Source organism: Aulonocara sp. 'chitande type north' Nkhata Bay, linkage group LG20 (assembly GCF_057382095.1).
Source record: "Aulonocara sp. 'chitande type north' Nkhata Bay isolate Kocher_YH1m ecotype deep benthic linkage group LG20, A_spYH_male_GT1.1, whole genome shotgun sequence".
Lineage (NCBI taxonomy): Eukaryota > Metazoa > Chordata > Actinopteri > Cichliformes > Cichlidae > Aulonocara > Aulonocara sp. 'chitande type north' Nkhata Bay.
The window spans coordinates 15,436,449-15,508,537 of record NC_141363.1 but is presented as its reverse complement, the minus strand read 5'-3'; the positions used below and the strand labels follow the sequence as shown (position 1 = coordinate 15,508,537).

At 42.3% G+C, this 72,089-nt stretch overlaps 1 protein-coding gene across 1 annotated transcript; it reads left to right on the top strand.

Annotated features, from left to right (window-relative positions):
- Nucleotides 1-48,382: 48,382 nt before the first annotated feature.
- Nucleotides 48,383-50,210, top strand: LOC147305338 (uncharacterized). Its single transcript, XM_086278484.1, has 3 exons — nucleotides 48,383-48,975; nucleotides 49,232-49,514; nucleotides 49,696-50,210. Exons 1-3 carry the CDS (start codon nucleotides 48,770-48,772, stop codon nucleotides 50,134-50,136), a joined length of 930 nt encoding a protein of 309 aa, XP_086134610.1. The 5' UTR covers nucleotides 48,383-48,769; the 3' UTR covers nucleotides 50,137-50,210.
- Nucleotides 50,211-72,089: the final 21,879 nt, after the last annotated feature.

Sequence of the window (72,089 nt, the reverse complement as noted above, 5' to 3'; positions counted from 1 at the left end):
TTTGAAGGTCTTCTGGCCAAACATCACAAGACTAAAAGTCGAAGCAAGACACTTAGTAGAGCAGGGGTGGCCAACCCGCGGCTCTCGAGCCGCATGCGGCTCTTTGCCTGGTTTCATGCGGCTCTTACGTTCATATCAAAGTTTGTGTTTTGGGGGGGGTTTTTGTGTGGTTGTTTTAAAATGTGCACGTTCGCTTCGCTTGAGTTCAATACGGTATTTTCATCAAATGGCCATGTGTGTGAGATGAAAATACCGCAAAGTTTCCCAATAGGAGCAAGTTTGCCCTTAAAATGGCAAGGAAAAAATACACAGCAAAAAGAAAATATGAAGATGAACACAGGACGTTTTTAACAGAGTGGGAGAGTTTATATTTTTTTGTTGAACGCAATGGCAAGCCATTCTGCCTTATATGTCAGACGTCATTAGCGCATTTCTAAGCTTCAAATCTTCAGCGCCACTTCAGCTCACTCCATGCTAACATCGACCAGAACCATCGACCCAAAAGGGACTGAACTTCGCAAGTACGAGTTGGCCACTTTGAAAAGTCAGCACATACAGTTTTTCCAAAAATTTACGAAGCGGTCAGAGACCATAACGCTTGCATCCTATCAGCTGGCTTGGAACATTGCACGGGCTAAAAAGCCATACGATGAAGGGGAGTTCATTAAAAAATGCCTCAGTGACGTTGTTGAAATCTTGTCTCCTGAAAACGACAAATTAAAACGCATGGTATCAGACGTCCAACTGTCCCGCCACACTGTTGAACACAGAATATCGGACATTAACACGGCTATTGAAACACAGTTGCACTCTGACCTTCAAGCATGTGAGTATTTTAGTGTCGCATTGGATGAGAGTTGTGATATACAAGACAAGCCTCAGTTGGCAATATTTGCACAGTCTGTGTCAAACGATTGTGTGATCAAAGAACTCCTGGATATTGTGCCATTAAAAGACAGAACCCGTGGCACAGATGTGAAAGAAACCATGATGGCTGCATTAGAAAAAGCAAATCTGCCCATAACGAAATGAACTGCAATAGCCACGGATGGAGCACCAGCCATGATGGGATCTGTGAACGGGCTTGTGGGGCTGTGCAAAGCTGACCGAACTATTCCTGACTTTTGGAATTTCCACTGCATCATCCACATGGAGCAACTCGTGTCTAAATCATTGAATTTAGATAACGTCATGAAGCCTGTGATGGAAATCGTCAACTATATCCGCACACATGTACTTAACCACAGTCAATTCAAGAATCTCATTGCTGAGCTGGACCAAGGGCTTCGAGGTGACCTGCCGCTGCACTGTGAGGTGGCTGTCAAAAGGCCAGGTACTCTCTCGCTTCTTTGAGCTTTTGGATGCCGTGAAACTGATTGGCGCTGTCACTTGGTGTTTGCTCGCTCTGTGGTAGAGTATCACTTCCTGTTCCTGCTCAAACACAGTGGTGTTTCTGAGTAGCTTATTTGCTTAGCAATTTAATTAACAACTTTTGAATACATTCTTCTTTCATAGTATAATCTTCACGTGCTTCATCCGAAGCACACTTTCTGTGTACTCACTACCTAATTTATAGCCAAAGTATTCACTCACTGTCTCTGTACTGTCTCGCTAGCTTAGCTTGTAGCCGACTCATTAGCACCATGGCTACTTCACCTCTCCCTCCTGCACTTTCTTGCTCATTGTGTCAGATGTTTAGTTACTCCTCGGCCTCCTTTAGCAGTAATGATATCTGTAACAAATGTAGCATATTTGCAGCGCTGGAGGCCAGGATTACTGAATTGGAGACTCGGCTTCGCACCCTTCATTCACCCGTAGCTAGCCAGGCCCCTGTAGCTGGTGCAGCCGAAGATAGCGTAGGCCCCGCTAGCTGTTCCCCGGCAGATCCCAAGCAGCTGGGGAAAGAGGGCGGCTGGGTCACGGTGAGAAGGAAGCATAGTCCTAAACAGAAGCCCCAGGTACACCACCAACCCGTTCATGTGTCTAACCGTTTTTCCCCACTCGGCGACACACCCGCCGGGGGTCAAACTCTGGTAATTGGCGATTCTGTTCTCAGACATGTGAAGCTAGAGACACCGGCAACCATAGTCAATTGTCTTCCAGGGGCCAGAGCAGGCGACATTGAAGGAAATTTAAAACTGCTGGCTAAGGGTAAACGTAAATTCAGTAAAATCATAATTCACGTCGGCAGTAATGACACCCGGTTACGCCAATCGGAGGTCACTAAAATCAATATTGAATCGGTGTGCAACTTTGCCAAAACAATGTCGGACTCTGTAGTTTTCTCTGGTCCCCTCCCCAATCAGACCAGGAGTGACATGTTTAGCCGCATGTTCTCCTTAAATTGCTGTCTGTCTGAGTGGTGTCCCAGAAACGATGTGGGCTTCATAGATAATTGGCAAACCTTCTGGAGGAAACCTGGTCTTGTTAGGAGAGACGGCATCCATCCCACTTTGGATGGATCAGCTCTCATTTCTAGAAATATGGACAAATTTATTAAACCCCCCAAAATGTGACTATCCAGAGTTGGGACCAGGAAGCAGAGTTGCAGTCTTACACGCCTCTCTGCAGCTTCTCTCCTCCTGCTACCCCCCCAAAAACCCATCTCCATAGAGACTGTGTCAGCTTCCAAAAAGACAAAAAACAAACTAAAAACCAGCAACAAACAACTTAAACATAAACAATTACAAAGAAAGAACAATACAGTATCCACATCTGAACCAAAGAGTAAAACAGTGAAATGTGGATTATTAAATATTAGGTCTCTCTCCTCCAAGTCTCTGTTAGTACATGACTTAATAATTGATCAACAAATCGATTTACTCTGCCTTACAGAAACCTGGTTGCAGCAGGATGATTATGTTAGTTTAAATGAATCAACACCCCCGAGTCATTCTAACTACCAGAAATCTCGAAGCACAGGCCGAGGGGGCGGTGTGGCAGCAATTTTTCACACCAGCCTATTAATTAATGAAAGACCAAGACAGACTTTTAATTCATTTGAAAGCCTGATGCTTAGCCTCGTCCACCCCAGCTGTGAAACTCAGAAACCAGTCTTACTTGTTATCATCTATCGTCCATCTGGGCCTTACACAGAGTTTCTGTCTGATTTCTCAGACTTTATATCTAATTTAGTTCTGAGCTCAGATAAAATAATTATTGTGGGTGATTTTAACATCCATGTAGATGCTAAAAATGACAGCCTCAACATGGCATTTAATCTGTTATTAGACTCAATTGGTTTCTCTCAAAATGTAAAAGAACCCACCCACCACTTTAATCACACTCTAGATCTTGTTTTAACATATGGCATAGAAACTGAACATTTAACAGTGTTTCCTGAAAACCCTCTCCTGTCTGATCATTTCCTGATAACATTTACTTTTACAATAATTGATTACACAGCAGTGGAGAGTAGACTTTATCAAAGTAGATGTCTTTCTGAAAGTGCTGTAACTAAGTTTAAGAATATAATCCACCCACTGTTATCATCTTCAATGCCCTGTACCAACACAGAGCAGAGCAGCTATCTGAACGCTACCCCAACAGAGGTCGATTATCTTGTTAATAATTTCACCTCCTCACTACGTACGACTCTGGATACTGTAGCTCCTGTGAAAACTAAGGCCTCAAATCAGAAGTACCTGACTCCGTGGTATAATTCTCAAACACATACCCTAAAGCAGATGACTCGTAATCTGGAGAGGAAATGGCGTGACACAAATCTAGAGGATCATCATTTAGCCTGGAGAAATAGTTTGCTGCTTTATAAGAAAGCCCTCCGCAAAGCCAGAACATCTTACTATTCGTCACTGATTGAAGTAAATAAGAACAACCCCAGGTTTCTCTTCAGCACTGTAGCCAGGCTGACAAAAAGTCAGAGCTCTTTTGAGCCAACCATCCCTTTAACGTTAACTAGTAATGACTTCATGAACTTCTTCACAAATAAAATTTTTATCATTAGAGAAAAAATTACCAGTAATCATCCCACAGATGTAATATTATCTACAGCTACTCTTAGTACCATTGATGTTAAGTTAGACTCTTTTTCTCCAATTGATCTTTCTGAGTTAACTTCAATAATTACTTCCTCCAAACCATCAACCTGTCTTTTAGACCCCATTCCTACAAAACTGCTCAAAGAAGTCCTGCCATTAATTAATTCTTCGATCTTAAATATGATCAACCTATCTCTAATGATCGGCTATGTACCACAGGCCTTCAAGCTGGCTGTAGTTAAACCTTTACTCAAAAAGCCATCTCTAGACCCAGCAGTCTTAGCTAATTATAGGCCAATCTCCAACCTTCCTTTCATATCAAAAATCCTTGAAAGAGTAGTTGTCAAACAGCTAACAGATCATCTGCAGCGGAATGGTTTATTTGAAGAGTTTCAGTCAGGTTTCAGAGCTCAGCACAGCACAGAAACAGCTTTAGTGAAGGTTACAAATGATCTTCTTATGGCCTCTGACAGTGGACTCATCTCTGTGCTTGTCCTGCTAGACCTTAGTGCAGCATTCGATACTGTCGACCATAATATCCTATTAGAGCGATTAGAACATGCTGTAGGTATTACAGGTACTGCGCTGCAGTGGTTTGTATCATATCTATCTAATAGACTCCAGTTTGTGCATGTAAATGGAGAGTCCTTTTCACACACTGAGGTTAATTATGGAGTTCCACAGGGTTCAGTGCTAGGACCAATTCTGTTTACATTATACATGCTTCCGTTAGGCAGTATCATTAGAAGACATAGCATACATTTTCACTGCTATGCAGATGACACCCAGCTCTATCTGTCCATGAAGCCAGATGACACACACCAATTAGTTAAACTGCAGGAATGTCTTAAAGACATAAAGACCTGGATGGCCGCTAACTTTCTGCTTCTTAATTCAGATAAAACTGAGGTTATTGTACTCGGCCCTGAAAATCTTAGAAATATGGTATCTAACCAGATTCTTACTCTGGATGGCATTACCTTGGCCTCCAGTAACGCGGTGAGGAACCTTGGAGTCATTTTTGACCAGGACATGTCCTTCAACGCACATATTAAACAAATATGTAAGACTGCATTCTTCCATTTGCGCAACATCTCTAAAATTAGAAATATCCTGTCTCGGAGTGACGCTGAAAAACTAGTTCATGCATTTATTACTTCCAGGCTGGACTACTGTAATTCATTATTATCAGGATGTCCAAAAAACTCGCTGAAAAGCGTTCAACTAATCCAAAATGCTGCAGCAAGAGTCCTGACAGGGACTAGAAAGAGAGAGCATATTTCTCCTGTTTTGGCTTCCCTTCATTGGCTTCCTGTTAAATCCAGAATTGAATTCAAAATCCTGCTCCTCACATACAAGGTCTTAAATAATCAGGCCCCATCTTATCTTAATGACCTTGTAGTACCATATCACCCTATTAGAGCACTTCGCTCTCGCTCTGCAGGCCTACTTGTTGTTCCTACAGTATTTAAAAGTAGAATGGGAGGGAGAGCCTTCAGTTTTCAGGCCCCTCTTCTGTGGAACCAGCTTCCAGTTTGGATTCGGGAGACAGACACTATCTCTACTTTTAAGATTAGGCTTAAAACTTTCCTTTTTGCTAAAGCATATAGTTAGCGCTGGACCAGGTGATCCTGAATCCTCCCTTAGTTATGCTGCAATAGACGTAGGCTGCCGGGGGATTCCCATGATGCATTGAGTTTTTCCTTTCCAGTCACCTTTCTCACTCACTATGTATTAATAGACCTCTCTGCATTGAATCATATCTGTTATTAACCTCTGTCTCTCTTCCACAGCATGTCTTTTATCCTGTCTTCCTTCTCTCACCCCAACCGGTCGCAGCAGATGGCCGCCCCTCCCTGAGCCTGGTTCTGCCGGAGGTTTCTTCCTGTTAAAAGGGAGTTTTTCCTTCCCACTGTCGCCAAAGTGCTTGCTCATAGGGGGTCATATGATTGTTGGGTTTTTCTCTGTATCTATGAAGCGCCTTGAGGCGACTTTTGTTGTGATTTGGCGCTATATAAATAAAATTGAATTGAATTGAATTGAATTGAATTGAAACTGTTTATGGAAGAGAAGGACAAGGACTATCCCGAGCTCTCGGACCTCAAGTGGATTATGGATCTGGCCTTTTTGGTCGACATGCTGTGTCACTTGGACAGACTGAACCTGACCCTGCAGGGTAAGTTAAAAATGCTGCCTGACCTGGTGCAAAGTGTGTTTGCGTTTGTCAACAAACTGAAGCTGTTCAAGACACATATTCAAAAGGGAGATTTAACGCATTTTCCCACTCTGCTAAAAGCCAAGCGGGCAAGTCACCAGCGCTGCCCTGAGTAAGCAAAGAGCCAGATATGCAACGCTGATTGAAAACTTGCATGAAAGCTTTGTGACCCGGTTCCATGATCTACAATTGAAAAGGCCACAGATTACGTTCCTCGTCGACCCATTGAATGCAGAGACCGGCTGTTTGAAAGTCTCACTAGTCACAGATGAAGCTGCGGCTGAGTTGGAGATGATCGATCTTTGTGAGGAGGACCAATTGAAACCTGCTTTAAGGGAAGGGACCATTGAGTTCTGGAAAAGTATGCCAATGGAAAAATACCCTAATGTCAAACGGGCTGCTCTTAAGATACTGTCAATGTTTGGGTCAACATACGTCTGCGAGTCTGTGTTTTCTACCCTAAAAAATGTGAAATCAAAGCATCGATCTGTTCTGACTGACACTCATGTGAAAGAATTGCTTCGAGTGGCAACAACGGAATACAAGCCAGATTTGAAGAGGATTGTTCAAGGCAAGGAATGCCAGAAGTCCCATTAAACAACATGCATTGTAAAAGTAAATGCTATTGTAGATTATTATACTTTTGTTTGTGGACTTGGTTGAACTGAGAGTTTGTGTGTGTGAGACAGTGCGCACAATTGTTGAAAATGACTGGCCTGTGGTTTTAGTACTGTAGGAGTCATTATCATATTGGTGTGTGACATTTACAAGAAATCTGGCTGAGCAGAATGTGTGTATTTTGTGTGTGTGTGTGAGAGAGAGAGAGAGAGAGGGGGGTGGAAAGGATGGGTTATGTTCATGTGTGCCCATGCGTATGATGTGGCTCTTTGCGGTAACACAGTAAAAAAAAAGTGGCTCTTGGTCTCTGACTGGTTGGCCACCCCTGTAGTAGAGCCTTCAATTTACTGAAGGAACTTCCTTCAGTTTCATGCATTAAAATGACCTTGAATAGTTTTTTTTTAACTATAATAGCTAATGCTACCTTGCCTATTACATGGACCAACTGCAAGCTATCTCTAGCAAAACCCCACTTTGCAAATCCTAGTGCACTGTCCCCAACTTCATGTGATGTAGCAGACAATCCCCGAAAACATCCTGAGCCTTGAGGAAATAGAGGTGAATCTTGTCTTGGGAGGTTCCTAGTGACTAATTTGTTAATTGTTTAAACAAGAGAAAAAAACTGATACTAGCTGAGAAGCTAAAAGACAGAAAACCATAAGAAAAAGTGAGCATGTTTTACCATCTGACAGGGCTGCAACAAGGGTTTCTACACCGTCATAGTTTTATGTAATGTGTTTTAAAACTTTCTTTGTGGCCATTACCCACAGCCTCCCACAACACACAAACTCTAATTAACTTCCAGTTTTTTGAAACACAAACATTTTCATTTTGTCTTACCTCATGGGAAGACACACTTCACTAACAGAGTTGGCATCCGTACTGTTATAATGAATCCTTCACTCATTTATCTCATTTTTTAAATTTCATACAACCAGTCCAAACCACATGCTTGCTCCCATTTGAGGTCTGGAAAAAATCATTATCTCGTCTGCTATCACATGATTGCTGCATGATTTCCTCTTTTCACTTATGAATAATATTATTATCATGAGATGACTTGACTGTGAGGGCACAGTCTCACACACACGTGTGCTGATCCTTCCCTGCATGGCATGGAAAAAATTGATTTTGTGACACTAGGCTTGGCTGTGCACAGCAGCACTCACCATACACTGCACACGTGATGATAACAATTGTGACCGAGATGCATGTGCAGTATTTAAGAAACACGGGCATGTTGGTGACTTGTTTAAGCTGAAATGGTCAGAGAAGACATGGGGGCTCTGTGCACGTGCAACTGGTTGACAGGACCAGTTAACACACCAGTCCAAGTGAGAAAGATCAGCTGAAACACTGTCCATGATTACAGGATGCTCCCAGCATGCCCTGGGCTCCCTGGAGGCTGCAGAGGTCATACAAGATAGTCTTGTGTCCTTTTGAATAAATAATGCATGAGGAGTAAAGACTGAGTATATGGCAAGAAAACAAATGAATGAATTCATCTGAGTACAGGTTGTACAGTTACTGTCTTACATTCATTGTCTGAATGACATTTTCATCCTTCAAACACTAATAAACCAGCATAAAAAGTCACAAATATTGGTTACATTTCTTTAAAGACAGCTAGCCACAGATAAACTTTAAAAGCTCCTGTAATGGCTGCTTCAGAAAGGATGGAATGTAGAATAACAAGAACAAAACACAAAGGAATGATTTTTTTCTTCGCAGATCATACATTACTCTGATGAGTATGTTAAACATCCAGCATCCAGCTGATGTCCTGCACTTGAAACAGATAACAAAAACACTCAGAAGTGATGTGATGATTTATGTAGGCTGGCAGCTTGGGACTTATGTAAATGGGTTAGAATGTGTGTGTTTCTTGGCTAATTGGAGGAGGTTTATGGGAGTGCAATGTTGAGGATTTGGGTGGGAAAAGGTAGGAACAGGCAAAGAGGTTAAAGGAAGGTGAGTGTGAGTATAAGACAGCTTAATAAAATCAGAAGGGTCAATGCGGATGGAGTAATAGAGGATGAAAAAAGGGATTACGGGAGGAGGCTGTGGCTCTGCAAGAATCAAAGAAGTGCAAAAAAGTGATGGGTAAGGGTGGAGGTAAGCTGTAAATTGTGGGGGTGGTGTTGCGAGAAGGAAGAAGATCTCTGAACATTTGGAGAGAACAGGAAAGAGCTGTAGATTGTGGATGACAGTGAATATGACTGAGAGAGTGCACAAGGACTTTAGATACAACTCAGCTGAAGGTCATAGCACCAGCAGTGCTTTAGAGACACACCCATACCCAGTGCATGCTCCGCAGGAAGGGGAAACAGAGGATGCTTCCCACTGTAATAGGCAGTCACTGGGGAGTACGGCATGTAGCACTGAACAGAGGAGCAGTACCATGGAAGGAAGTCTTTAAATAAAGGATGAAACAGAATGGAGGGATGCGACTGAAGGGTGCCGTAGGCAAGGATATGTGGTCACTGAGAGCTTGTGTGGGTATTACTGCCAATGATGGCTGACAGAAACCACAGGGGATTTGTCATAGAAATAGATTTACACATGATAATGATGTTACAGTATGTATGCAAAACACATTTTAATGTGAACGAATGTTTCTGGGCTAATTAAGTTATCATGGATATGCAAACAGAGATATTACCTTGGAAAATTTCGTTTTTTCCCACCTACAATTCCCAGCATGGGAACAGATGAATCTACAATGGAATTCTGAAAAGGAGTAATGATGCTTTTCTGTGCACTAATTATTGATTTTCACTGGTACCATGGTCATTAGGAAGATTTTTAAAAAGCCCTAAAGGCATTAGGAAGAGTCCTAATACATTTCTATGTGTAGCCTATGCTTTTCTTTATATAGTAGTTTTTGGGTTTTTTTAGTAAATTATTCCATAAAGGAAATTTAAACCTTTTAAACCTATTTTAAAATTAATGTTCCTTTTGGCGTCAAAAGACAATTACACATCTTGGCATTTTTTTTAAAGAACTATAACTTTGTATAAAGGTTGGGACCGGATAGTGAGCAGCCCTTTCTCCAATATATTTCTATACACTTTAATAACAAGAAACAAGAGATTTACTATAAATAGCTATTATAAATTATATTCCAGTTTTTATTAAGGAATAAAAAGTAAACAATAAAGAATAAAAAAGATGAAGAGAAAAATAATGTAATATTTAAAAATAGTAACTGCAAGCTGGTCCATTAATCAGCAGTGCACATAAATCAACCGTCTCTGAAGGTTGATTTATGTGCACTCTAAGAAAAAGATAAAAAGATTCTTCACCCTCATAAACATGAACTGATAATTTTGTGTAACATGCAACTAAAATATATATCAAATAATAAATCATTAAGGAAAAAAATACTGATTTAAAATGAATGATACACTCCCGAACAGGTGTCTGTATCCAGTTAGGTTCCCCAGGCTAGGCCCCCGATGCTAGCTAAGTCTACCTCAGATATGAGCAAAAAAGAGAAGCTGAAGCCATACCAGTGCAAATGTCGCCTGGATGAACTAGTTCCAAGTCCAGTGTTGAGGAACAAGGACACACTGATGACAAGTGGGCTACTGGAAGAAGTAGGCACAAGTGGGCAAGGGAAGATTTTACCTCATGGAATGTTGGAATATTGGAATGTTACTACGCAAGTAATCCAAGTGGAAGGGATTACATGAAGAGGATGTCGGACTAGGGATGGGTATCGTTTAGGTTTTATCCGATACCGGTGCCAAACCAGTACTTTTGAAACGGTGCCGGTGCTTAAACGGTGCTCGAACCAGTGCTCGAACCAGTGCTTAAAGAATGGAGAACACAAACTTTGTCCAAAAACTCTCATGTTTAGCTGGTTTTTTTTGTCAAAAGATAACAATGTTAGCCTTTTCTGCAGCTATATGGCATATATGGTATCACTCTTGGCTGTAGCTCTGCTCTAAAAGAACGTACGTACCTGGGCCCACCTACTATCATTGGAAAGGTAAAATGATTGGCTAGAATCCAAAGTGTATGACATCTCAGGAAAAAAAGCACCGAAATAAAGCACCGAAATGTGCGCTGCTTTTCGGTCTGGTTGCTACCGTTTATGTCAGAACCGGTGCCATCATGGCACCGGATACAGGTACCCATCCCTATGTCGGACCCATTGGAATCTTCAACATCCAATATCTAGACTGGCAAAACAACTAGTAGTTCAATATTTGACATTTGGAAGAAGCAACTGCTGTCAAAACTGGAGCTCGACGAGGTACAACACAAATGTTATGGCAAGGGGGAGCCAGGACATCAGGTCACGGGAGAGATATCATCATTCCTGGCAGTTTGGGTACCAAGCCCCAGGAATAATCAGTGTTTTGCAGCTGACCTGAGGGATAGGACCATGGCTAAGTTGGAAACCTGGACCCTCCATGGCCGATTACCAAGACTACATGAACTACCCTCTGAAGGTCTACTAGAAGATGTGAATGCATGGACAATCCCTACTGCGATTGGAGCAATACAGGAAGAAAATGTGGGAGAAAGACACAACCCAGAACAACAATGCTCAATGGCTAGCAGAGCTAAGAGCAGAGCATAACATCTTCCATGAACAGGATCCAATAATGGTCACAGTAGCAGACATTCGTTGTGAGTTGAACAGCACCAGTCCCTAAGATGATTTAAACCTAATGAACCAGTTGCTAATGGACAAGACACACTCGGAATGGCTAACTGAAGACCAAAGGTTCCATCCAGTTACTGGCTAATAACCTGCCTCAGCACCACATAGAAGCTACTGTCAGGCATCATAGTGGCTAAGATGAACAGGCACATGGTTCAACAGATGAGTGTTGCACAGAAAGGAATTGCCAGAAACACCAGAGGGACAAAACATCAGTTACTGATAGACAGAGCAGTCGCTTGGGACTATAAGACTAGACTGAGCAACTTGTACATGCCTGGAGTGACTACAATAAAGCCTATTACTTGTTCCTTCACATCCTGAAATGCCTAGAAGTATAAAAGAGCAATCCTGGGCCATGTTGGCCCAGCATTCTTAGTTTTCGTGTGTTTTGTGTTTTGTTCTTTATTTATGCCATGCTTTCTAGGTTGTTCTGTTAAGATGTTCCTTATTTGATTACCCCCTGTGTGCCCCTCTGTGTATCTGTGAGCCCTCGTTTTCCCTCCTTGTGTTTTATTCCATGTTTTCCCCAGCCGGTTATGTCCGTGCTCTCTCTCCTCCTGTCTGAACCTCTGTGTACTTCCTGTTTTACTTTGACAGTCTCCCGTCAGTGTTGCATTTACTCCTGCCATGTCTTATTACACAATGATAATTATTATCAGTGTCACCTGTGTTCCCCGTGTGCTCCCACTTCCCTCGTTAACCCTCTGTGTATTTATGTCTGCGTCTCCCTCAGTTCTGTGTCACGTTCTCCCTCATTCATGGCTGTGTGTTTCTCCGTGTAATATGTTATAGTTTTCAGTTTAGTTTGTATGGTTTTTCTCTCCAGCAATAAAGCTGTGTTTTGAGTTCATTCCTGCCTCTGTGAGCTTGCGTTTGGGTCCTCATCCTGCCTGCACACAGCCGCAACCATGACACTACGGAACTGAGCAATCCTTAACCACCTGCTGATGAATTACCTGGATCACAGTAAGCTGTATGCCAGGAGTTAACAAGGTATTGATTCACTGATTCACACCATTGGGGCCTACATCAGTGACATCAGAATGTCATTTGAACTGGAAAACTGTAGTCACATGGCAACTTAGAGAGGGAAGACAGTCGGAACTTAGGGTTTGTACTAGGAGAAGGCAACATTGCAGACACTGAGGACAGCTACAAGTACCTGGGAATCCCACAGACAAATGGAAATCAGGAAGAGGCTGCTAGGAAAGCCACAACCACCAAATACCTGGAGATGGTAAGGAAAGTCCTATGGAGACAGCTAATCCGGAAGAACATAATATGGGGTGGCTGTAGAGCAGGTCACCTACTAACCGGAAGGTTGGTGGTTCGATCCCAGTCTGCTCCAGTCTGCATGCCAAATATCCTTGGGCAAGACACTAACCCCATGTTTCTCTCCGATGCATCCATCGGAATATGAATACGTGTGTGAACGTTAGATAGGAAGCACTTAGTAACAGCTAAGAAAAAGTGCTTGTGCGAATGTGTGTGAATTGAGTGAATGAACAAGTTGTGTAAAGCGCTTTGAGTGCTTAGAGTAGAAAAGCACTATATAAGAACCAGTCCATTCACTATTATCTTAACAATCAACACCTAACCCTTGCTGGTTATCAGATTCCTCTGTTGGGATAATGCTGGCCAAAGGAGAAGATAAAGGCCACTGACATCAAGACAAGGAACCTCCTTATTATGCATGTAGGATTTCAACTAGTTACAATGTCCAATGGACGCTGAGGACTAGTAATTGTAAGAAGCACTATCCAGGATGAGACAACAAAGATCCATGAGTAAATCAGAAAGATGCCCACAACATATCATGTCCTTAGTGAATTCCTCATGCAGCAGAAACCTGAAGAAAGAAGAAAACCAAGGAGGAGAAGGAATAGTCATCGAAGGATAAATCCCTGCACGGATGTACCACCAGCAGATTGTGGCTGACTTCCTGAAATCCTACCAGCAGCTGGACAAAGCTGGACTAAAAGATAGGACAGATGCACTAATAATGGCAGCACAGCAACAAACTCCAAGCAAAAGGTCCATAGAGGCTGGGATCTACCACACCAGGCAAGACCCCAGGTGCAGCCTGTGCATATATACCCCTGAGACAATCCAGCACAAAACAGCAGGGTGCAAAATGTTAGCAAGAGGGCATACATGGGACACAAAAACCATATGACCCAATACTGTACATGAACATCTGTGACAAGTATCGCCTGGAAGCCTGGAGGTCAAAATGGGACACGAGCGCTGGTGGTTGAGAATGATTGAAAGACCGAGCTAAGATCCTGAGTAACTTAAAGGATGTGAGAGGCTCGAGAACATACTCTACACATTTTCTACCACTTTATCAACTATAAGACTGAGGTTGTGTCTTAGGAACATTACTTCACCACACAAAATGTTTTGAGAGGCTCTAAACTAAACCAGGCAAAACCCTGATTAAGCACCCCAAAAGTAGGAAGGCAGTAGGAGTTAAATCTCACTAGTTAATGGATATGAAAAGTTTGATTTGACTTCATGCAAACATAAAGATTTTGGATGACAAAAAAGACTTGGGTGTTGGTGTTGGTGTTGCATGGGTTTATGTGTACTGTACTTTACATATTTGCATCTTAATCATTTAACCAGTTCTTGGAAGAATGAAAAAGAAAATTACTTCATACATCAACAATAATCCTGCTGAAAACTACAATCAAACAGTTTGCACGAGGAGGCATTATCAAAGCCTGTAGTGGTGTGTGTAATTTTTGAAGAGCAGTCAATATACAATAAATAAATAAATAATGTGTTAAGGATGATCAGCTGAAGAACAACAAAAAAGGACACCAAGGACTGATGATGAGACTGAGACTGCAAATTGATTACAACGTGTAGCTGTATTGTGATATTTGCCCTTTATGTTGAGCATGAAAACTGTCCCTTTTCTGCCAACTTCACAAAGATAATATCACGACCTCGAACAGAGCAAATCTGTGATAACAGTAGCTAGTTACCATCATTTGGTTTTATGCAACCAGGCAAAAATTAATTCTTACGATTCTGTTTTTTGGTATTGTAGGTTTAAGACATAAAGTTCACATATTTCATTACTTTTAAAGAATTAGATAAAATTCTGTATGACAACTCTGACTAATATATTATATACACAAGCAAGTGCAGTAAACCCTTTGCATCAAACCAGTCATTCTGTAAAATGAAGGTAGTTATTTTTATAGTTTCTCCTCATTTTCTCTTTTCATAGAACCATCTGACCAACCCAGTGGATGTCTTCAACAGCGCAACCTCATTCCAAAGGTTCACCATCAATTAAGTTCAAGAGTACTGTGTTATAATTACAGGGTTATTTTTACAGGGTTTAACTTCATTTTTTCATTGAACTTTCATCGTCCTTCAGCTTCAGCCGGGCTGGAGGAGCTTTAAGCTTCTGATATAAGCCTCTGACTTTGATTTATTGTATTATTTTTTTTTATCAGTCTTCCTATTAAAAAGTATAACCTGTGGGCTCTCACACTGACTGTCTATACTGTCTGAACAGGGAACTGGACTAAAATGAACTGAACCCCATTGTGGTTTCCAGTTCTTCAATCTTCCTCTTCACTGATTTGGGACCAAGTGCGAGCAGCGGAATTTAATTTGTTTCATCCCCATGTGAAGGGATCTGTGTATTTTCTGAATCCCCTGCATGTGAGTGTGACATAGCGCCAAAAGCTCTTCTCTACTGGCCAGAGAACATCAGGTGTGACGGCTGTTCTATTAAACTGCCTCTGGCATCCATCACGCCCATGCCTCACCCAGACAAATGTAATGAAGTAAGACCTATTAAAAATCAATTTTATAGCCGCTTTTGCTGTTCTCTTTATGTTCCAGTCTAAAAGCAACAGCAGAAGGGAGGGAGATTGTGTAAGAGAGTGTATTAAATTAAACTAAAATAACATAACTTTCCCCCACTTACACAATCTCATATTCAAGCTTCAGTTGAAGTGCGATTGGTTAAACAGAACAATTTTTTCTTTATGAACACAACTTATGAAATTTGCTACCCATACAAATACAGATATACTATAATACTTGTTTGGGATTTTATTCCAGCACACAAGTAATTTCATCAAGTTTGCACATTTTAATTGATGGGCCAAGGACATTGGAGGGTGATAATGCTCTGTTTTTGTGCAAGTGATTCTCACATTAATCATTTAAAGGAGCCTTATGCTGTAAGCATTAGGAGAGTGCTTCTATTTTTCTTTATATGCTTAGTTTATATATATATATATATATATATATATATATATATATATATATATATATATATCCATGGAGAAGGAGGCTAGAGGGCAAGATCAAAGTAGCACGGAGGGAGGTTAGCCAACTAACGGAGTTGCAGAAAGGTGCGACAAAGAAGGTGCATAAGAAATACAGCAAGCTGTCCATACCTGAGGCCTTGGAAACTGCCAAGCAAAGACTCACAGCCTTGGCCAGCCGCTTGAGGAGGTACACCAGAGAGGTAGAAGGCAGGAGAATAAACCAGCTGTTCTCCACAGAACCAGCAAAGGTGTACTCTCAGTGGCAAGGGAACAATAAGAGAACAGCACCACCAAGGCTGGAGACGGAGCAATACTGGAAGAGCATATGGGAGAAGGACGCAACCCATAACGGCAATGCTCAGTGGCTAGTGGATCTGAGGGCAGACCACAGCGACCTCCCTGAACAGGGTCCAGTAACCATCACAGTGGCAGATATCCAAGAAAGGGTCTCCAGTATGAAGAGTTGGACAGCACCAGGGCACGACATGGTTCACGCCTACTGGCTAAAGAAGCTGACTGCACTCCACGAGCGTCTGGCAGCACAAATGAACCAGCTGCTAGTTAACGAGAGACACCCGGAATGGCTAACCGAAGGTCGGACGGTCCTGATCCCCAAGGACCCCAAGAAGGGACCGGTCCCCTCCAACTACCGACCAATAACCTGCCTCAGTACTACATGGAAGCTCCTGTCAGGCATCATATCGGCTAAGATGAACAGGCACATGGGTCAATACATGAGCGGGACACAGAAAGGGATTGGCAAGAATACCAGAGGCGCAAAACACCAGCTACTGGTAGACAGAACAGTCAGCCGAGACTGCAAGACCAGACTGACCAACCTGTGCACTGCCTGGATTGATTACAAGAAGGCCTATGACTCAATGCCCCACAGCTGGATACTGGAATGCCTAGAATTGTACAAGATCAATGGGACCCTAAGAGCCTTCATCAGGAACTCAATGGGGATGTGGCGTACAACACTAGAGGCCAACTCCAAGCCCATAGCACAAGTCACCATCAAGTGCGGGATCTACCAAGGAGATACTCTGTCCCCACTGCTGTTCTGCATAGGCCTGAACCCCCTCAGTGAGATCATTAACAAGACTGGCTACGGATACCGACTACGGAACGAAGCAGTTGTCAGCCACCTCCTGTACATGGATGACATCAAGCTGTATGCCAAGAGTGAACGAGACATCGATTCACTGATCCATACTACCAGGCTATACAGCAATGACATTGGAATGTCATTCGGACTGGAGAAGTGTAGTCGGATGGTATCAAAGAGAGGGAAGGTAGTCAGAACTGAGGGGATTGAACTACCAGAAGGCAACATTGCAGACATAGAGGACAGTTACAAGTACTTGGGGATCCCACAGGCGAATGGGAACCATGAAGAGGCCACTAGAAAAGCTGCAACCACCAAGTACCTGCAGAGGGTCAGGCAAGTCCTGAGGAGTCAGCTGAATGGTAAGAACAAGATCCGGGCCATCAACACGTACGCCCTGCCCGTGATCAGGTACCCTGCTGGGATAATAGGCTGGCCAAAGGAGGAGATAGAAGCCACTGACATAAAGACAAGAAAGCTCCATACCATGCATGGAGGGTTTCACCCCAAGTCCAGCACCCTGAGGCTGTACGCTAAGCGGAAGGAAGGGGGCCGGGGACTGGTGAGTGTCAGCACCACAGTCCAGGATGAGACAAGGAACATCCAAGAATACATTGGGAAGATGGCCCCAACTGACCGAGTGCTCAGTGAATACCTCAGGCAGCAGAAACCCAAGAAAGAGGAGGGAGACGAGGAACCATCATGGAAGGACAGGCCCCTGCACGGTATGTACCACCGGCGGATAGAGGAGGTGGCTGATATCCAGAAATCCTACCAGTGGCTGGACAAAGCTGGACTGAAAGACAGCACAGAGGCACTAATCATGGCAGCACAAGAACAAGCTCTGAGCACAAGATCCATAGAGGCTGGGGTCTATCACACCAGGCAAGACCCCAGGTGCAGGCTGTGTAAAGATGCCCCAGAGACAATCCAGCACATAACAGCAGGGTGCAAGATGCTAGCAGGCAAGGCATACATGGAACGCCATAACCAAGTGGCCGGCATAGTGTACAGGAACATCTGTGCCGAGTATAATCTGGAAGTCCCGAGGTCAAAATGGGAGATACCCCCAAGGGTGGTGGAGAATGACCGAGCTAAGATCCTGTGGGACTTCCAGATACAGACGGACAAAATGGTGGTGGCTAACCAACCGGACATAGTGGTGGTAGACAAACAGAGGAAGACGACCGTAGTGATCGATGTAGCGGTTCCGAATGACAGCAATATCAGGAAGAAGGAACACGAGAAGCTGGAGAAATACCAAGGGCTCAGAGAAGAGCTCGAGAGGATGTGGAGGGTGAAGGTAACGGTGGTCCCCGTGGTAATCGGAGCACTAGGTGCGGTGACTCCCAAGCTAGGCGAGTGGCTCCAGCAGATCCCGGGAATAACATCGGAGATCTCTGTCCAGAAGAGTGCAGTCCTGGGAACAGCTAAGATACTGCGCAGGACCCTCAAGCTCCCAGGCCTCTGGTAGAGGACCCGAGCTTGAAGGATAAACTGCCCGCAGGGGCGTGCTGGGTGTTTATATATATATATATAAAATTTCAGTTGAAAGGAAATTGTTTTCTACAGTGTCATAAAGGTGGATCTCTTTACCTGGCTAGATCACCATGGTAACTTATACTGAAAACACAAGCTGATTTGGAACAGGTTATGTTGAGAGTTTAGTTTGAAATCTATTGTAAACACCATATTTGAAATCATTCTTATATTTAAGTATCATATCGAGTCTATACTGGGAAATTGTGTTTTATATATGCAATGTGTAGAGCCATATCTTACGATCACCAACCTACTAACTGTAACATGTATTTCTCTTTTGCACTGCTGGAAAAGGAGCTATAAGAACATAGATTTTAGTATTAGTTACTACTTTCAATGCATGACAAAAATAATGAATGCATCCAAGGACTATTAGATTATGAGACAGATGGATTTTCCACTGAATAACATAAATAGTTTACATGTTTTATATATACAGGACCGTAGCTAAAATCTCACCAAAACAAACATCTTTGTTTCTGAGAATTGTACAGCCTTTAAGTTCACAAGCCTCATCATCCTCTCTCTCTTCCTCTTCTCTCTAAATGTGTGCTTCAGCTGTGGGCTGATAATGGACATACTCTCTGGATGCACACACACACACACACGCACACACACACACACACACACACACACACACACACACACACACACACACAGAGAGAGAGAGAGAGAGAGAGAGAGAGAGAGAGAGAGAGAGCTGGTGACAGGCACTATCTCACTATCAAACAGCTTTGAAGCACTGAATATTATCTGAAAGGTATCACACTAATAAGCTCACTTTTGTGGGCTGAGCTGTTTTTTGTCTGCAAAAATAAAAGACTGAAGATGGGGATGCAATTTGCATACAACTATTTACATTAATACAAATTACACTATTTCTTAGTGTTGTTATCTAAGAAGGATCCTGCTTCTTCATTGCAGGTCTTTGTTGTATAGGAGTATGCAGGGCTGGAAGACATTGTGACAAGTAATAGATTAGTGCTGGATGAATGGATGGATAGACGTATCCTGTGGTTCTCACCCTCTTGCTTCTGGGAGCTAAAAGCTCCATTTGTCTACACAAATTCACATCTATGTGATCCTAGACTTATCCTTTACAATTCTTACACCAGGCACTGTAGCTGTGGACACACAGAAACGTATCTTTCCCTTGATTAAAAATTTTGGCACTATAGCTTCGTATTGATCCATCAACCTCTGGCTCATCCTTATGTCTGACAAGCCATTATATCTATAAGCAGGTCAGCCCACAATCTTGTTGATTTCAACTGAGTGAGACTGCACTGTGAATCAAACCTCTGCTGATCAGTTTGATGGATTTGACTGGTGATGTGCACTCAGCTTTCATTTCCCACTAGCTGGATATTTTTGGGATAATCTTCACTCGTCCTGGGTGAGAAAGCCACAATTTAAAGCTCCTGTTTTAGACCAAAGCTAATGAACTGATCAACTCCATGAATCCTGGTAACTGACAAATATATAGAATTTCATTCTTATATTGATTTCATTTTGTTCACTTGCTATGGCTGCTTTGTAGCTCTGTTTGACCTCTTTGTAGTTATCTTGCATCTGTTTTCCGTTGCTTTGCATTTCTTTGTGGTTGTTTGTGTCTATCTTTGTAGTTGTTTTATATCTCTGTGTTTGTTTTACATGTTGTTTTGAATCTTTTTGTGGTTGCTTTACATCTCTTTGTGATAGTTTTGTGTCTCTTCAGTGTTGTTGTGGGTCTCTCTGTATGTAATATGTAGAAAGGAAATGACAACAGTCACCTGGAACTTTAGTGGAGGCTGTGGAGTGAAGGTCCGCTTTGCATCCTGGCAGACTTAAGAGTGGCACATTTACTGAGTAAGTCTACAAACTATTAGCAAACAAGCTCAGCCTGGAAGAATTGGTGAGCGAGACAATCCAAATTACCAAAAGCTTTGGACAAAGTTTTGGAAATGATATTTTGCAGTTATGTGAAACTAGTCTGTGACAGATACATGAAATACTGTAGTTGGTCAACAAATCCCAATATCATGGAATATCATTGATATGCTTCTTTTTGTTGTTAATGGAAATGCACTGTGAAAATGATCTCTATCTTTTCATCTCATACAGCATTCTATTGTAAAGTTTCTGACCTGTTTGCATCCATCTTTTAGATAAATTGCCATTTTGGTGCCCTCATTTGGCTGATCTCATCGGATGCTCCGCTTGCCTTGGATCCCATTGAAAACTGTAGCATGTTTCCATTTCTTGGACATGTTCATAATAGCACTTGGAGCCTATCAAGGTGATACTTAAGCAGCTTTTTCTGCTTGTTTGTGCATGTGCATTATAGATAAACCTCCAGTCTTTGATGGGAGAATGATGGGACTGCCTTGTTTTTTATGGAAACAGAGCTAGGAGACGAGCTTCTGTGAATTATCCTCATAACAGATAAGTCTCCTCTTACTAACCATCTTTGCCAACAAGGCTGATGTAGAAATTTTAATAACTCCTTCAGCACTTACACAAGGACAGCCTTGATGATTGAGAGGTGGCATCCAAACTGGTTCAATAAAACAGGCAAGTAGAACAGGTGAAGGCTCAGACAACACTTCAGATTCACAACTACCTGTTTTGCCAACACACCACATTCATTTCCCATGAATATTTTTAATCCCCCCCCTGTACACACTGACAGTCAAGCATGACATTTTTTTTGTTTTGTTTTTTAAATCAAGAGGACAGCCTGTTTTTCTTAGCTGTGCTCACAGGACAGTCACTACAAACATCTGATTTTATAGAATTTGGTGTTAATTGCACACACAGTATAAAGTGTTTGAAATGAGCTCGGGCTCACTTTTGCTTACTTTTCTGTAAAAAACAAGTCACAGTACGACCCACATAATTAATTCAATTAAAATTACATCAAAGAGGAGATCATTTGTAGCAAACGGTTGTTAATGTTCGGTGTAAGAGGCTTTGCTGTTTGATGCCACTCTGAAAGAATCTGCACAATGACAGGATTTCTTCTGAGAGAGCTAATCCCATTAAAACACAGACATAAACATAAAACCCAACTGAAATTAGCACCAAAAAATAAAAAATACAGTAGCCTCAACAGAAAACAGCTACAAAACAATGAACTCATTGCCAAATATAGTCCAAATGGCCGGTGCCTAACAGCCAATACGACTGAGGAATAATGCCTGAAGAAACACAATGCTTCATTTTACTGCCAATAAATGCAGTACTTCTACAACTAAAGTTATATTGAAGTTGCCAATCACAATGATTGTTGAGAACATGGCATTTGCTCTCTTTACAGTTATAATTTATTCAGCTCCTTTAAGCCTTGTACCCCAGAGATGACAAAAATACATCTGCTGTTATTTTTAACACACTGATCAGATCTCTTATTACAAAAAGAAGCAAAAATGACAAATTATATCTCTAATATTATCTTTTGAAACATAACAGCAGCCATAAGAGTCCCAAGTCCCTCTCCTTTCAACCAGCTGAGCAGTGCTAATAGATCAAACATCACAGTTTGTCTTTAACCATGTCCTAGTGGGTGTGTGTATTGATTGCAGGACAGGCATTAGCTTTCTGGTTATTAATAGCCTAAGGAGGGAAGCCTAATGGGAGCTCTACTTCCTCCAACTGGTTTATTCATAGCAGGATCATTACTGCCATTTCTGACCCCCATCCTGTTCCTCTGTTTGACTGACAGACTATGAAAACTGGATGTCGTTTTGCATTTATCTTTGTGAAGACCAGTTTCAGTTTTTGACCTTAGCAGTGAAAGTAAGAACATTTTCCTCAATCCTCACCCAAAGATAGAGGGTGGTTTTTGGGTTGCAATTTAGTTTTAGAGTTTCTGAATTGGGCTTAAAAATGCCAGCCAGAGCTATTAACACATTTAGGTTCATTAATGCATAAACCTGGAAATAATTCATTAAAATAATTCATTAAAACTACACGAGGAAGCCCCCATGTTGTCTTGCCATCTTTAATACAGTGGCAAAGATTGTCTTTATGCCTAATCTCGTATTATTTATGTGTTTAGAGACCAGCTATATATGTATAATGCCTTTTAAGTTATCTTTAATTTTAAGATCATAGAGAACTCTTTCAAAATAAATACATGACCACAATATATCATTATGTTTTCCTCCTCCAGTACTATCTGTCTCTCTCCTCTCTCATTTGCACTGTATCCTCAAGCTTCATCTCCTGAACTGAGGTCAGGGCAATAACACTCAAAAAAGTGCATAAACATGTTTATTTATTACCAATTTATTTATTACCGTATGGTCACAATTACTGACTGTGACCATATTGGTACTTGGGAAATCCTCCGCAACTCACCTCAGCATCGCTGTCATCAGATGGAAGTGAGTTTCACTGACTCGTACCGCACTGTTTGACAGCTTGCTCCAGAGTAAATATATATCAGACAACAGACACCCAGGATATTGACAGCTGAGTTAAGCAGCAAACTCACTATAAATGAAAAGCTGCCAGGTGTGTGTCTTACAGAGCATACTATAGGTAGAACAGTACACTTGAATTAGACGACAGTTAACAGCAGTTTTTGAACGCCATACCTTTAATTTATATACCCTGGGTCTTTCCCAGTTATTAAGTCTTTCTGCAAATTAAAAATGTTTCCAAAGATTAAAAACACTTGTGCATGTCTCTTCTGTCACAGGCATACACTTAACAAGTTTCAAGCACGCCGGATGAACAGGTGTCGAGGACAAGAGGAGGAGATGCTGTGCTGCTGCTGACTGAGACCACAGCCCTATGTCTGTCAAGCATAGCTATATATATGCCACAAAAAACTCAATGACTGCCTGAGCTCTTAGTGGTATTCCTGTTTTTGGTCCAAAAAGGACTGTTGAACAGAACTCTGTTTGAAGGGCCTGTTGTCTGTTAGTGTTTCTTCAAAATAATCCTCTGTTTCTTGCAAACATTTAGTGCTGGTGGTGAAAAGGGTCCAAGTGCATGTGTTCGCTTCTAGGTGAGATACTTACTGCTTTTCTATAGAAAGATCAAAAGAGAAACATTTATCCGAGCATAGGTTTGATTGGTACAGGGAGACGTCATGTCCTCACAAAGACAGAAATATTTATGCATGCGTATTTTGTGCATTTGTGTCTCTCTTTCATTTATCTCTCAGACAAAGACATGAAAGCAAAAACGCAATGTGCACACTTTGTGCGTCATGCTGTGCTATTCTTCTCTATACGGTGCAGAATGCATGCTATACCTTCTGTGCGTGGCTCATTCTGTGTGACTGTGTGAACTGTTCACTCTCTCCTGCTTGCTCTCTCTTTCTCTCTCTCTGTGGGATGCTTTTTTCCATCTCTAGTATTCTGACAGGAGGCTCCACCCATCGCCTCCTGTCCTCTCCTGCTATCGGTCCCTCAGGGTGACAAATTATTTATAAACCATTTCCTTTTTCTGTATAGATATGCTTTCAAAAAGCTTTTCCTTATCCGCCTTTTAAGCTGCATTAGCTGCATATGTGATCTTGCTGTGGCTGAAGCACCGTCCTGCCCTCCAGGTTACATCTTGCAGTAGCTGTTTAAACAGAGCTGCATCGTTCTTCCTCTCCTTGCCTGTTGCCCTACAGCTCCCCACTTCCTTTTTAGCCGAGAAGCTGCAGCAGCAAACATCCGAGACGCCGCTTCAGTAGGAAAAGCAGGATGTGACAGAAGTCTGCTGAGATCCTTTCTGTTTCTTCTCAAATGCTTTTGCTGCTATTTACACAAGCAAATCAAAGTATTCTTTTATTAGTAATGGGTATTTGTTTCTGTGTAGCCTACTCTGTGCTGCTCTGCCCACACATCTCCTGCTGCAAAGCTCAATATCCACCAGCTTCCTGTCCTGAGGTGCAGCATGACTCCGGAACACTGTAGGAAACAGCTGTTTAACAATTTACTCCTTGTACACCAGATCATGCACTCCTATCACATCACTGGATAATATCTCAGATATGTTGCACTTGGATGACACATTACAACACATATCACTTCAATCTAGAGACAGAATGTATCAGTGAAAGAGGATTGTGACTCTGAAAGCTTAAATATTGAGCTTCAAAGTTCAAGGCATGGATTGATCAGCCTGAGTTCTTGATTTTAGAGTTCCCTGCACAGATCAGTCATTTTCTCTCTGTTTCCAGTATTACAGTCCAAATGACCTCCTTCTTCAGCAGAATTGTTGGTGATTTTGGTGCATTGTGGTAAAGTCGAGTTCTTGTTGCAGGATTTTTTTTCCTACTTGTTTTACCAGATCAGTGTGACATTCACCTGTTGTTGAAAAAATTGCCAATTACAAGCATATAGGAATCAGGATGAGTAAAGAATGAAATAAAATCTCTGCCAAGGAGCACTGCAAGCTACAAAAGTCACAAACGGTTGTGAGGCCTTATACACTTTTCTTTCCAATTTCCTTCTGCTGATAGGATGATGACGTTGTCAGTATTGACTGACATGAGTGTGTTTTCTCTCCTCGGAGCATCTGAAACAAGATCTGGGTAATGTCTACAGGAAAAGGGTCAGAGATTGTCTGAAGCAGTCTGAACAGGACAACCCTACTGAGTGGATCTCATACCACAGATTATTAACGTAAGATATATAAATACATAGAAGGGCCTGATTTACACCTAGGTGAAAATCAAATGTCGGGACTTGCCACAAATCACTGATCACATTTAGTTCATGGACCAGGTCACAAGGGAGGATATGAAAAATGACAAGCTTGCATTCTTAGACTGTTGTTTCAAGTGACCCCCATCACTGGGGGGCATTTGAAAGGTAACCTGTGCTGTAAATCAATCCATACAGGTTTGACTTTCAACATCTGAGTAAATATACAGTCATGTTTTACTCAAAAAAAAAGTACAGATACATATCAAAGTGAAAACGTACAGGCTTTTAAATGCCAGCAATCCACACATTATCTGGCAGCACATAGCATTTGTTTGCTGAGGAAAAGGGGATAGTTGTGTGAGTGACGGCAAAAGAAAGAACAGCGACATCAACAGTGATTTTCTGACATTTGAGAGATTTGTGTCATTTAGCGTGTTTGGAGAAGCTAGTCTGTATACAGTGAAATCGGTTTTTGTTTTGGGTTTTTTGGATGTCACAGATGCAGGCCAAGCCACGAAAGACAAACTACAATGTAAACATTGTCACCAGCTGGACAGGTGTAACATTTTAATATGAATAGTTGTATATAACTTTGTTTGCAAAATTTTTACATACTTTTTATTTGCATTTTAAATTATAAAAATGATTTAAACGTATTTGTGGTCATCATAGTAAATTCAAAAATAAAATTATTTCCTACTCTGATTTTTTTTTTTAAATCAATATGAAACCATAACCATAAAGTCTGACATTTGCAGTTGTGCTGAGAAGAATGACCCCAAACAAGGCAAGGTAAACAGTTTTTTTAAAGGTGAAATCAAAAGTAGTCAAAAATGGCTACTTGACTCCAGAGGCTTAACCATCATGAAATTTGGGGGCCAGACCTCAATCCTATAGGATTGAGGTCTGGCCCCCAAATTTCATGATATCTGAGATATCTGCAGTCATCCGAGGCTGACGTCACAGGGTTTCATCTGGGGCACCAGTCTGGCCTTGAATAATTACTGCTTACCTGTAATATTCAAAATCTGAGACAAAATCAGCAACTACCACAAGTTCAGTTTAGAAAAAAAGATATTCTCAGTTCTTTTTTTAGTTACTTGTCAACACCAAAGCTAATCTGTTTTGTAAGCAGTGCCTGTGTTGTTTGGATTTGGCAACACAAGCAAGTAACTCCACAGATCTTTCTATTCAAATGTTGCTACTCTGATTTGTGAAGGGAAATATTGTGACGTCAGCCTTTTTCAAATGAGCCTCACCCACTTCAGAAAGAATTAAGACAGAAGTGCAGAAATCTCAAGACTGAAACAGCACGACCAGAAAAAGAAATGCAAAATACAGAAGCAGTTATAACTTCTGGTTGCATTTAAATCAGTAACCAGCAATGTTGGTCAAGTTACTTGAAGAAAGTAATTAGTTACTATTTGCTGATTACTTCTCCAAGAAAGTCATCCCGTTATTTCACTGATTATTTATTTTCAAAAGTAATTAGTTACTTTATTACTTTGTTACTTTTTAAAAACATGATACACAACCTGAATACGTAATAAAGCAATAGACCTTTTAGCCCAATTCTATTTTTTCTGCATAATCCAGCATATAAAATTGAATCAAATGAAAAAGTCTCTTTTTTAAAAGTTGTTTTATTAGGTTTAATCATTTAACTTTATGCACAATGCATAAACAAAAAATAAATTATATGAAACAGAAATTTGTTTAACATTTAAACCTATTTTCTGCATATTCCAGCATATAAAATAAAATATTTTTTTTGTGTTTACACTCACTCTTTCAAATAGATACACACCACACACAAACACAGCAAAAAATAAACAAAATTAAAGATTCAGCAGCACTGAGTCCTGTCGCTCTTAACTCTATTTTCACCTGTTTAGCTGGAGGTTGGCCCGGTGCCACAGCGGTCATGTCAGTGGGGGGATCCGGGGTTTCTCTGTGAAGTTCATATTCCCGTGGCAGCGTGCTCGGTGCTTGCTCAGATTTGAAGTTTAAGCGTGAGTGTACAGTGGACACTAATGTTTTTGTCTTTTTACGGAATCAAACTCAAAGTAATGTCAGTACTTCCAAACTTTGAACGCTCCATGGTTGAACTCTCTCCTGCACTCCACATTGTTGATCTGCACACATCTGTTGCTGCCGGGGGGCTGGAGCCTGTCCCAGCTGTCTTAGGGCAAGAGGCAGGGTACACAGGTCTCCAGTCCATCTCTGGTAACCAGTTTAGACCTTTACTAATTACTGCTGTTCTGTCACTAGCATCTCAGAGATATGGACATGGACAAGGCCTTGGTGCTTTCAGTAGGTGTCAACCAGTAGCTGTCATCCAAGCTTTTAGAAACAAATTGTTACAAAGCATCTGGAGGAAACGTTGCACCATCACTGTCTAAAGACTTTTCAGGTCATTAGCCAATGAGCACACCCTTCTTTCTGCCTCTAACAAGGACCATAATGTACTAAATTAAGTTTTATTCAGGATGACCTGAAGCTAAACAGTGAGCTCATAAATCCATCTGGAAAATGTTTACAGAGGTCATAACATAAGGGAACTGTATCCTTTTTTTTTTTTTTTTTTTTTTGCCTGTCCCGTTTGGCTCTTTTGCCATCAGAAGTATTGTCTAAAGGCAAAGAAAGATACCCAACGGATTTACTTTACCAAATTGACCATCCCAGCCTTGCCGTAATGGTCCATTTGATTCACCTTTTATTGTTTATTTTATTTTCACTTGCTGAATACGGGACAGACTTGACTGGAGGAAAGAAGGGGAGAAAGAAAGAGGGAAAGAGAAACACCTGAGAAGAGGGACGGGGGAGAAGGGCAAAAAACAAAAACCAACAGAATGGGCAGCAAAAAAAAAGAAAGAAAAAAAATGCATATATCGATCACCTGGATCACCTGTTGAGAAAGAAAAAAGAAAACAAGCAGAAGAGAACAAGAGTAATAGAATAAACAACATCACAATGGGTGAGGGACCAGACAAAGAGCGATTCGTAAGACCCTTATGAAAAGGACACCGAGGGAACAGTTTACCCTGCCCGGGATAGGGTTACCGGGGCCCCGCCCTGGAGCCAGGCCCGGGGAGGGTGCCCGAGGGCGAGCGTCTGGTGGCCGGGCCTTAGTCCATGGGGCCCGGCCGGGCACAGCCCGAAGAGGAGACATGGGCCCATCCTCCCGCAGGCCCACCACCCGCAGGAGGGGCCATAGGGGTCGGGTGCATTGTGTGCCGGGTGGCGGCCAGGAGCGGAGGCCCTGACGGACTGACCCCCGGCTGCCAAGACTGGCAATAGGGACATGGAATGTCACCTCTCTGGTGGGGAAGGAGCCTGAGTTAGTGCGTGAGGTTGAGAGGTACCGGCTAGATATAGTCGGGCTCACCTCTACACATGGCTTGGGCTCTGGAACCAGTCTCCTGGAGAGGGGCTGGACTCTGTCTCAGTCTGGAGTTGCCCCTGGTGAGAGGCGGCGGGCTGGGGTGGGTATCCTAATATCCCCTCGGCTTGCTGCCGGTACGTTGGGGTTTCTCCCGGTGGACGAGAGGGTTTGTTCCCTGCGCCTTAGGGTCGGGGAACGGGTCCTGACTGTCATCTGCGCTTATGCGCCGAGTGGCAGTTCAGAGTACCCAGCCTTCTTAGAGTCCCTGGGGGGGGGGGGGGGGGGGGGGTGCTGGAGGGTGCTCCACCTGGAGACTCTGTTGTCCTGCTGGGAGACTTCAATGCTCACGTGGGTAACGACAGCGAGACCTGGAGGGGTGTGATTGGGAGGAACGGCCTCCCTGATCTGAACCCGAGCGGTGCTCTGTTATTGGACTTCTGTGCTAATCACAGTTTGGCCATAACGAACACCCTGTTCGAACATAAGAGTGTCCATAAGTGCACGTGGCACCAGGACGCTTTAGGCCGTAGGTCGATGATCGATTTTGTAATCGTATCAGCAGACCTGTGACCATATGTTCTGGACACTCGGGTAAAGAGAGGGGCTGAGCTGTCAACTGATCACCACCTGGTGGTGAGTTGGATCAGGTGGCGGGGGAGGACGCTGGACAGACCTGGTGCACCTAAACGCGTAGTGAGGGTGTGCTGGGAACGTCTAGCAGAGGCCCCAGTCCGCGAGATCTTCAACGCACACCTCCGGCAGAGCTTCAGCAGCATTCCGAGGGAGACTGGGGACATTGAGTCCAAATGGACCATGTTCAGCGTCTCCATTGCCGAAGCTGCTGCATTGAGCTGCGGCCGCAAGGTGGTTGGTGCCTGCCGTGGTGGTAATCCCCGAACCAAATGGTGGACACCAGAGGTGAAGGGAGCCACCAGGCTGAAGAAGGAGTCCTATCGGGCAGCCGACAGGTATCGACAGGCCAAGCGGAATGCGGCTCGGGCAGTGGCTGAAGCAAAAACTCGGGTGTGGGAGGAGTTCGGAGAGGCCATGGAAAAAGACTTTCGGACTGCCTCGAAGAGATTCTGGCAAACTGTCAGACGTCTCAGGAGGGGAAAGCGGTGCTCTACCTGCACTGTGTATAGTGCTGGCGGAGCGCTGCTGACGTCGACTGAGAAAATTGTCAGGCGGTGGAAGGAATACTTCGAGGACCTCCTTAATCCCACTGACACGTCTTCCGAGGAGGAAGCAGAGTCTGGGGATGAGGGGAATGACCCGCCAATTTCCGGGGGCGAGGTCACTGAGGCAGTTAAACAACTCCTTGGTGGCAGAGCCCCTGGTGTTGATGAGGTCCGTCCCGAGTTCCTGAAGGCTCTGGACGTTGTAGGGCTGTCCTGGTTGACACGCCTCTGCAATGTTGCGTGGAGATCAGGGGCAGTACCTGTGGACTGGCAGACCGGGGTGGTGGTCCCCATCTTTAAGAAAGGGGACCGGAGGGTGTGTTCGAACTACAGGGGGATCACACTCCTCAGCCTCCCTGGGAAAGTCTATGCCAGGGTGCTGGAAAGGAGAGTTCGTCCGTTAGTCGAACCTCGGATACAGGAGGAACAATGCGGTTTTCGTCCTGGTCGCGGAACACTGGACCAGCTCTTTATCCTCTCCAGGATGCTTGAGGGTGCATGGGAGTTTGCCCAACCAGTCTACATGTGTTTTGTGGACTTGGAGAAGGCATCCGACCGTGTCCCTCGGGGTGTCCTGTGGGAGGTGTTGCGGGAATATGGGGTGTCTGGCCCATTGCTACGGGCCATTCGATCCCTATACAACCGTTGCAAGAGCTTGGTTCGCATTGCCGGCAATAAGTCGGACTCGTTCCCGGTGGGTGATGGGCTCCGCCAGGGCTGCCCTTTGTCTCCGGTTCTGTTCATAATTTTTATGGACAGGATTTCTAGGCGCAGCCAAGTGGCGGAGGGCTTTCGCTTTGGTGGCCTCAGAATCTCATCTCTGATTTTTGCAGATGATGTGGTTCTGTTGGCTTCATCGGGTGAGGGCCTCCAGCTCGCACTGGAACGGTTCGCAGCCGAGTGTGAAGCAGCAGGAATGAGGATCAGCACCTCCGAATCTGAGGCCATGGTTCTCAGCCGGTAAAGGGTGGAGTGCCCACTCCGGGTTGGGGATGAGTTCCTGCCCCAAGTGGAGGAGTTCAAGTATCTCGGGGTCTTGTTCGCGAGTGATGGGAGAAGGGAGCCGGAGATCGACAGACGGATTGGGGCTGCAGCTGCAGTAATGCGGACGCTGCACCGGTCCGTCGTGGTAAAGAGGGAGCTGAGTGTAAAAGCGAAGCTCTCAATTTACCGGTCGATCTACGTCCCTACCCTCACCTATGGCCACGAGCTGTGGGTAGTGACCGAAAGAACGAGATCGCGGATACAAGTGGCAGAAATGAGCTTCCTCCGAAGGGTGGCTGGCCTCTCCCTTAGAGATAGGGTGAGAAGTTCGGCCATCCGGGAGGGGCTCAGAGTAGAGCAGCTGCTGCTCCACATCGAAAGGAGCCAGCTGAGGTGGTTCGGGCATCTGACAAGGATGCCCCCTGGGCGCCTCCTGGGTGAGGTGTTCCAGGCATGTCCCACTGGGAGGAGGCCCCGGGGCAGACCCAGGACACGCTGGAGAGATTATATCTCTCGGCTGGCCTGGGAACGCCTTGGTATTCCCCCGGATAAGCTGGAGGAGGTGGCTGGGGAGAGGGAGGTCTGGGCCTCTTTGCTTAGGCTGCTGCCCCCGCGACCCGGCCCCGGACAAAGCGGATGAAGATGGATGGATGGATGGATGGATGGACATCACAATGATATATGGGAATATGACAGTAAATACTAAATAATAAACATTATTGTGCAGCACATAAGATCAACAGAACACAGTGTGCTTTGAGGTAGGAGCCAAAAAGGGTGTAGTTTGTGGGTGTGATCACCCGTGTGTACACCTGTGAGCATGGACGCGCTTGTTTTTTTAAAAGGTTCCTTCATGTAATGATCTGCTAGAGGGTGTGGGGAGCCACTGCCCCGTCCTCCAGGGCATGAAGCAGGTATGGAGGAGATCAAAACTCCAGACATCTAGAGGCCCCCAGAACACAAGAGACCAAGGAAGACCAACAGAGGGGCAGCCGCGCCACTGTCCCAGAAAGAGCTGAGGAGAGTCCCAGATGAGGGCTCACTCAGCAGCCGCGGAGCAGAAGCCAGGGGGAGTTGCAGTGACGCGCCCGTGAGCTCCGGCGGCAGCCAGCCGTGCCTGAGTGACCGAGCCCCAGGCCGAGAGACCGGGGGCACCCCACCTCCGAAGTGGCCCGAGCGAGCCCCAGGCTCCAGGCCCCGATAAGCGGCCGCCAAGGAGTGAGCCGGTGTGTACCTGGACGCCCATCCCCAGACACAAAGAACCACCAACGCACCGATGTCAGAGGGAGTCCGCCACTGGCAGGGGAAGTGGTGGTAGGGGGAGATAGGCCTCCAAACCTTGGAGGGCCTGAGATGTCCCCAGGGAGGTGGCGTCTCATACCCAACCTGACATATAGACACAGACATACAGGCACACACAGATACAAACATCCATTCCCACCCTCATGCTCTCATATGCACTTACTCCACACTCAACCAACGTGGAGACAGACATAAAGAGACGCTGTACACACGATCACACTCCCCAAGCGTACTCTACGAACCGGGTCTAGGTACCCTTGCCCCTGGAGGGGGGAACTGCACCCAGACCCAGGTGGTGTTACCCTTTTCCCTGCGGTGGGGAGAGGCAGACCGCCCCGACTCCGCAGCAGCAGGGAGGCCCCACACTCCAGACCGCAGTCGGACGGCCAACTCCTCCTAGCCCCCCCGCTCCAGCTGCCGCAGAGAACGGGGGTGAGAGAAGACTCCAAACCTCCCTCCACCCGCTCATTGTAGTGTTGATGCATGTGTGTTCTAAGGTGCATTTAAAACCCAGGAGGGCATGGAGCTACCTGCCAGAGAGCAGCAGGTAAGCGCATGGTCCCTCCTGCTAGCCCTCAATGTCTACGTGTATTTAAAATTGAGAGGTGGGCAACGACGCCAGGGGTGAGGTGTACACCCTGATGGTAACTTGGATTCCGTGTATCGTGCCCACCCCCAAGATCCTATATGTATGTGTAATGAGAGTGTGAGTAATGTGAATGTCTAAGTTGTGGGATAAAATTGAGGCAGAGGCAGCCAGAAGGGGACAGAGGGGGGGGGGGGGGTAGCCTCCTCTGTACCCTGGTGACATACCCCTACTCCAAGGCCCTGCATGTGTGGGTGGTTGTGGTGGAGCGGGAAGAGGGAGGCAGCTGGAGATGGGGAGGGAAGGAAGGGAGGGGCAAGTGACCCCTCCCTGGGGCCAGCTCCCCCGCTGACCCCAGTAGGCACCCCCATACTCCGCGACCCGCCAGGGGAAGGGGGCCCAGGCCCATCCAGACCAGGGCCCAGTGCAGCAGCGCCTTCCGGCCCCACAGAGCCCGGGACAGTCCACCCAACCCCTGAAGGCTGTATCCAATGTATTTCAGTGGAAAGGGAAGGGCCCGTTACAGGCATAGTTACATGATGAGCTGGGAGTGAGCAAATAGATATGCTGTATGTCAGGTCTAGGGGAAATTGATTCATTCGTGGTGGATGTTGCAGCTGCAAACAACGAGCTGTCTAATGCTAATTTGAGCATTTGTTGGTTTTAAAGGGAGTGGGTGTGAATGTAGAATGTGTGTGGTGTGTTGGTTTCTACACACTGTGTGGTTATGCATCTGTGGTGCCATGCACATGGCACGAGTGTTTGTGAATGAGAAGCTGTTTTCTACTCCTTGCAGCATCACGTTAGACGCTTCCTTTAGCGTTTTCCCAGTCTCCCAGTGGACGCACACACACATGCACACACACTGGCTTCACAACAAGGAAGCAGGATTTGTTTTTTCCCCAACTCTAAACCAGGAGTTCCCCTTCAAACTCTTCCTGATGTGGATATAAGAATATGCAAACATACATGTTTACATGTTCGTCAATGTCTCTGCGTGGGTGCACACATGAACAGGTGGGAGTGCACCCAACAAGACACACAGGTGTCCACACTCAAGCAAACACACATTCAGTTATCAGCATGTCTTCCTTCCTACTGAGTCAACAAGTTGTTGGTGACTTTAATGATGTCAGGTTTCCCTCCAGCTTCCACACAGGATGTGTCCGCAATTGACCGTTTTTCCTGTGGACACACAAAGACAATGACAGCACGAGCAACCATTAACCTCATTCATAAAAAACACAGCTGCTCAGCTTCCACGGTGTGTTTGTCTAAGATGGATAACAGGATGAATTTCATAGCAAACACAACTCGCGCCTTTTGCGCCACTTCCCCTCTTCAAGTTGAACAAACAAGTGATGTAATGGGGTTACCGAGTTCTTCATTTGAATATAGCACTTCTGCATTCTCTATATTTTAAGCACATCAGTGTGTGCTCTGACTTGTAGCGCACTACAGAATTGTTACCATTTGCCCGCTTCCTGTTGTCCTATTAAGATTTCATGCTGCAAAATTAAAATCAGTGGAAATGCACAAGAAGTTCTAATAAATATCAGCGATACTCTTAGAGCAAAGAGTTTTCACGTGAGTTGTGTGAAAGTTTCTAGAGCTACATTCAAAGATGGGCAAAAAGAAAAAAAAAAAACTGCCAAGCCATTTATTACATTAACTGATGAGTCAAAACGTAACTGCTGACAGGTAAAGCAACAAAACACTATTAATATCTCATATCCATCTCACATGTCAAGGTCTGTAGTCCATTAGGCTGCAGGTGAAGGCTTAGTCTCATCTTAAGTCTTTTGGATGGTGAAGAAACAGGCAGCTGTGAAGACTGGAGCAATTTTGATAAGACCATATCTTTTCCTTCCAGTCAGCAGAGGTGTGTAGCTACTGACAATAAGCTGTATGTTATTTCAAGCATCTAATTCAAGCTAAACATCAGTGTGTTAGCCTTAAAGGAATTGCTCAGAATTATTTATGCTACTGAACTTTTTCTTTAAAAAACCCTTTATAATCGACTGTATATGAAAGAAGGACATAGCCACTCAGTTAACTATTAGGTTTAGCCTTAGGTTTAGGACTCAGAAGTTACCATTTGTATGAGATTGTAAGAGAGCTAAGTTATGCTAGCAAGGCTGTTTAGCAAGCTGCAGTTTGAAATTTTCTAGCTATGACTCACAGAGGTTGCCAACTGGTTTCCTGGCCTATGTGACTGAGGCCTAACAACAGTAAGCACAAACATCCTGGTGATCATGCATCACCACCACCATACAGAAAATGTGACAGATAAAACACGTTTTTGTTATGCTAAATGGACTGGTACATTAATAGTGCTTTTCGAGTCTAGCTGAGCACTTGCTTAGTTAAAGCCTAATTCACTCAGAATTTTTTCTGTACCTGAGCACTTTGTCTAGCGTTTGCCCACACTTATTTACAACTCGGGAAAAGAAAAATCACGGTTTACCTTTTATTACCTTTTTTATTTATTTCATCTAAAATAAATGAAAATATCCCACTGCACTAAGTGATGTTGGAGTGACATCTTACAAAACAATGTTGATATTTGTAAATAAAAAGACATATTGATGTCCAGGCTGTACATGGTTGGATGCCCAAATTGAGGACCAAGTACAGACGTCGTATTTAGGTCCAGAATTGGTCACTGACCGAAGGGCCCAATATAGACATGATCTGCATGTCCATCCAATGTTCAGTGGGATGTCAACCATCAAATTGTTTTTCCTCTGCAAAAGAGAAGTGTTTTAAGATGCAATGACTGTAACTGCAGCAGAAAGAAAATCCTGGGAAACCCCCTGCTGGTGACCAATTTTATGGCAGTTTTACTTATGTGCCACATTTAGTTTTACTAAGAGTCAATGTGCTTAACCACAAGTGTTTGAGAACGAGGCCTAATCAATGCCACTGATTACCAGTTTCTTAAAGTTATGGGGCATATTTCATGCCTGAAACTTTCTACGGTGGCTAATAAATGTTCCATCAGCATACTGAATCTCTTAAAGTGTTTGCATAGCTGCTATGTAATGTCAGGTGTGTGTCAAATGCTTCTAGATCTAGAGCATTTATAGATTTAAATCAACATGCACCATGTGTTATTTTTAAGTGTTGTGTTTACATGAGTTTGTGCTGCTTGAATGTAACATGTACTCAACAACTCCAGTGGAATATTTTTCAATCCATATTCATACATCTTAACCCAGTTTCATATATTAGTCAACAACATGCTAATTTTAGAACACTGCTTTAAGGCTTTATTATCAAATATAGGAATGTGTCATGGGAACAAACCTCCTCTCGGTTTTTGTTTCGACACAAATGCGTCATAACTGCATCATCTGTAAAACAAAGCTGCATTCCCGGTTGTCACGAAGAAATCCAAAGCATGTGAAGCATCCATGCACAACAGTCTTGTAATGCAATGGATTATATTTTCTACACCAATGAATCATTATGTTGACAATAACATCTTAGCAGAGCTGAACCATAAGATTTTTAAGGTGTGACTCTTTTTAAAACCCCAGCACCATTTCATTTCATTATCCACTGCGACACTTAAACGACCAAAGAAGATGTGCTGTTATCTGACAAGAGAAGCTGTGAGGGCACAGTCTGCAGAGTGTGTTCAGCAGTTTAGAGGCACGATACTGCACACAAGAGATCAGCTCAGTGCTAATGCCTATGTGCTGGGAAAGTCAGTAAATAACAGAAAATGAGATGCCAGAAAGTTGATTAGGTTCTGCACATAGCATCTCTGAAAACGCTACATCCACAGAATCAGAACAGCATTACCTGCATGAGTGAGCATGCATCAAGACAGAAAATGAGGTGTTTTGCAGATAACTGTGAGTAAAGTCAGTGGAGTTGTTTCTTGACGTACATCAGCTGATCATTCCTGCTTTTATACTTCAAACCTCTGGATAGTCCAGACTTATTGCTCTTCTATGCTAGGGTGGGACGGCAGTACAACGATCAGTACTTACACCGCAAAGGGTTTAAATGCATTTAAATGTGCTGGCTGGCTATTGTTAGGTGAAGGTGTTGAGGGAGAAAACTTTATTTTTATTTTTACTTTCAAGTAAATTTTAGAATAAATGCCGATCTTTTTAATGACCAGAGACAACAGCTTTTTACCTTTCTTCCTTTCTCTTTTTAACCTGACAAAGGTGTCTTTAGTCTTTTCAACTGATGATCCTGTTGGACAAAGCCAAGTAAGTACAGAACAACAGATGCTTTTACTGCAATGCAGGAAAGAAAGACTTCATAATAAATGGACTGTCAGACATATAAGAAGGAAAAAATGACGTATGTCTATATTGGTAATTCATAAGCATTATGGCCAAGCTAGATAAAGTTACACCTTAATGGAGGCTTTGTGTTCATGCTAATCAATGTACAGTGTTTACACATTACATTACTAACAAAGACACCAGTGCTGCAGTCTGCATCACTGCTATGTGTTGTGTCTTTCCAGGAAAGATGCAGCGATCATATAACAACACAGTATGTATATTATATTATTTTATATTTTATAAATATGTATAACATAAGCATAAAATGTATTTTTGTAACATTCCATCTGTACTTATTATAATGGCTTCAATTACAGATTATTGTGTAATACTGCTTGGCTTAATAAGGCCAAGAGAACGCGTCACAGAGACAATTCTAGTTTCTAACCACAGTTTAAAAAATAACTAATTTGCTTCCATGTGGAGAAAAGCATACTTCATTCCTCCTTTTGCACTATCCAAAACATTTCGAGACATTACCCAGGGGAGCGCTACGTCTGCATGTTTGAGATCAGACATTAAACAGTCTTTAACCTGCCAATGAGTGTTAATTTGACCTGACATCCTTCATGCACCAACTCTCAACCAAAGTAAACTGAGTGTTTCCAGGAATGAGAGTACCGAGAATCTCCTGTTGTTAAGTACACGTGAGAGTGGGCAGCTTTGGACTGTGCCTGGACCTGACTGTCTTGACACCATGTGCGAAAATGACTCAACACTTTTGCTCCCCTCTCCTCACACCTGAAGATCAGACACGAGGAGGGAGGAGATGTGAACAGTTTGTGAGGGGTTGGATGAAGTGTGTTTTTGTCCGTGAGAGTGAGGGGGGAAAGGAAAAAGAGACACATGGTGTGGAAGCATGGGGCAAAGCTATTTTTAACTGGCTCAGGCAACCTGATAGGGTAGGCCTATATATAGTGAGGCAGAGAAGCAGATTGGGTAACAGTGTGAGCGTGTGCTCGTATCAAGGAGCCATTTAGGGTTACTATTCTTCTGCTGTAAACACAGTACTCCCAAACCACACATGCACACACTCACACAGATACACACACAGCTATGTGAGATACACTTAAATGTTGCTAAATCTGTAAAATGAATCAACTCAAGCACCAGAAAGGCAAACATCTTAAATCCTGAATAATTCAACGTTGCTTATAATACAACAGTTATTGTTTAACCTAAGGTCCGTCTCCATCGTTTGCTATATATTCTTCTCCTGTTACACGCCACACTCAGTGGATGTTTTCAGTCTGCCTACTGTCACTTGATGAGTGTTTAATCTGCATGCGTTTGTGAGGTCCTTTGCTGATTTTGTATCAGTGACACAACTGGCAGGTGTGTGTGTGAACGCAGGCACCTGTCCTATTACAGATACCAGAGGGGGTAAGCCACAGGGCAGCTGCTGGTGTGGTCATTTGTTGTTTCAGGTGTTATGACAGAGAGGCGCTGAGAGCATCAAGGAACAGCTGAACATTTGTCTGGACACATCAAAGCCAGCTCATACTGTATTTGCACAGCTGAAATTTTTGTATCTCTTTCTCTCTCTCACACACACACACACACACACACACACACACACACACACAGACACTGCATGGCAGATTAAGGTGAGTAAAATGTGGAAATGCGGAATGCTTCATTTACAGTCTCTTTATCCTTTTTCTTGGTGTCATGATGTCATTGGAAAGGGGAGAGAAAACTTGTGAAAGCTGCTTTCAGAGATCATCTTGCAAATGGGATTACACCAGCAATGATTCCATTGAGTTCTCAAACTAACCACATATTCAAATAGTGGCATTTTTACATACCAGAACACATTATTATGGGAAGTTAGTTGCATATGTTTGTTTGCAAATTGACCATTTCAAACTTGTGCAGACTGCAAAATTAGTTTCACGTTCAAATTAGGGCGTCTTTCATGTGGAGAGCCATACTTGATGATAAGAACAAGAGCTCCAGCTGTTTGAGAGTCCATAGTTTCCAACCTCAAATGCAGGCCATGTGACCAGTAGGTACGTCACCCCTCAGGGAGACACGGGAGTTTTATCATAACTTTGTGAGGTGTTCAAGGGAGAACATCAGCATCACATATCAACCACAGGTTTCATATTAAAGATTGAAACTTTAAATATGATTATTATCAACATTAGTGTTTTGGTGGATGCTATGTTGTTGTTGGTTTGTTTTGGGGGGTTAGTGTATTTGCTAGAAATAAGCTAAGGCTAGCAGTCTTGGTTACTAAGCTCCATAAACTAGCTGATAAGAACTACATAACATGAACTTCAACCACCTCACTGAAGCCTAAGCTACTTGGACAGTTTGTACTAGGCTGCAAATGATCGTGGCTCAACAGTTGGCAGTTCGTCTTGTAATTAGAAGGTTGCCGGTTTGAGCCCCGGCTCGGACAGTCTCGGTCGTTGTGTCCTTGGGCAAGACACTTCACCTACTGCCTAGTGGTGATGGCCAGAGGGGTCGATGGCACGATATGGCAGCTTCGTTTCTGTCAGTCTGCCCCAGGGCAGCTGTGGCTACAACTGTAGCTGCCTCCACCAGTGTGTGAATGTGAGAGTGAATGAATAGTGGCATTGTAAAGCGCTTTGATTATTATTATTAAACCATAATAATAGACAGATAATGCTAGAATAATACTTCAAAAGGCACCAGAGGAACGGTCTAGTTCACTGACTTCATTAATGGAGGTGAAGTCACGGATGTCATTTTCATCACACTTCTCTGTTCACATAAATTTAAACTAGGACAACTACAGTGAGTTATATAAAATATAATCCACACATGTGAGTATGAAGATAGGAACCTATCCATAGCCATTTTGAGTGGGGCAAATACAGGACGGGTACTCTGTGATCCTAAAGGAATGGGCATGGTTAGCAACAGTCAAGTAGGCTGTGCATTTGAATAATGAATAGTGTTTGTACTAAGCTGCAGAGATGCTCTTCTCCATTGCTTGATTGTAACAAGCAGCTCCTATTAGCTCGAATCAGTCCAGCCAGTCTCCTCTGAACTCTGACATCACAAAGAGAACTGCTGCTCAATATTAGGTTTTTTCGTACCATTCTCGGTAATCCTAGAGACATTTGTGAAGGAAACTCCCAGCAAATTAGCAGTTTCTGAAAAACTCAAATAAGCCTATCTGGTACCAGCAACCATGTTCAGAGTCACTAAAATCATCTTTGTCCTGGATTGGTTTGAATGTCAGCAAGTTGTGCTGCATGCTACTATGCATTAACGTACTGTTATGTTACTGCCTGATTAGACATTTGCATAAACGAGCAGTTGAACAGGTGCGCCTAACAAAATGGCCAGTTAATATATAAGTACAGGAATTCATTTATGAGTGAACCATAGGCTCAATCACCGCTAATAGAAGGCACCAAAGACATGCTCTGCAGGGAGAGAATATTTGCAGGTGGTTTAATAATGTCAACCACTCCCCCTGTTTTAAGGCACACACTTTCCACTCTAGGTAGAGACCGAAGCATTAATCATTCAGCAGATGGCCACTCTTCTTTGTGTGTGTGTGTGTGTGTGTGTGTGTGTGTGTGTGTGTGTGCGTGCGTGCGTGCGTGTGTGTGTGTGTGTGTGTGGGGGGGGGGGGGGCGCAGCAGAGAAAATGCCATGGCTGAATATCAAATAACAGTCCTCCTGACCCTGGCCCTTTTGCATGAGCTCCAAAGGTCTCATCCATCTGCATTATCACACCCATTACTTATTCATGACTAGCAGTTCCACTGTGAATGTTTGGCTGCTTGTGTGCAACTGTTTCTACATAAGTACATTTTGTGTATATGCTATACACTGTGTTAACAGTACTGGGTGTGTTTTTAGAAACCACAGGCATACAATTCAGCATTTTAGCTATACATTCATTAAGTCAGCGGCAAATTGAAATTTTATTTCCACTGACATGTGCTAATTATTTAGTTAGAAACAATAGGACATTAATAGAATTATTAATGTGCACTCAAACAGACATAGCTTGAAGGGCGGTTTGGGTCACATTACTTGCCACTTTTCAATATTTTTGTTTATTTGTTTTTTTAGACTTTTTAGACTTTTTAGACTTCTAAAACTGGACAACTCACACTAAACTGTTTCAGGTGGATAAATGGCACTAGAGGACAGAGGAAGCATTTGTAAATATTGTTGGAAATGTGAAGCCATGATACTGAACCAGAAAAGGGTGGAGTGCACATTCTGGGTCAGGGAGGAGTTGCTGTCCCAAGTGGAGGAGATCAAGTATCTCGGGATATTGTTCACAAGTGTTAGGCAAAAGTGGAGCAGGAGACTGACTGACAGGCTGGTGCAGCACCAGCAATGATACGAACACTGTGGTAAAGAGAGAACTGAGCGTGTAAGCAAATCCGTTTATTTACCAGTCCATCTGCATTCACGCCTTTACCTACAGCCACAGGCTGAGAGTACTAACTGAAAGAATAACATCACATACACAAATGGTGAAAATGGGTTTCCTCTACGGAGTGTCTGGCCTCAGGCTTGTAGACTGGGTGAAGGGCTTTGTCACTCAGGAGGGACTCAGGCTAGAGCTGCTACTCTTCAGCATAGAAAATAGCTAGGTGAGATCATTCAGGCATCTGAATGCCACCTCGACACTTCTTAGAAGATGTGTTTCACAGAACCTGGATGAATGGATGTCCAACAGGTTACATTCAACATTAACTTTCAACATTGAGGCCCTGTAGGTAACTGCATCATAAAGTATACCTAAAATGTTTGTTGTCAAAAACAATATAATATTTTACACCTTTCCCTATAAAGACATGAAGGCTTTTTGCAGCTCTCTCCCAGCAGAAAGAAGAACACCATGTGCACCTTCTTGGTGTATGAACAGTTCTTTCCAGCTTCTTTTATGAGTTCTTAGAGCCCAGTGAAAAAAAGTTGGATGTCACTGCTGCTGGATGCTGAATAAAGCAGCATGCAGATGTCTTTTTTCCTGCTTCAGCCCATCAGTCAGTAAGTCTTTATATCACATTGGGACTTCCTTAACCCTATCAGGTGGTGTTCAGACCATCCTAGCATAAGGCAGAGAGAGTCACAGGCAGCTGCTCTGCTGCTTCTTCTGTGCCGCGCTCTGTGTGTGATAGGGTACCTTCCAGCTAAGTGGCCGAAGAGATAAGTACGATCATGCGTGGACAGAGTGTTGTAAAAAGAAATTCCTCTGTAGAAAGCAGATAAGCCGACGGGTGAGCAAGAGCGCTCCCGTGCACAACCCCTCCACCACTGCTCTCCTTTGACTCTCAAACACCACCCGCCTGTCACGCCATGCTCACACATACATCACTCCCGATTCCAACTCCAGCGGCATTAGTCTCATATATTCAAAAGACTCCTGCTTAGTTTCGTTTAAGGGAAATCTATATTGTACAAAGAAGAAGATGATAAGTTCACATTTAAATATGTCAGCTGTGTCTAAATAGCATTAGAATTTCAATGTGCACCCCGGCACGCAAGTTTTCCCTTTTCACCGTGAGCGTTTTTTGATCATTTTGCCAAAGCCCGCTTCATTGACAGCACTTCTTGTTGATGTGACACCTCCTCCCTGAGCTTTTTAAATCTACCCTGTGGCACTCAGCCATTTGTGTTGCGTGCCCGAATGTTTACCACACACTGGTACGGGTATCCTTTCCAACACGCACGATAGTCACTTCTAGTAATTGGCCTGGAGAGTTACTTGACTTTGCATGCAAGAGAAGTATGGCACACATTTGATCACAAATCTGAGCACTGCTCATTTTTTCCTCCTTTTTGTTTTGCTGCATGCCCAGAAAAATGTATAAATGCATGCAATGGCAATTCCCCACACGCGATATATGCACAGGCATACATTAATTAAGAATGGGTTTATGTGCAAACAAGATGACAAACATGCGTGGCTCCGTTTACTTCCACCCCGGCCTTTTTCTTTTTCTTTTTAGAGGCTCCAGTTTGACAAACAAACTCAACATGCACTGTTGCCGAGTTCTTTCACATTGGTTGCGGTTGCACCATATGATGGTGCATGTACACTCTCACATGAATAGATCATATAAATCATCTGCCTGGCTAAGATGGGAATCTAATCAAGAAACAGAATTTTAAAACAGCACAACACAACATTTTTCTTTTCACTCCATCAAATTCAGTGAAAAGGTTTTATTGTTTTTCTACTTTGAAGGGGTCTCATAATTTAACAAGAAAAATTCCAGCCATGTTACAAAGCAACAATAAATTTACCCTGAAAAGAAGTTCTCATTTGAATATAGAAAATAATGAATATACAGTATATTTTCCCAGCAACGCACTACTTCACACTCATTCTGTTTACACAAGACTGGTCAGTATTTAATACAAGCACTAAAAGCTGTCACAGATTGGGATGTGAAGGAGGGGGAGGGGTTATTTTAATAAATCTTAACATTTGCATAAACAAATATCCATGGGATATAAAACATCCTTAGTGTCTAAGCTCTTACCAAGGGCTAAGGGCCCAACAAGCCCCCTCAGCAATCACGCTGAATTGCACACTAACGCACATCAGGGAATTGTGTGTACGTTCCTGTGTCCACACTCAAATCTGCACAGTGTAATTTGCATGTGCATCTGTGTGGATGAGCAAACCTCACCCTTTCTTCTCACCCACCACCACCCTTTTCCCGTAACATCAGCGCTTGTTGTCCCCTGTGGCTACAAGGGGAAAACCTTCAAGCGCATCTTCAAGGAGTGAGCGGAGGAAGGGGAACCTACAAAACAATTTCAGAAAGAAGGCAGGGGGAGGGAGACAGAGGGGAGAAAGATAAAGTGTTGATAATAAGAGGAAAAAGTTTCATTTTCAGATTGTTTTGAAAATGAATCCAATGTGTAGTGTCAGTATTCTTAAAGGAAAGAAGCTTTTAGTATCATTTTAGTGCCTATAGAAGTGTTTCCTGTTTGTTACTCAGTTGTGTATGCAGCTGATGCAGCTGAAACTTGAGATGCAAAAATTTTAAAATGTTTGCAATTATTTGAAGACGCACAACACATCCAGAGACATCTGTCAGGTCTGGCTTCCCAGTTCCCCTACAACTGTACATCTTTAATTTAGGCATTTGCATTTGAAAAATATGGAAATGAGACAAAAGTAGATATGAGCTTTAGCTTTCATTTCATCTTATTTATAGCACATACAGTAAAATCTTGTGAAACTGGCAGGAAAAAATGCCAAGAATGTGAGAAGCTGTATCAAAATGAAAAGGCAGTTACTTTGTAGAATATAACATTTCCAACTACACTTTTTCCCCTTACTGCCAAGTGTAAGTACATATTTCATAGTTTTTGTTAGTTCAATTTTTTGTTGTTGAACAGGGTTGAAAATGTATGTATATATACTATTAAAAATGTGGGTGAGGTTAGAAAAAGGCTGTGATCCATGATGATCTCCTCAAACCAAAACACTAGCTATGTTTCATGCCAGTGCCGACTCAGTTCCTAAATGTGGTGCTTCATCAAACGTCTCTCTGAATACAGTCAAGTACACAGCATAATTATGCTAACCAACACAACACAAACCTAATTGGCACTTGTAGTGAGAAGTGAACTGTGTGTTTCTGATTCTCAAGCATTGTATTATAAATATTAATGATGAAGCTCAAATTCACAACAGCTAAGAAACCCAGACACAACACAGTTTAATGTGCTACTAGTAGATGTCAGTTATTAGTGTATCACGTGTTATCAGATTACTAAAATGTATAAAGTAATCTAAAAACTAAACAAGTGAATTTCAAAATAATGACAGTGAGGGACACTGTCATAAGTGCCTCTCCCAAAATGAGCACATGCACATATTTCATATTCTATTTTCTGAATTAGCCTTTAGCTGCAATTAGCAGAAGGCTACACTATTAGCAACATTTCTCAGAGGTGCTCATCACCCACTTTTATGACATTATACGCAACCTAACTAGCCACAGAACAAATTTAGACATGACTAATGCCCACTTGTGCTGCAGAAAAATGAAAAGATCAAAAAGTCACACTTTCTGTTCATTAACAGACTCTTGTAGATAAGGTTCTCTACCTGATTATCCCAGCGCTGCATTTTGCTCTCAGAGTGTCAGGGTGGTTTTACATGTGGAACCACCCTCCAGCTTGGATTCACGAGGCAGACGCCGTCTCTGCTTTTACACTTGGGTTTCCAATATTACTTTAACAAAGTTTATCTTTTAGATAAGCTACTATAGATTCAGGCTTCTGAGGGACGTCCCATGATGAACTGCTTCTCTTCCCTTCCCCATGTAGTTATAAATGCCACATTGTGTTTTTACCTGCTTTGTTTTCTTTTTAGTTATTTCTTTCATCTCATCACCTGACAGATGACAGCCGGAAGTGTCTTGTTGTTTAAAATGAGTTCGTTCTCCTCGCAGTTGCCAGGTGCTGCTCACAGAGGATCGTCTGATTGCCGTGGTTCTCTCTCATTACTGTTGTAGGAATTTTAACTTTCAATAGAAAGCACACTGAGCTAAGTGTTTTATTAGCTCTTGCTATATAAATAAAACTTGATTAAATACATATCATTTCTTAAGCTACTTTCCAGTGGCCAGTGCTGCGATAGCAACTTTCCTCTGTACCAGTAAATAAATAAGATTTTCAACCATCTGAAGAGGTGTATCATTTGTCATAAGACCTATGATTGATCGGTGGCTACATTTATGTAGTTTTATATGTTATTCATTTCATAGTTACTGCCCAACTGTAATTAATATTAAGATTAGCTTTGTTGATTGTGTAAAAAAAAGTGCAATTCTTTTTCTTTTTTTAATCCAAAAGGAGGTGGGGGCAGGGTAGAAGTAGAAGAAGATGGAGATGGGGGAGGAAACAGAGGAGGGGGTTGGGACAGCATGGTTACAGCAGCTGCTGCTCAGTCAAAATTGCCTCAATTAGTTGATAGGGCTGCCATGACAACACTGTTTGAGTTGTTGTCATGGCAATGTAGGGGGAGTTGATGAGGATGATGATGGTGTTACAAGGTGAAGGGTTGGTGTCAGAGAGGGAAGATGAGTGTAAAAGAGCAATGATGGCGAGAAGGAGCACAGACTTGGTGAAGGATAAGGAAGAGCGGGATGAAAATAATGAGGGCTTACAGAGAAGAGGAAGGGAACAGCATGGAGGGAAGGAAAATGTTGCTGTACAAGTAACTTGAAGGAATGACTCTCAGTTGGGAAGATTACCCTCTGATTGATCATGGTGAAAGTCATTTCAGGGACCAATGAAACAATACAGACGGGAGAGCTACCATGTAGAATGAAGAAGTGGGAGGTGATGGGGAGAGCAGAGAAGATAAAGCAAAAAGGGAAATCAATTGAGAGATTTAGGAGATTTAGAGCAAAAATGGATAAAAGGAAAAGAGGGGATCAAGGGAAAAGACCAAACTTAGATTCAAATAATGAAAGGATTGATTTGAAATGAAAGGAGTGACAGAATAAGAGACAGTCAATAAAGGGCTTGGCACAAAGGAAAATGGGCTTCTATTTCAGGTAGAGGATGGAGGAGAAAAGGAAAATGTGTGTCAGGAGAGGGGAGAAGAATACGAAGGAAACTGAGAATTGTAAAGGAATGATAGTTGTAGCTGTATGTTTTCAACATGAAGAAATGAACTGACAGAAGAATAAAGCAGTGTTCATTGTTAGAAAATTTGCAGAGCAAAAAATGTCTGTAATGTCAAAACTTCATGGTAAAGCAAATACGTTCTCATCCCAAAATGTAACATACCGATGCTATATGACAAGTCGTCGCTATGTTACGCTTTCGGGCGCCCAACCTGTCTATATGTTACGGGTTGCGAAGCATGAGAGCGGTGTGGAAAGAGTCTATAAATGTAAGGTTATGGTTAAGGTATAAGAAAGCCTTGAAGCGAATAAAAAGGGAAGCACATAGAAAGCAGCACAAAACAGTTTGGTCATCAACATCAAAAGTTTAAAAAGATTAAAAAGGCTGTCACTCTTTGAAGTAAAACAAAGCTGATTATGGTTGCAAGTCTTTAAACAGACTCCACTGAATGGATCTGGGTTATGTCATTGCAGTTGCATTTGTATTCTGGTGGAAAAAACAGGAAACTAGAAAGATCATGCAACTACTAAAAACTACTTTGAAAACAGTTGCTAAACTCCCAGACACACACAGGCCTAAAGACTAGTTGGTGACTGTCTGACAACCTCAGTTGCAGGGCAAAAAGGTATATTCCCTGAGTGATTGACAAGTCTGCGTATTTTCACTGGGTGAAATTAGTTGCCAAGAGTTGATGGCTGCACCAAAAACCTCCTTGCAATTGCAGTGGTTACAAGAAAGTGAAGAGTGCAACACAGTTAAAGTTAAAGTTTAGCCTTTTGAGAGCTGTTGTTTGCAGCTTCAAATTGGTGAGTGGTCCCCATTTTCACTTTACATAGTTTTTCAAGTTTCAGTTAGTTAGCAAGTATTTGCAGACAAGTCGATATCTTCCTTGCAAAATACAATTTGCTTTCAAACAAAATAATCAATAGGTTTTTGGTGGCGCACCCTCACCTAGAGACAGCCAGCAACCTCCACAATCCATTTGTCAACCAGTCAGGGAATACACATATTTCCTAAGCAGGAAGATTCTCTAAGCCGGCCTGATTGGAGCCTTAGCAACATTAGCGTATTAGCCAAAGCAACATGTGACCTAAAAAGATTACACATAAAAGGTCTTAATGGTAGAATTTTATAAATTGATAGGACGTGTTGTTATGTGTCTTCTTTCAGCTGCTCCCTTTAGTGTCCACGCAGCGAATAGTCTGCCTCTATCTGGTCCTATCTCTATCATCTGCTTCTGTCACACTAACATTCTGCATTGTAATCTTTTACTACTGTCACCTTCCTCTTTTCCTTCTGCCTGGCAGTACCTCTACTACTACATGTTTTCCACCTGTCTACCTCTCATTAATACACATGGAGTTGGTCTTACTTCTACTGATATTTATTCTTCTGTCCAGAGCATGCCTCCACCTTTACAGGCTCTCTTCCACCTGCTCCCCACTCTCACCACAGATCATAATGCTGTCTGAAAACGTCATAGTTGATGGAGACGCCTTCCTGACCTTATCTGTCAACCTGTCCATCACCATCACAAACAAGTAGAGGTTCAGGTAATCCCACCCTGACTTTGAACCCATCTGTCAAGCCTACCACACGTCTCAGCACCATCTCACTGTCATTCCTCTCCTGGCTTCCTCATGCAGTTCTTTTCTTGGTTCTCTATCATATCAACGTTGTCTGGCATTCTCTATACTTATCCACTGACCCTCTCAAAAAAAAAACATCACAGCATGAAGCCATACTGATCAGCACCTCTTCTCTCAACATGGCTTCAGCAACTTTGCCTAACTTCCAAGGTGCAACACATCAGTCTTATTCCACTTGTTCTTGAAAATCAGCACCAGAACACTTCTGCCACTTTGATATGGCATTAACTAATCTGGTTAAAAAGTCCACTGGCCTCTCTCCTAGACCTTCACAGGTATGCATCCTCTTACAGTTTTTGCTCGTTGCTTGAACACTATAAACCCATGCTTAGACTAAAGTAACACAACTTGAAGCTTTTGTTACCATACCCCAAACACATGTACCCATACCTTAAACAAAAGTGCTGCTTTGCACTCTGGTTGCAATTATGCAACACACTTACTCCTTTATGCAACACACATGGTCCTGCATACTACACTCTATTTCATACATAAGACACTTCGTTCAAAAATGAAATTTCAGGGTGCCATTTGGAAAACACATGTATCCAAAATACAAAACACATCGGGTAATTGCAACCACTCAAATATACACCTGAAGGCACTTACTTGCAAAACTGAACACCAATTAGCCAACCACAAAAAGCCCTCAGTTTAGCCAATTCAAGAACTTTGCAAGCATGGATGGAGGGAGAGCAAGAGGAAGAGGAGGAGGAGGTCAAAGAGGCCATGCACGGACCCATATTTCTGATGATATAAGAGCAACTTTGGTGGACCATGTCATCAACCACGGCCTGACTATGAGGGAAGCTGGGCAGAGAGTCCACCCACATCTAAGCCGCTTCACAGTGGCATCTGTAATAAGAAAATTCCGACTAGAAAACAGGTCTGTCTTCATCTCACTGCCTTCTACTCTACTCAGATGGTTTTCATAGTACTGTTCTACAGTTACCATATCAAGTGTACAGGGTATTGCAGGGTGCTAATGCTCCTTTTGCAGCCAAAGTGGTAGTTTCTGTGAAACATACCATGATTACTTATATTGAAGTACAGTGTTGTACAGTGGATGATACAGTATATACAGTGAAGTACTGTAAGAAAAATAAGCAAACCGATGACAATATGTGGTTGTATTTCTCTAGAATGACTCGAAGACCTTCTGGGGGAGGACGCCAACGCCTGTTCACACAACGGCAGGAACTTGCTGTTGTGGACCTAGTGAGGGCAGACAATGCCATCCGTCTCCACCAGCTACGACGGAAAATACTTGCAGACAGGCGAGTGTTCAGCAACATAGACCATGTGAGCATCACCACCATCAGACGCATCTTGGGTAAACACAGCATCACCATGAAGCAGCTCTACAGAGTCCCATTCGAGAGGAACAGTGACAGGGTCAAAGGACTTCGAGCTGAATATGTACGGGTACGTGTAACTGTCCCTTACATTTACAATAGAGTATTGGTGAAGTCCAGTAGCAGCTGAATATGTACCATATCAGTACCACATGGATCCATTCTGAGAGCTACACAGGTACCTGTGTGATGGGGTGAGGGTGCTGTATGTGTAGCACTGTAGTACAGTGATATGTTCCCCTTTTTTTCAGAGAATCTTGGCCATGGATGGAGCTGCACAGCCTCATGAATACATTTTCATTGATGAAGCTGGATTCGACCTGAGCAAAACAAGACGACGGGGTCGTAATGTAATTGGCCAAAGGGCAATTGTGCACGTCCCAGGGCAGCGCGGGGGAAACATCACATTATGTGCCGCCATATGCCTTCGAGGGCTTCTGCACCATCATGCAATGCTAGGTCCATACAATAGCCAACACATACTCACATTTCTAGATGCTCTCCATGATATAGTTGTACAGAACAGACCAGATCAGCCCAGGTTTGTGGTGATATGGGATAATGTCAGTTTCCATCGGGCTGCTCTGGTCCAGGCCTGGTTCTCCAACCAAAGTCAACTTGAAGTGGTATGCTTGCCCCCTTACTCACCATTTTTAAACCCTATAGAGGAATTTTTTTCGGCTTGGAGATAGCGTGTATATGACCGCCAACTACATGCCTGCATGCCTCTTCTGCAGGCAATGGAACAGGCCTGCGGCGACATTCAGGTGACAGCAATCCATGGATGGTTTCGACATGCAAGAGGATATTTTCCCCGGTGCCCAGCGGGAGAAGACATTGCTTGCGATGTTGATGAGGTCCTGTGGCCAGACCCCAACAGACGGCGGGATCCATGAGCCCACGTATGCACAATTGTCATGATTTTTTGTTTACAGTATAGTGTTTTTTCTATTACTGTATTATGGGGGTTTTTTTGTTTTGGTTTTTTTTGCTTTATCTGAATTCATGGTACTGCAATGTACAATATTGAGTAGGTCTATTTGCTTTTTTGGTTGTTTGCAAATGTGTCTCCTGAAAATATGCCTTCTGAATGAACAATGGAAATCAAAGACTGCAGTGCTTTATATAAAGTAGACTAGTGTGTTCCTCCTGCTCTGTAAGTGTTTGCATATGATGCAAGTATGTGTCATTTTGTCAACAGAGTTACATTTTGACAAAGGAATGTTAGGTTTTGATAGCAGAGTTTAGGTTTTGAGAGTAGAGTTTCAATTTGGTGCAGATGTGAATGGTATATTTCCCAGTGTTGTGTCATGTTTACTTGTGTTTAGGGTTTTGGCACAATGAGCAAAGTTTTGCAAAATGTGTTCAGGCAACGGGCAAAAACTGTAATAGCTGCCCTGACTTCTGTCATACTTCCTGATTCACTAACTTTCCTCCGTTTGTCCTCCGTTTCTCTCTCGTTTTCCATATCCATCATCTCTTTAAAGTACTCCTTCCAGTATAGTCTCTTCACATATTAGTGCATTTCTACATCTCTGTCCTTAACCACTGTAACCTGCAGCACATGCTTTCCAGCTCCATCTCTCTGCCTAGCCAATCAATACGAATCCTTTTAGCCTTCCTTAATGTCCAGCCTCACATAAAACTCATTATAAACCTTTTCCTTTGCCACCTCTATCTTTATTGTATGCCTATCCCCCCCCCCCCCCCCCCCCCAGTGCTCTTGTCTACTTTCTTCATCTCCATTGCTATCCCATTTTTTCCTTGCCACTTTTTTATTTTGAATATTTTCCTGTACTTTCTTATTCCACCATCAAATCTCCTTGTCTTTTTTTCTCCATTGAGAGGATAGTCCAAACACCTTGGCAGTTTACTTCACCACTTCAGCTGAACTTTCCCAGTCATCTGGTAACTCTTACTCTTACTCTTACTCTTCCACCAACACCTCCTCATCATCCCTGTTCCCTTCACCTACATCCCCATTGAAGTCTACTCTAATCACCACCCTCATCCCCTGGGGACGCTTGATACCACCTCATTCCAACTTACTCCAGAATTCCTCGTTCTCTTCTAACTGACATCCAACCTGTAGGGTGCAACATCCAGCATCACCCTTTGATTTCTAGCTTGAAACTAATGATCCTATCTGGCATTCTTCAGCGCCGCACTATTCACATATTCACATATTCACATTCTTCTGGATTACCGCTGCTGCACTTCGCTTCCTTTCTACACCGCTGCATAACAGCCTCTGGCCTTGCTTCCCTTCCACCTGGTCTCCTGCACAGGCAATATATCTATGCTCCTTCTCCCTATAGATCAGGTTCACTAGTCATAGTCCAAAGATTTAAAATCCCCACTCTCATCGCCAAAGTCGCTGTCTTCAAACATACATACGCCTAGTTCTTCTTCCTGCATTGCTGTCCATAGTTATGGTCATATACTATTATAATGATCATGTTATAGTGTGTTTGTGTGTGTGATTTAACATCTACTTTATACTATGACTGAACAATGGCAGTATATATTTTAACTTGCTCATCATAGCCCATTTCTTGTGCAGTTTTGTTTTAAACTCTTGCCCTTTGGCAGAATGCTGGTCGGTTGCACAGATATAAAAATCAAAATGTTTACAAATGTATAAAAAACAAACAATACTGTAAAGTACAAACAGGGTTCTTCTGGGAGAAACTGTGTGTATTATTTGAGCTATTCAGTGGGCTATAAAAACTTCCCTTGCTTAACTCAATTAAAATACACAAATGTGCAGCAGTTTTATGAAAGGTGTCTACTTTTGTCATTATTTGCATATGCAGCATGATATGAGGAAGAATTGTTCATGAAAATAAATATATGCTGAGATATTAATGGTCATAACATCTTTATTTCAACATACTTTATGAACATTTCTCTACATATCGTGCTGCATATGCAAATAATGATAAAAGTAGACACCTTTCATCAAACTGCAGCACATTTGCATATTTTTTTCCCTTTTACACAATAAGAACGGACAAAAGCTTTTCCGATAACTCTTGCTGTAAGCACGTGTTTTAATCTTCAGGCGTCTTCTGTCGCATCCTCCACTGACTTCAGCTGAAACCCAGGACCCCAGTAATAGCTGGTCAGTTGTACATCAAGCAAAAGCTGTGAAGTGGAAAACTTTCCTGTGCATGTGCACCAAGTCAGTTAGGCAGTAGCAGTAGTTGTTATACAGAAACAATTTCAATTTACCTTGTAACATCTACATGTAATGTTTTAGCAAAATTTCCATAAATTTCAGTAGCTGTGACCCACACCCCCTTTATTATATCTGAGAGTAAAGGTAGTAATCTTAATGATAGATATCTCAAAATCAGACAGATCAACACTATTTAGATTTTATCTACTACTAAAAATTCCCCAACGCAGCACTCAGAGTGAAACAAAGGACAGGGAGGCGAATCGGGCTTTAGATTTGCACCAGTCTCGAGAAGTCAGCTATCTGGTTCGATCGTCTCCCGCTGCGACCGTCTAACCCTCCGGTCAGCAGAGCAAAAAGCAATTTGTCACTCTCACTGATCTGATGGAAGATGGATGATGGTGGCAAGAGAGCAGTAATGCGAGTGTGTCTGTAAGTAAGAGTGTGTGACTTCGAGTCTCTCACACTGTCTCTCTCGGTCATCTTCACGCACATTGTCTCCAATTTATGCGTGTCAAACGTCTGTCTCTCTGCACGTGTGTACGTACAGCAGGTGTGCTACCAGCAGTATCATAAAACCAATCAATCTTATATCATATCTAGTTGGCTAAAACAAAATACATGCTCTTTCCATATATATTCATGAAAGGCCATTTTTTTCGCTGCAGACACAGTCATTTACTTTGTTAGCTTCATGATTTATCGTCCCACCGCAGCTGAAGGTTGGGGATGGGAGAGAGTGCGGTACAAACCGCTGAGTAGGTGTATCCTCTCGAAGCAGCGATGAGCCTCTCGGCGCTTCGCAAACACAAACGCACGCCATCAGAGCAGCTTCCCCCCATCAATTCAGTGTTATTATAATCTCCCTCATTCTTACAGCTAATTCAGCCTTAATATAATGTCTTCTGACTGATCACACGTACCGAAAGTGGTTGTGTTTGCCTGTGTGTTTATTGCAGTGTTGGAAGTCCCAGCGATCACTGTCACAGGTGTTAAGGTGTGGATCAGGTGGCGAGTTTTAAGTTAATGCTTATGCTCAGTCAATGCAAATCGACCTGATCCAGATACAGTGCCCATGTTTTATCCCCCTGCACAAGATGTCATGTGGCGCTTAAAGGTCTCAATTACACTGACTCTTATCACACACGTGGCCACAAATCACATGCCTAAGCAGGAAACGCACATGCAGTGATTTCATGCAAGCTGGAATCCACAAACCCTGCATCATTCAATGGAAAAATATAATGTAGGCTTCTTTCATCTTGTTAAAATTACACTTATTAACACAATAATAATAATTTTTATTATATTGCGTACCATAATAAAATGCCAGAAATAAAAGTGTTTCATCAAAGCTCAAAAATTCAAGTGTCTCATTGTAAAAACATGGCATGAAGGGTCTTAAAAAAACATTTCTAAAAAGTAAAAAAGAAAAAATGAGATTTGTGCATTGATGTCAAAGTAACCCAGACTTGGAGATTAACTGATGGGAAAAACAGTGGGAGGTTGAGAACATGGTGAAACCCAAGAGTCTTCAGTTATTTTATTCGAATAACTAACATCACACCCTGTTCCCAACAAATGTCACAGTTAATCTCATGGCGAATCTGTGAAAGTGTATCATTCAGTAAAAAACTTTTTACATTTTAAGACAGTGGCAGAGAACTTTGAGTAGGGGATTTTGAAAAGAACAGCCCAGGTGTTCTTTGGTTTTATTATTTGAAAATAATTTTTACCGCAGTATTCTCTCAAGAGAAATTCTTAGAGGGATTCTCAGAAATATTTTCTAATGTAAAAGAAAAGAAAAGTTACAGTTATTCTTTCAGAGAACAAAATGCCTTCAGGAACCAGGAAACTCTGATTCTCAAACGAAGGCTTTGAAGCAGAACTGGAAGCAAACCTTGCCCCCTTATATAAAACCAAATGCAGCCTCCAAATGTTGGATGATCAGTGGTCTCGCTTCATATAGTAATTGGATTAATGTATGTAAAGTATGCAAGGTTTGACCTTCTTTCTGAAAAAAAGAAGCTCTCTTTTTGTCTCATTTGTAACAATCCAAAGAAAATCCAGTGAATTTCCTGTAGCCTACTACAGCTGGTCTGTGTTGATCTCTTGTGAAAACTCTATCCGGGACTCAGACACAGGCAGCTTTGGACACTAGTTGAGTTCCTGTTATACTTCATTGAAGTTCGCTTGAAGTCTGCTGCCTGGGGCACACATGTAGTTAATGTGTTGCAATGTTCATTGCAAATGGTCCATGCAATAGCAACAACCTGACTGTAAGCTGACGTTTGGAAAGACTAAATTTTCTGTCATTCTGAACCAAGCAGAATGAAGTAGATCCTTGCGGATTCATGGACATAAAAACTACAACACCCATCTAACATGACGAGTCCCCTGCTTTAAAAGTTTACCTTAGCCAGCCACTAGATAGGCAACTAAAATACACTTCAACAACATCATCTGGTTAGTGTGGTCTCCATTATGAAGCATGTGTTTTTACCATTATCATGTTGATGTTTTCAACATAGACAACTGTTTGCCATTGGAGACATTTATTGTTGGTTTGACTGAATCATTATCCTATGACTGGATGACTCATCAAGTAGAATGTTCAGAAGATCGATGTTTCCACGTGCCGTCTCTAACTCATCATTGCTGGTCTGTCATTTTCTGCCACCTGCCCATTAGCAGTTTAATCAGCCTCTGGCTTTGTCATAAACACAGGCTCCTCTGGTTTGCTGTGAATTCCATCTGTTAGCAGCGTTTTGTGATAAAAAAAAAATTTTACACTGAAAAAATTGTTATTTTATTTAGAAAACCTGATACTACCCCCCAGTCCATGTCTGTTGGGTTCTTTCCGCATCACGGGACAAAAGAGAAGCACTGGTGACATCTCCATCTTCAGTGTCCTGTTTAGAGAACAGCTAGCCATGAATTGCCTTCATCTTCTGTTCATTATCATCGATAACGCTTCCCTGCCCATTTGACTCACACGCACCCACTTTCACTGATCATCTCTGCCACCCCATTGCACATAGCCCTTCCCCCATAAAAGACATACATGCACTCACATATTCACACAATCACACTATTTACTCCCCCCGATCCACCCCGCCACATTTTTTCAACCAGATACTTTCTCCAACTGCTTCTTTTCCCCCGCCCGCCTTCCATCATTCATCACCACACTCTCATTTTCGCTTCCTTTTTAACTCATGTACTCACCTCTTCTTCATAGCAGCTCACCCCTGCACCCCACATACCATCCCCACCCCCTCATCAACACCCAGCACCAGCACTTTTATCAAAGTCAATCTGACTACACCAGCAAGATTTGCACTGCTCGGGTTTCCTTGGAAGCAATGCCACAGAAATCAAAAGCTGTCCTCTCTGAAATCCATCCAAAAGCACTGCTGTGATTGCTGGTTGTCAGCTTATGCAGATTTCATATCCAATCAAATCAAAGCACAGGTCATATTCTCTCAAGATGTCCTGTAGTGCCCACACAGCATCTGAAGGTCATCGTTCATTATTGCATAGCTGAGGTTATAGCTGACACTCTCCAAGTCTCTAATGTATAAGTGACTATGGCTCTGCTGCATTAAAAAGATTGCATTTTAGGGGAATGGAAACTGTTGAAAAATTGCATTCTGTGAGGTTTCTGCAGAATGAAGTATGGTGTCCTGAAAAATGGGCCACTGTCAGCAAACAGACTAGATAGTTGTGTTGTCATAAGACATGATGGATGAGCGCCCTGAAACATTTTATCTTGACAAAATTGCTGTACTACCACCAGTATTATAACATATCTAAAAGCATGAATCAAGACTAGAGTTAAGTCCTTGCCTGAAGTGCACAATGATCGATATCACGCAGTATTTACTGGAAGCATTAACATCGCCTTACAGGGTGGAATATTAAATGAATTCATCAGAGCTCCAGCGCGCCTTCCATTTGATCATATATATATACTATAACTCCCCACTGAAGGCCGATCATTTCAATATACTGAAATGGGTACACTTATCCATGCATATTTCTCTGCACCCAAGACAGCAAAACAACACATACACAAACACACGTCTAGCATAAGCGTGACAACTGCTAGTTAACGAGGAGTTAGCAGGTGGTAATCCCCCTGTGGAGCTGATGCACAGAAAAAAGTACATCACTCAGGCTTTACACACATACACCCTCATGCACCAGCGCTTGCTTATTGAGACTCCTGGATGCCCACTGGGGGACAGAGCGTGCAAGCCCCCGTTAAAGTCAAGCTGTCACTACCCCCACTGCCCTCCCCCCGATCACTGCCCATTTTTGCCAGCTCTTCAGTTTATCAGTGCGCTCTTCCGCTCTTTCCTTCCACCTCTTGCCCACGCACTCTCCAATATACTCCGAAAAAACAGTCTCTCACTCATGCATGCAAACAGATTTCGGAAAACGCGTGCCCACACACTTGGCATAGCTTCCGTGCAGGCCTTGTAGGCTTCAGCATGCACAGTCTTTGAGCTATATTAGCCTCCCCGTATGTTTTCCCTGTAGTACATAGAAGCATCTTTAATCTATACAGAATAAGAACACAAGGTACCAGCATGGAGCGGACAAGGGTTTCTCTTGGGCCTCGTCTTTGGTCTTCTATTTGCTTCTGTTGGATTTTCAGATTTTCTGTGAACATTCTCTTTGGTTTATTTTTCCCCATCTACAGCTTTGTGTTTCAAGGTTGTATTTATGCACAGCAGCTTCAGCATTTTCCCCTTGGTAATTTGTACAGGACATTTAGCACAGGAACAATTAGTGCTGAAGTTAAGCAGAGTAGATGAATGCCTCAAATGATAGCACAGGGCTAAAACGACATATCTGCTGGCTCAATCTGAACTCTATTTTAGCTCTATGATCACATTACACCAGCATTTACTTACTCCAAAATTGAGCTTTTCTGAATACAAAATCTGAAGAATTTTGTATTTGGGTGACAAAATATTGTTGTTGAAACATTCATAGTGACGTTTTTCCATAACAAAGTCTACAATAAAGATGGCATTCTGAAATTAAGCTAGCATAACCTGTATTAATAGTACACTAAAAGTGCTGTAAATCTAACAACAACTGTGCAGTAGTGACTGCGGGGTTACAAATATAGGGGACTTTCTTTCACTGTCACTCTGCTGAGCAACTTCAACAAACTTCTTTTAAGCCTCAGTCACACATGCCTAGAGAGCAGTTATCAACCATCTGGAAAGTGGTCCTAAAGAAAACATGTGCATTCCCAGACCGGTTGCAAGTGGTTTCTGTTGGTTGCTGGGAATTACTAGCATGAAATTGGCATAAGATAAGATGACCGTTATTAGTCCCACAGGTGGGAAATTTGTTTTGTTACAGCAAAAGTGCAAAGTTATGTAGCAGAAATTAGAAAACACTGGAATGCAATAAAATACAATAGAATAAAATAAAATACTATATACAATAGAATAAAATAGAATAGAATAATATATACAATAGAATAAAATATAAATACAAATACTATATACAACTGAGTAGGAAAATACAAAAATACAACTTCGTCAGAAGAAGAATTGCACAAGAATTGCACATATAGCAGTCTTATTGCACATGTGTGGGTTTGTGTGTTTGATCAGCTGCAAAAGTCTTTGTTGTAGAGTCTGACAGCAGTGGGGAGGAAAGACCTGTGAAATCTCTCCGTCCCACACCATGGGTGCCGCAGTCTCCCACTGAAGGAGCTGCTCAGTGCTGTCAGAGTCTCATGCATGGGGTGGGAGATGTTGTCCAACAGGGATGACAGCTTAGCCACCATTCTCCTGTCACTCACCACCTCCACTGGGTCCAGAGGGCATCCCAGAACAGAGCTGGCCCTTCGGATCAGTCTGTTCAGTCTCTTCCTGTCCCCAGCAGAGATGCTGCCGCCCCAGCAGACCACACCATAGAAGATGGCCGAGGCCACCACAGAGTCATAGAAGGTCTTCAGGAGTGGGCCCTCCACTCCAAACGACCTGAGTCTCCACAGCAGGTACAGCCTGCTCTGCCCTTTCCTGTAGAGGGCGTCTGAGTTATGAGTCCAGTCCAGTTTGTTGTTCAGATGAACACCGAGGTACCTGTAGCTGTCCACAGCCTCGATGTCCATACCTTGGATGTTCAGTGGTTGCAGTGGAGGATGCTTGTGCCTGCGGAAGTCTACCACCAGCTCCTTGGTTTTACTGGCGTTGATCTGGAGGTAGTTTAGCTGGCACCAGTCCACAAAGTCTTGAGTCAGTCCTCTGTACTCCTTGTCGTCCCCATCAGTGATGAGGCCGACTATTGCAGAGTCACCAGAGAACTTCTGCAGGAAGCACTGGGTGGAGTTGTGGGAGAAGTCTGCAGTGTAGATGGTGAAGAGGAACGGAGCCAGAACCGTTCCCTGTGGGGCCCCCGTACTGCAGACGACCCTGTCCGACACACAGCCTTGAGTCCTCACATACTGTGGTCGGTCGGTGAGGTAGTCCAAAATCCAGGTAGTGAGGTGATGGTCCACTCCAGAGTTCTCCAGCTTGTCCTTCAGAACTGAGGGAAGAATAGTGTTGAAGGCACTGGAGAAATCAAAGAACATGATTCTCACAGTGCTTCCAGCGGTCTCCAGGTGAGCGAGGGAACGATGTAGGAGGTGAATGACGGCATCATCCGCTCCAATGCCAGGCTGGTAGGCAAACTGAAGTGGGTCCAGTGATGAGCTCACAAGGCGCCGAAGCTGAGCCAGGACCAACCGCTCCATGGTCTTCATCAGGTGGGATGTCATAGCCACCGGCCTGTAGCTGTTGAGGTCCTTGGGGCGTGATGTCTTTGGCACTGGTACAACACAGGAGGTTTTCCAGAGCTGTGGGACTCTACCCAGCCTCAGGCTCAGGTTGAAGAGGTGCTCCATCACCGCACACAGTTGGTCCGCGCAGGACCTGATGACCCTTGAGCTGATGCCATCTGGGCCCGCTGCCTTCTTGCCATTAATCCTCCTCAGTTCCCTCCTAACCTGGGTGGTTGAGAGAGACAGGCTGGAGCCTTGTGTTGATTGTGTATTGGATGCTGTTTTTGGGGGTGGGGAGGAGTGAGCAGGGTGAATAGAGGAGGTGTGAAGTGTCTGAGGTGTCAGAGGTGGGACAGCAACAGTGGGGGTGGGTAAGTCTGCAGTCGATGTTGGAGACTGCCTCATTGCTGAATCAAATCTGTTGAAGAAATGATTCAGTTCATTTGCCCACCTCACATCCCTCCCAGGCAGAGAGTTCTGATGTTTGTGGCCTGAGATGGTTCTGAGGCCTCTCCAGACTTCACCAATGTTATTTTGCTGAAGCTGGTTCTCCATCTTCTGCCTGTAGCTGTCCTTCCCATTCCTTATCAGTTCCCTCAGCTCTCTCTGCACCCTTTTCAACTCCTTTTTGTCTTTGGATTTGAAGGCCCTCCTCTTCTGCTTGAGGACAGCTTTAATTTCTGGGGTAATCCAAGGTTTGTTGTTGGAGAAACACCGTACAGTCCTGGTGTTATCCACACAGAAATTAATATAGTCAGTAATGCATGTAGTAAGGCTGTTGATGTCCTCTCCGTGGTCATCACAAATCACCTCCCACACAGTCGACTCAAAACAATCCTTAAGAGCCTCCTCGCTCTCCTCCGACCATCTCTGTACTGTGCGGGTGGCTGGTGGCTCCCTGTGCACTAAGGGCTCATACACAGGGACAAGGTGCACCAGGTTGTGATCAGATCTGCCCAGAGGAGGGAGAGGTGATGAACTGTATACCTCTATGTAGCTACACCAAAAAACTCCATGTAATTGCTGTAGACAGCAATTGCAAACCCGAAAAAGAGATGCACAAACGGAAAACAGACACCGTTCTCATTTTAAATTTTATTTGAAAATAGCGTGCCTTGGAGTTGTTTGATGACTTAGCCTATCTGTATCCCTCCCCAAGAGCAGCTCAAATAGAAGCAGTTTGGAATCCAGGAAGTGCTCTAGTATCTACTTAATTATTTATTCCTTCAAGAAAGTACTTTGTTAGAATAACAATTGCATCACTTTTGCATCACTGCGCAACACTGCTTGAGGTGCACAGTTGCATGATTACCATTTGACAATGAAAATAATAATTTACAGTCCGACAGGCAAATCTCTATCCTAATGAGGAGGCTACACAGAAGAGCTTTCTTTTACTATTTAAATATTAACGCAAAGGTCAAAACACAAGCCCAAAGAACACTTTACAGTAGAAATAGATACTGGTATTTTTTTTTTTTTTTTTTTAAAGAGGAAAAAAAGGAGAGGGTGATGGTGAAAATGGATAATACACTACCAAAAGTCTGACTGTTCATCACTGTGTTGGTTGATTTCATCTATTTTTCTCTGCCTTTCATTCTGCAGCATTCAGGAGATTGCGTTTCTAACCAAGCATATTTTAGAAAGCATCTACTATCTTTTCTCAGGGAGTGTAAACAAGGATGGTTTATGGTCTATAACACAGTCAACAACTATGTCATCTATCATTTTATGCAGCCTATAAGTGGATGGAAAATGGTTCTGTAGGCTGCAGCATTTCAATTTAATATCACATATGTTGCTGTTCCAAATTATGTAGCAATGATGAGTCATGATCAGTTTTTTGTTCTATGCTTTTTTCAGCCAAATGACCATGGGGGAGTCCTTTATTTGGCTCTAAATAGGTAATGCAGGGAACAGAACCATGACTCAGTGTGCTGAGATTCAGCAGGGTTACCTGGGCTGTAAAAGCACTTGCTTGGATTAGTGTGTGTGTCATCTATGGTAAGAGGTAATGCTAATGTAAACGCTTTGAGATTTTATTCAGTAGATAAAACCTTTAGCCCTACTTGAAATATCCATGTAGGTTTTAAGATTTTGTCTTAAGCCTTTTTTTCTATTGCTTGCCGTTATTGAGAGTCATTGAGGTACAAAATTGAGTTTACTGCCCAACCATCATAAAAAATGAATGTAATTAACACAAATTCATTTTATGGAGCGAGACCAGTGCCTGTAATCTTTAAATTGGCCTCAGGTGAAAACGTTCCACTGGATTGTGGATACGTGTATTCCCAGACATATATATATTTTATGTATGTACTCCAGGACGAATTTGTGTGGAGAGGGAGATATTAAGGAAAGATCAAGTGCCAGCATTTCATCTTTCTGTTATTCTGCAGGAGATGTTCATGTCTATAGCTCAAGGCAATTAACCCTGCAGTGTGTAAATGGATTTACATAGGTGTCGTGAGATTTCTTTCCTCCAGGCAGGCGTGAAGAAATTCTTTTTTCCCAGCCTATTTCTCATTATTATTCCAGTTGCTTCTGCCTGTTATCTGGGGCTCTGCTGGTCTCAGAGGGAGTTTCTAAAGAGCAGTGATGACTGGGGGGAAAGGATTTTCCCACTTATGGATGAGCCCTAACTATGTAAATTAGTACATATAGTGTAATTGTTGCTTAATGAGCCTCAGTTCAGCAGATAATAGCAACAATAGCTGATTAGCATAAAAATACATTTCTTTCTCTTCATCACTGTTTTAACTGATAATTAGAAGCCCTCTGCAATAGTTGGTTTTCACAATAGTTTTCACATCAAGTTGATGATGGACCTCGAAGCTCCCAGTTTATGGCCTAAACTAAACTTTGAACCAGTCAGTTGAAACCATTGATTGTTCTACTTGGACACAAGCAAAAAGGACTGCAGCAATTCAGTTTTCATATTTTTCTATATACATTTTCTAGGTTTTCTGTAGTAACAATAGCGAAAACAGTGGTTGGAGAACAAAAAAATAGGAATTGGAGAGTGGTCCATAGGGACACTCTAGGTCATAGGATCAGGATCGATTCTGTAATTGTATCAACTAATCTGCGGTCTTTCCCAGGTGAAGAGAGGAACAAAGATGAGTTGGATCGGGTGATGGGAGAAAATGGTGGACAGGCCTGGCACATCCACATGGATAGTGAAGGTGCACTGGGAATGTAAGGCAGGGGCCCCCTGTGCTCAAAGTCTTTAGTTCTGTCAGAGCCCCAACAGGACTCCAAGGGAGTTTGGGGACATTGAATTTGAATGGACCATGTTGCCTAACTCCACTGTTATGTGAAGCTGTGGCCACAAGGTGGTTGGTGTTTGTCATTTCAGTAATCCCGAACCAGATGTCGCATATCAGAGGTACATTCTCCAGCTAGCCGAATATCCACTAAATGATGTTTTCATGTGTTAAATCTGTCCTGTGATGGGAATCCAACCACTTTCACACATTCATTCAATCCATCGAGGAATCTTACATCTCATTCATGAGTGGTAACACTCATGTCATTCATGTCTCATGACATTACAAACTACAAAGGCATACAAGCAGGAAATAGTTTCTTCACGAAGGACTGAAGACTGAGACAGAAATCTAAACATAATCTGTAATAGCTACAGGTCCTTGTCCTTGTACATCTTTGCCTTATTATACCACCCATCATATTGACTAATAACATCCAGAAACAAACTATTGCTATTAAAAGGTTTCACTTCTAAATATCTGAAATGTGCATATTGATGAAGACTTAACTCAGAGGAAGTAACTTGTTGTTACAAATGGCTCTTTTTTTGAATGAATCTCTCCAAGAAGCAGGAACTTCAAGGCCAGTGATATTTCGAAAATAAAGTGTAGGCAGTCTAGATTTCTTCTTTCATAAACACTTCTGGTAAAAGGATGAATTTATTCCTTTTTTGTATCATCAGAATACCTCGCTTTTATAAATGTAGCAAAGGTTAAGCACACTGGACATATTCTGATCCAAAGCAACTCGTGCAATTATGTTGGCAATGTGAGGAGCCTTGATTCTGGGAAAAGATACAAAAGATTTATTTAGAAAGCAGCAGCATAGCATCAAATCCCTCAAGGTTAATTCAGCTAAAAGTTGATTCACAATTTTCCCTATTCATTTCATTTTATGCTCTTCTTTTCAGTGAAAGCTGAATGAAATAAAGCTATTTAAAGTTCATGATCTACATTTTGGTAAAAGGCCACCGTACATCTGTCTGGCAGATAATTGTTGTCACTTTGGTAAACTTGAAACTCACATACACCATTATGTTTAACCAATCAAACAGACAGGAGTAAGAGAGGTAGTTTTGGTACATTTTTGTAACTTTGACATAGTTTGTGTTGTATTAGCAAAATGAACCAAATCCCAACACCATGCCTTGGTGAACAACAGCAGAGAGAGCGGTCAGTTTTCAAATAGTTGTTTGGTTGAACTGTGTTGCATTTATGAAGCCAGGGTAGTAACTGTGATGATAAGCTTGCAATGGCACATGCATGCTGATGTTTAGCATAGTCAGTATGTAAAAGACTGCTGCAGTCATGTCAAACATCAGTTTTGGACTCCACATTTTGCAGCCTAAGAGTTAGTTAGCATTACGGTCATTTCCAGGTTGTTTGTTTGTTTGGTAGGATTTTAGGGGGAAATATTTCAAACTGAGTTACTGTTTATTGCTGACAGGGTTGGTTGTGTGCTTGGTTCAGTGCAACACACAGATACATACTCCTGCTAATTACTAGTATATGAGACTAATAGGTTCCAGTGCTCCAGTCATTAAAACTGGAACATAGAGTTCTTGGACAAATGAATCCACGCCATAATATTCACCAGACAGTTTCATTAAAAGTGCTCTAAAAGGCACCAACAGCACAGACACAGTTAATAGGTTTAGTGGCCTGTGAGTGTCACAAATGTTTTCACCAAATTTCATTAATGAACCCTTTCAGTAATTTTGAAAAATATGCTCCTAAAATCCTGTCAAAACTGTGAAAATGTTGTTTTGACACTAAATTTGGCACCAGCCCATTTGGTAAGCTGTAGACATCTGCCTTTGACTTCTGAGCATACTTACTGCACTGTAACCTTTCACTTTTGAATTAAACATAAATGTAAAGGTACATCTTGTTTACAGCTGGCTAACCATTCTTAGCTGAGGAAAACATCCATGAAAATCTGCTTCTTGGTGCATTACTACCATCGCTGAATACCCTGAGTAAAATTTTAGCTGACATAAAGATGCCACTTTTTGTCTTGTTCATTGTTAAGTGGAGATGAGTTGCATTTCCAGATGGGGACTTTTATTTTTTATGGTTCACAAATAATGTTCAGAGTAAGGATTCAGCAGTATTTCTTCAGTCTGCCTAGTATCTCACTTATCACACAAGAATGTAGACTCATTACATCTCAATGCATCACAAAGCAACACTGGATCTTTGAACCTTGGCTTCCTATTTCAAAATATTTTGAATGCTGGATCCAGGATGTTCCCTGTACTTAAGATATATTGTCCTCAACTCATTTGTGATTATGTGCGTGGGTGTTTATTTTTATATATATGTAAGTATATCCTTGTGTCTGTGTCGCTGAATGACCCAACGTGGCATCTGCACAAATCTGATTAAACATATTCTACAATAGAAAAAAGAACCAATGAGATCTTTGGCATTATCAGGAGAGAGTGTCAACACTGAGATTCAGAACAAAAGAGGCTGTGCAGTGACTGACGGTTTTGTTAAACCCCCCAACCCGAACATGTTATCCTGGAATAAAGGTCACACTGGAACATTTTCTTTACTCTCGTCTTTTATTATACATTCTGAGACCTTATTTACACAGTTCTTATGGCGCAACATGACTTATTCCTTTTTATTATTATTTATGCTTCTGTCCTCCACACTTTGAATAGTTTTAAACAGCATAATACTCCAAGTTTGTCAGAGTTTGCAGCTTTTTTCTTTTCCCATATACACCAACTATGAAATGAGAAAGACTCCTGTGAATGTGATTTGTACTGTAAACAGAGATTTTTCATCAAGTCTGTTTATGCTTTTGTGTTTTCTATCTTTTAAAGACCACAGAAAAACTGCCCAAACAATATATGACTTATTCTTTAAAGGTAATGTTTTTCTACTGTCCTTAAAGCTTGATGGTAAATAATTTACAGTACAATTTATATTCTTACAATCTTGCTATTAAATAGTCAAACACAGTTTGAAGATCACAATCTGCAAAATGACAAAAAAGCCAAAAAGATGATGTTCAAAAGACAGAAAGCATGACCTCCAATAACACCACGAAGTGGGATTTATTTAATGTATATTTATTTATTTATTATGTCTCGACTGCCTTTCAATGTCAATAAACCAGGAAAGAAGCTGGGTATGTAAACGACGTTTATACTTTTTCTCACTGTAAAATGATATTTTTATAGATTCATTACAATCCGCTGAAACTATTAATTTTATATTTGGAAAATTCTGTTGTGTAAATAGATTTGCCAAAAATCCATCCAATGCATACAGTATCAGCATTTTTGCAATATAGATTCCCCCCTTCGTGCATTTTTTTAAATCAAATGTTGCATTTCTATGAATGGACTTCTTTGTGACAGTCCAAAAAAACAGTATTATTCGGTTTTATATTGGTTAAAAGATTTTGGTCACTCTGTCCTCAGTCTTTGGTCCCCACCCCCCTCTTTACCATTCCCTCCCTTCACCCGTCGATACACTGTCTCTCCTATCAAAACGTCAAAGGAGGATTACCCTCAGCAGCTTAAACCCTGGACCTGACATGAACCCTGATATTATGGTGAGGCACACCATGGCAATATTTCCCAGGGCGGGTCTAGTGGAGTTGACATTAATTTACTCTGTGTGTGTGTGTGTGTGTGTGTGTGTGTGTGTGTGTGTGTGTGTGTGTGTGTGTGTGTGTGTGTGTGTGTGCAAGACAAGGGAGAGAGAGCAAGAGCATGAGAAGTGGAGTTCAGAGGTTAAATATCTAACATGGCTTCTGGTATTGATTTTTCTGCAAGTGGTGCTGATATTTAAGTTTCTGATTCTTAACTGAATAGTCCCTCAATGATGAATGTACAAAGCAGTAATTCTTTTCTTTTCTTTTTACAGTGAAAACGGGTTGAGCTCCAAGCATCTGTGTGGGCACCCCACAGCTCTCTATAGCCCACAAATATACAGTAAAGACTCCACAATAACAGGGTCACAGTAAAGAACACTGTTTTGGTGTTCATAGATAAATTTGCTCTTTATAATGATTATATAGTAGAGATTATTTTTATAACTAACTAATTTAAATACATCAAAGACTTCAAATGGCCACTTGGTCACTTTGCCTGACAACTGGGAGCTAATCCGAGTCACCTGCGTGAGTGAAATTCTACCAATTTAATAGTCTGTTTTAATTTGCATGAGCATTAAATGCCACGAAATAGCATCTCTGACCTAACAAGAACCATATCCCAGCTTTAAAAAACCAGGACTTCTTGATCCAACACAAGTTTCAAAGAAGTGCTTTCACAACCAAAAACGGACCGTTTTTGTCGACATACGAGAACAAACAGATCACATTCTGTGACTATTTCAAGAATTGTCATGAGACCAAGCAGTCATGGGATGTCATACAGTTTATTGAGAAACATCAACCGTGAATATTTTCCTGGTTGACAGAACAGATTATCCAATTAGGAGATTATTATGTGACATATTGACATGTTTTTATAAATAAAATAGCAGTTACAGGGCAGCACAATTAAGAAATAAGAATAGTATGTATGAATGGATTGCCAGTATGGAGGGTGTTGTATTGCTGGTGGCTCCACCTATGCCTGCATAAGACATCCTAAATACCAGCCCCTGATGTTACTACTGAGATTTTCATATTCGCAATGTACTCCCCTCATAAAAGAGAAGCAACTATGAGGAAGCATGTCAGCTTTTAATGTTTTAAAATGCACATTGAACATTCTTTATGTTCTTGGTAGCCCCTCCTGGGGGAGGTGTACCTACTGCACTCAGTCATTAAACTTTGGCTCCACAGCATGCATCTGTATTATTGCTCTATACATACTAGATGTAAGTGTGCATGTAGCACTTCATGCACATACGATGTGCCTATGTGCAGCAACTGCTAAAACTTTAAATGTACCAAAGCCGTCCTATTCACTCAGAATGTCTCATTATCTGTGTATTTTAAATGAGCAGGCTGGTGAATTCTTTATGTATTTTAATAAGGAGTGCATGCATACAGCACAGCTACCTGCGAGTAGATGGATTGGAGGCCTCTCAAGTCTTTTGCAAAGGTGAAAATTACACCAGAGCGCACCTTACAGCTGACATAAACCACACTGTGAAATTTTGATCAAAGTCAGTTCGTTTTCAGTTACGAAGAGAGAAACAATGAATATGGATGCTTCTGAAATGGAAACACGTGATTTTTAAAAATGAATATTTACTGTGGAGTCGGTTTAAAATACTCTACAGTTTGAATACACACTTATTTGTAGGAACGTATAAACCTACACACTGCAATAAGGTAAAAGTTAATAACAGGGCCATCATATAATTTACAGTGTCCCAGATGTAAGATAAAAACAGTCTATATGAAAGATAACAACTCTAACTCTGCATTTACCTTCCCAGAGAAAAATTAATCTCAAGAAGGCTGTCAGAGACGTGATTAAAGAAAATAATTATTCTACTGAGTCGCTTTTTTAATTCCCAGTTTTTGCCCAGATGCAGGCTGGTAACCATGTACCCGGACCTTAAGATTTGCATTTGAAAATCCAGAATTACATCACCATGACTGCCACTGAAAAAAACCCAGCAAATCTAATCTAAGTCAAGAACTGGAGCACTTTTCAAATCCAAGGAATTTCACAATTGGAGCATCTGAACCCGTCAGTAAAAATGGATGTTTTCTCAACCCACTCTGTCAGACACTGCTCTGAACAAAAGCCAGAGGTGTCACAGCAAGATGCACGTTGTTTTTTGGCAGCTAAGTCCGCAGAAGTAGAAAGAAGCAGTTCTATAGTGGGATGTATCCTATGTTTGTCCAAGACAAGTCTCAAGACAAATCTTGCACTTTTATTTATTTTCATCAAGAATGTGTTGTTCAGGTACTGTTGGGAGAAATACACCTGTTAAGAACTGTCACTCTGCAGGCTGACAAATTACACTTTTAAATTTGATGTCAAGGGGTCCAGGACAAATACACATACAGTACATGATCCATTAGGAGTGACGCCCAGCTCACAGCTGATGCGTCACAGCAATGATGCCAAAGAATGCTAGCTGAGAGGTCCTTTGCACTGCCATGTGTCACTATAGCTACTAAGTGAAATAAAACATTTATAAAAGAACTGTAACTTTGTTAGTTCAATTTATGCTAGTTTGTGATTAAGATAACAGACTTCCTATTTTAATTAATTGCTCGTTATTGGACATGCTAACATGCTAGCAGAAGAAAACCTTGTTCATGTATTTGTTTATTTATTTTTTGGACCATATGTCATGGTCTGCGGTGGGTGGCTGGAATTTCCATAAGGCTCCTGAACTGACCTGGGATCCGCCCCTGGGCAGGGCCAACTCCAGCTCCTGCACACCTGGAGCCTATTGCAGGCAATCAAGCCAGAGGGATTTAAACCACACGTTGATGTTCATTCACTGCCAGTTCGTCATCAACACATGTTGGTAACAGGCCTTATACTTCAAGTTCTTGCTGTGATCTATCTTGTTAACAAGACTCTCTTGTGCTGCAGTTGCTGTATTCACCTTGGCTCACGCTCCACCTCCAGACTCAGGATACCAAACAATCACTTTGAAAATCTCTCTATGCCTCACCTGCCTGCCCTCCTGCCATCACACTCACCACACACGTGAGGAGCCATCAGTTAATGGTTAGCAACGTAGGTTCGCAACGTTCATCTGTAATCTGCTGTAATATTTTTAAATGAGTGGATTTAATGATATACAATAGATTGGTAGCTCTAAGTTGTGTAAACAAGACACTAAATTCCAGTTTAATGACGCCAGTGGCAGGGTGATATAAGAGAGCCGTGGACTCTGAAGCAGTGAGAGGAGACAAAGCAAAGGATGATTTGTCCTAGTTGATGGGATGATAACAAATGATCATACATACAGTATTTATGTTTGTATGTACATTTGGAAATTACAGTACTTTGTGCAACTTCCTAGAACACAGCACTGACACAGCATTTGACTCACAGGAACACATCTGAAAGATAGTACAGTAGTTTTTTCCTTCAGCCTTCCTGGCACTTATAGCCATCTGGCTCCAACATTAATGATAATATGATCACAAAGGATTTCATACTGTTATTGGATTATCTAAATGTCACCGTGTCACATTCATGTCTCGCTCATGATGTAACACATTTCAAATATCCACCACTGATTGGCATAAGAGGCTTGTGTTTACATTCTCTCATTGTGAAATACACATGTGCATTCACACATAGAAAACATAAACAACTAAGCAGCAAAGCGAGTTGTTTTGGTGCCACACAAACCTTTTTGTTTTAGTATCCAATTGTGTATTTATGGGGTTAAAATCAGTGATTTGTCTAACAACCACATGCATGTACTCTCGTTTCAGCAGCAGAATGAAGGTCAGGGCTGGACACCAACAGGATTACTTGGGATTTGCACAGAGTATCACTAGCCAGCTAATATGGGCCAGAGGTTTCCCCTGTTCACTCAGTGCCAGAGTATAAATAGCACTTAGACCTGCCTCCCTAATCCATATTACATACAAATCCACTTTTCATTCATTCAAACTTTGATGCTCGTCAACGTGTTTGAGTCTCCTCATCAGAGGCAATAAGAAGGTTCATACAACTTGCCAAGTATTTTTGTGTCCATCTTGCCAAGACTTTGGTTTTAGTATCGTTCATATCTGTCTGTTTGTTGGTTTGTTTTTGTGCACAAACAGCTCCTACGCGAGGAGTGGAGCAACCAAAATTGCAACACAGGTGCATCAAAGGACTTGAGGGTTGTTATCTCTATCGGCAGTTATTGACATCTTTGTTTCCTAGCAACCACTTACTAAAATATTGCAGTTTTGTGATTTTTACAACAATAATGTAATTTAAATGTTGATGTCTCTAAATTGTGATGTTTACAGTGTGAATATTACATTACATAATTTGGCACACCTATGAAGTCAAATATACTTATACTTTACTCCTTGTATGTAATCTTTCTATCGTTAATGGGCTTCTGCAGTGACTGGTTGATGAGTGCTGCCGGTTAGTATTTTTTTGTACTTTTCTCATTTTAATTCAGTATTTTGATTTCCTAACAACACAAACAAAACAAACAGTAATAGGGTTGTATATCAGCATATTTATAGAATAATGTTGCAATGTAGTGTTGTAATAAAATTTCAAGACCTTCATAAAAACAAAGATTTTATTCGCTAGTGTACAGTTACTGCATACATACATGTATCCATTCACAGCAGCATTTTGGCTTCCTGTGAACAGTGAGTGTTGTCAGCCAGCAACAAAATATGGAAGCAGCCTTCACATGGGAATCACGTGAGGTCCAAGCAAACACTGATGACCCTAATCCCAACCCTGTGTTATCAGAATATGCTTTAAAAGTAATCATTTGACCCAATTAACAACTATTAAAATTTTTGGCCTTTCTAGGTGATGAGTTTGTGAAGAAGAAAGTTGCATGTTTAAAGTTGCAGCAAAAAGCAGCAACTCGATTCTGAGAAACATTTGTTTTGTCTTTGTTTGGTTTTCATCTCACTTTATATCACTTTATACATAAAATCTTAATGGTTTAAGTCCTGCCAGAGTGCAGTTTAGTAAATGGTTTCACCACTGCAGCATTGTGAGAAACTTCCATGCCGTGCAGACAACAAAAACAGAAATTTAAACCATGCAGTGCGACCACTGGCCTGTTCTTCCCTCTAAACTAAAAGAGGATCAAAACAACTCAAGAATTGCTGTCTGGGCTTTCTTCATCTCACGGAACGTCACCAAACACACTCTGCTGTCCTGCACTTTGTGAATGAATGCAAACAGAAAGCAAGAGCAGTACAGGAAACAATCCTAGACAGCCGCTGATTTCACATTGCAGTCCAAACATGCTGCAATAAATATCTGAATTTCCATCTGTTGTGTATTGCTGATTCATTTCACTGGTTTCTCCTCTTCCTGCTCTTTTAACAGCACCAAAGGTCCATTATTACGCGTTGTTTTCTTTCATTTGATAAACTGAAGATTAAGGCCAAAGTGTTCTAAGAATAAGCCCTGTGGTTCAACAAAGCTAGGAGTCATCACTGCGCTCTTTGAAAGAGTTTTTGTCCTTAAAGTGTGTCTGACTCAGTCCCAAACAGAAAAAAAACAAGTTTCACAGCTGTTTGCAGCCCCGCCCGCCTGACATATTTCTAAGCCGGAGTCACTGATGTCTCGTTTGTGCCAAGGCTTTGTAGGCAGAATTTTTGTGGTTTTGAGACCAAGTAGCAACACATCATTTCCATCACTGCTAGTGGTTTTTTAAGTCTGTCTGAAAAAAACCACGTCTGGCCCCTTGTGCCACATCATCCCGACCTACTGCCCCCCCACCTCCCGCCCCTGCACTCCCCTCGAC

Coding starts and splice junctions, on each gene's coding strand:
- LOC147305338 (XM_086278484.1), top strand. CDS start 48,770: ATGGATGGAGGGAGAGCAAGAGGAAGAGGAGGAGGAGGTCAAAGAGGC. Junction 48,976..49,231: donor AAATTCCGACTAGAAAACAG/GTCTGTCTTCAT, acceptor GTATTTCTCTAG/AATGACTCGAAGACCTTCTG. Junction 49,515..49,695: donor TTCGAGCTGAATATGTACGG/GTACGTGTAACT, acceptor CCTTTTTTTCAG/AGAATCTTGGCCATGGATGG.